The sequence below is a fragment of the Odocoileus virginianus genome, chromosome 3 (genome assembly GCF_023699985.2).
Source record: "Odocoileus virginianus isolate 20LAN1187 ecotype Illinois chromosome 3, Ovbor_1.2, whole genome shotgun sequence".
Taxonomy (NCBI): domain Eukaryota; kingdom Metazoa; phylum Chordata; class Mammalia; order Artiodactyla; family Cervidae; genus Odocoileus; species Odocoileus virginianus.
Window position 1 is genome coordinate 12,494,465 of NC_069676.1, and position 69,475 is coordinate 12,563,939.

A 69,475-nucleotide genomic window follows, 5' to 3' on the forward strand; every position below is an offset into this window, starting at 1 on the left:
GGTCTTTGTTGCTGCATGCAGACTTTCTCTAGTTGCAGCAAGCGGAGGCTACTCTCTAGTTGCAGTGCGCACGCTTCTCTGCCGTGTCTTTTGTTGTGGAGCACTGGCCCTAGGTTCGTGGGCTTCAGTAGTTGCAGCTCTCAGACTCTAGAGCACAGGCTCAGTAGTCATGGTGCATGGGCTTAGTCGCTCTGCAGCATGTGGGATTTCCCCAGACCAGGAATTGAACCTGCATCCCCTGCATTGCAAGGCAGATTCTTAACCACTGGACCACCAGGGAAGCCCACCATATGCATTCCTGAGTCAAAGATGTTTGAGAGAGGAACTAAAAGAAGGCAGGGCCAAGTCAATGTTTGGATTGATAGAAGTCAGGATGAAGAAATCAGCAAAAGCCACACATCCAGAGAAGAGGTGACTGGGAGAAACACCATCCTCTTAAGAGCCCTCGTGGGTATTTGATGATTTCTGGGTTCTTACACTGCGTGTCAGATACTTCCTTAAGACTTCACATGATGAAATCCCTGGTGGCCTAATGGTTAGGATTTGGGCTTTCAATGCCATGGCCTGGGTTCAATCCCTGGTCGTGGAAGTGAGATCCCAAAAGCCACGTGGCCAAAACAACCTCCATATGGCTCTTCTCTCACGTCCTTCGGATCTCTGCTGAGACACCAGCTCCTCAGCAAAGCCTCATCTGACCAACCAGTTTCAAACAAGCCATCACTCCATCAGTCTCTATCCATGCAACTTGTTTGATTTTTCCTTCACAACAATCGAAAGTGAAAGCGTTAGTGACTCAGTCGTGTCCAACTCTGGATCCCATGGACAGAGGAGCCTGGCGGGCTACAGTCCATGGGATTCTCCAGGCAAAAATACAGGAGAGGGTTGCCATGCTCTTCTCCAGAATCTTCCCAGCGGACTCTTTACCATCTGAGCCACCAGGGAAGCCCTCACCACAGTCACTACCACCTGAAATCATATTACACAGCTATTTGTGTATAAGCTGTTTTGTGCAGGAGTAAGATCTTAAGGGCAGATACCACATCTTTCTTTCATCCCCATCATCTAAAAACATGCCTAGTGCTGAGTAATAATAGTGCCACAGAAATAAACAAATGAATGAATAAGTAAACAAATGGATGACCTCTGGGCATCAACATTCTTTGTAGAATTTGAACACTTAGTAACATTTATTGAATGAATAAATGGATCCAGGCGGCCTTAGAGAGCCTGCTGGCAGAAATAGTACAGTAAGCCCTGGTTTGGGTTTCCCACCTGGCTCAGTGGTAAAGAATCCACCCGCCAATGCAGGAGACACAGAAGACTTGTGTTTGATCCCTGGGTCAGGAAGATCCCCCAGAGAAGGAAATGGCAACCTACTCCAGTATTCTTGCCTGGGAAATCCCATGGACATAGGAGCCGGGGAGGCTAGAGTCCATGGGCTGGCAAAGAGTCAGACATGACTGAGCATGCATGCATGCAAGCCCTAGTTTGGAAGAGGCAACTTACTCCAACCTGTTACTTCTGCCCACCCAATCCCACCTGATCCAACTTAATGCACACCAGCCCTCCATCACTCCTAACTCAATAATGTCTATCAGCTGATGAATGGATAAACAAAATGCAATAAATTATTATTCAACAACAAAAAGAAATGAAGTTCTGATACATGCTGCAGCTTGAACTGTGAAATTATGCTAAATGAAAGAAGCCAGACACAAAGGACCACATGTTGTATGATTCCATTTATGGGAAATGTCAAGAACAGGCAAATCCACAGGGACAGGAAGATTAGTGGTTTTCTACCACTCAAAGGGTTGGAGGAGATGATGAGTGACTGCTAATGGATATGGGATTTCTCTCCGAGGTGATGAAAATGTTTCAAAATTGATTGTGGTGATGGTTGCACAAGTCTGTGAATACCCTAAAAACCATTTAATTATGTACTTTAAGTGGGTGGATTAGATGGTATGTGAATTACATCTCAGCTCAAGCCAGTGGCTTGTGGGATCTTAGTTCTGCCTCCAGGGATTGAACCTTGGCCACAGCAGTGAAAGCACCAAGTTCTAACCACTTAATCGCCAGGGAATTCCCAATCAATCTGGTTTTCAAAACCCTCAACCCGGGGACTTCCCTGGTGGAGCAGTGGATAAAAATCTGCCCGCCAATGCAGGGGACATAGGTGCAATCCCTGGTCTGGGACAATTCCACATGCCGCGGAGCCACGAGCCCACGCACCACAACTATGGAGCCCGTTCTCGAAGGCCTATGAGGCCCAAATACTGAGCCCATGTGCTCCAAATACAAAAGCCTGGATGCCCTAGGGCCTGACAGCCAGAACTCATGAGTCCCCCTGTGCCACAACTACTGAAGACTGTGTGTCCCAGGGCCTTTGCTCCACAAGAGAAGCCACTGCAAGGAGGAGCCTGCACGCTGCAACTAGAGTAGCCCCTGCTCTCTGAAATGAGAGAAAACCTGCATGCAGCAACAAACACCCAGTACAACCAAAAATAAACAAACATAAAGTAGGGTGTACATGTCAAAAACAAAGTTAAAATCCTCAACCCAACATCCAATCCCCAACACAAATCATCCTACATCCAACTCATCTTAACTGATCCCATTTTGACTTACCAAATAGGTAATCCCCCACCTCAAATTCATAATAACCCCTACTCACCTCCACTCAACTCAATCTACTTCTTAGTGAGTCACTCAGTCATGTCAGACTCTTTGCGACCCCATGGACTATAGCCTACCAGGCTCTTCCCTCCATGGGATTCTCCAGGCAAGAGTACTGGAGTGGGCTGCCATTTCCTTCTCCAGGGGATCTTCCCAACTCAGGGATCGAACCGGGGTCTCCCGCATTCCAGGCAGACGCTTTAACCTCTGAGCCATCAGAGAAGCCCATCTACTTCTTAAGTCAACCCTAATTCAATTCAATCCAGTATCCAATTTAAAACCCTTAACTCAATACTCTCATCATTTCAACCTCCAACTCAACGGATCCCCAGACTGACTCTCACTCCAAACTACCCTCCAACCCGACTCATCTTTAACCCACCTCCCCGATGGCTCAGGGGATAAAGAATCTACCTGAAATGAAGGAGACACAGGAGGTGTGGCTTCAATCTCTGGGTTGAGAAGATCCCCTGGAGGAGGACATGGCAACCCACTCCAGTATTCTTGCCTGGAGAATTCCATAGACAGAGGAGCCAGGTGGGCTACAGTCCATGAGGTGGCAAAGAATCAACCAAAATTGAGCATGCACGTGAATCCCCAAAGCTACCTCTATCAAAAGGCACAATTAATTAAGACAAGTGATGGCAAGATGCCTTGGGTGAGACAAAAGCCAGACCCCAAGAGAGCATCAGTTGACAGACACAGACAAGGAACTTCCCTGGTGGTCCAGTGGTTAAGAACCTGCCTTGCAACGCAGGCAACATGGGTTCTATCCCTGGTCTGGGAAAATTCCATATGACTTGGAACAACTAAGCCCATGCACCCCAACTACTGATCCCACGCTCTCACACTCTAGAGCCCAGAAGCCAAAACTACTGAACCTGTGTGCGCTAAAGTCCATGCTCTGGAATAAGAGAAGCCACTGTGATGAGAAATCCAGGCATCATGACAGGAGAGTAGCCCCTGCTCACTGCAACTAGAGTAAGCCTGTACACAGCAGTGAAGACCCAGGGCAGCCAAAACCAAAAATAAATAAATGAAATTTAAAAAGAAAGAAAGACACAGACAGGACACAGTTCACTGATTTATTCTCAGACTTGAGATGCCAATTATGCCCTATGGCCTGGGGCAGGTGGTGGGGTGGGGGGGAGTTGGGGTGGGGGGATGGGGATCACGCTAGAATTTCTCTCATCATATCCCAGCCTTCCCTAAGGAGGAAGCAGATTAAATATACAACAGAGGGGATTTTCCCTTTTAATACAGACCCAGGTATAAATAGGGCAGCACCATTAGAATCCTGGTTTCCCCCCACCTGCCATCTTGGTCCCCAGGCCACCTTGCCTGGCAAGGTTTATTTGGGGAGGCAAGGAGGGAGACAGTATTCAGAGCTGGGCTGAGGCAGCAGAAGGAGTACACAGCTCAGTCCAGGGAAGTCCCACTTCCCTCCGTAGTCTGACATCAGTCCCTTCACTGCGAACCCAGCTGAAAAGAGGAAGTGAGCAAAGGGATCCCGGTCTGGGTTCAGGAGACATCCAGTGCTTAACTATGGGGAAGGTAGCACCAAAGGTGTCCGGAGCACTGAGGGGGTGGGAGGCAGGCGTGGGTGGGGGCATTCATCAGCTCTGAGTCAGAAGTTCATTGCTGGGGGGGGTGGGGGGGGGAGGGAGATGAGTGATGGGTGGGCCCCAAGGGGAGAAAGAGCCAGACTACAGTTATGCCAGCCGGGGCGCAGTGCAGAGAAACCCGACCCATGGACCAGGGTAGTCCAGCCCCCAGACCCCCTGGAATGGAGAAGGAATATTGTTTGACCATGATGAGCAGACCGTTTCCTGGCTCCACACAGTCCCAGGAGACGATAAATACGACGGCTTCAAAGCCTCAGCACCAAATGTGGCCCCTCATTGTCCCTCCCAGCCCCCAGAGCTCTCAGCTGCTAAAGCAGACAGGGCCCAGTTCAAACCCAAACTTCTGGTTCGTCTGGCCAAAGTCAGCAGCTGCCACGTCCAACAGGGGCAGAAATCCAACTCGGGAGGAGCTGAACTCGAAGAGGGTCTTCGACTGTCCCTTCCGGAGCTGGCACGGGAAGACACGGATGGTGTGTGAGTCGGGGGGAGGAGGGTGATCACAGGCTTCCCCCCCCACTCTGGCCAGTCCCTGCCCTCTTCCTCACCCTGCAGCCGTCGGAGGGGACCTTGATGGTGGCGGCCGCCGTCTGATTGAAGGACAGCTCCTCCCCATTCGCCCCGAGGAAACGGGCAGAGCGGCTGTGGTCACCTGCAGCTTCGTCCAGCCAGGCGGCTGAGTTCTGGCAGGTGTACGTGAAGCTCTGGCGGGCCGTGGCACTCAGCAGCTTCAGGAAGGTCAGCTGCACCACACTCACGGGGGCCCCATCGGCATCCACGTAGGAGAACTGGGGGTGGGACAAAGAAGGGGTGAGGATGTGTCATGCGCCTCGACTCTTTCCGAGGTCCCCGCCTCCCAGGGTCTCTACCCCCTGCCCACCCGCCCCTTCTGCCATGTCTTCCTCTTTGGCTGCCCCACCAGCCACCTGCTCATCCCCAGTTCTCCTGCAAGCCCCTGGGCATGTGTGGCTATTGAGCACTTGAACTGTGGCTGGGGAGACTGAGAGAATTTTCACATTGTTGGTTAAATTTTAATTTTTTTTGGCACTCATTTCTTAAAAATTGAAGTATAGTTGATTTACAATGCTGTTAGTTTCAGGCTTATAGAAAAGTGATTTAGTTATATGTATATATATGTATATAGATAAATACATACACATATATATACATATATTCTTTTTCACATTCTTTTCGATTACAGTTTACTACAAGATACTGAATATATAGTTCCCTGTGCTATACAGTAGGTCCTCGCTGTTTATCTATTTTATACATAGTAGTGTATAGTGTGTATATGTTAATCCCAAGCTTCTAATATATCCCTTTTTCCCTTTCCCTTCTGGCAACCATAATTTGGTTTTCTATGTCTGTGAGTCTATTTCTGTTTTGTAAATAAGTTCATTTGTGTCATATTTCAGCTTCCACATGTAAGTGATATCATCCGATATTTGTCTTTTCTGACTTACTACACATAGTATGATAACCTCTGGGTCCATCTATTTAAATTATTTAATTAAAAAAATGTTTAACTTTATTTAATTTATAACTAACACCTGAGCCTCAATCCATTTATCAGAAAACTGAGGTTTGGAACAACTTGAAGATGCAAACCTACTTTTTCAACTTCAGGTTTTATGCAATCTAAGTATTTCCAAGGAAATTTAGTACCAAAATCATGATGTGCTATAAATGTAAAATATGCACCAGACTCTGAAGAACTCACAGGGAAAAAGTTGAAAATGCTTCAGTAATCTTTATATTGATATGACAATATTTTGGATATATTGGGCTACATAAAATATACTATTAAGTTATCACTGGATTGAGATAACTAGCCTGGTAACATCTTTTTTGGCTTCCTTCTCTTCCCTGTATCATTTCACATTTCCTGATTTATGTTTTCTGGACTCACAGCTCAGATAAACCCCTTGCAATTGAGTCTCGGGTCTGTTTTAGGGGAACCCAAACCCATATACCACTTGACATTATATGGTAGCTTTGCTTCCTTGGTTATTGTCTGTCTGCTTCCTTGGTCCCATTTTCAATAGAATATTAACTTCATGAAGTCAGGGACTGTGTTTTCTTTGCTGCTATGTTCCCAGTGCTTAGCATACATATATATGTTACATAAACAAATCCCGAATGGACCCAAAATCCCCCACTACTGCTTAAACCTGATCCTCTTCCCATTTATATATCTCAGAATCTCACTAGACATCTGTTCTTCAAACCAGGAACCTGGGCATCATCTCTATCTCTTTCCTTTCCTCCCCTCCATCTCATCAATTACTATTGATAGGTCCTATTGACTTGCCATCTCATCAATTAACTAGGTCCTATTGACTTGCCCTCTTAGATAACGTTCCAAGCCATTCCTTCCTCTTCATATCCCATGCCACTAGCTCCAGCCTCTTCCCTTCCTTGCCTTTCTAAACCAACACATCAGTCTCCTCCTGGGTCTCCCAGCCTCCAACTTCCCCACAACCACCACCAGCAGCCCAGAGGCATTTTCCTATCATAGAAATTGAATCTCGGTCCCTCTCACTTACATACATTCCATGGCTCCCTACTGCCTATAGGTCTTTCTGAGGAGGTGGTCTTAGCTCTCACCTACTTCCCCAACCTCTTCTCCTACCACATTCCCCTTCACTCTCTCTAGAGCAGAGCAAGTCACTTTTTCTTTTAATTTACCAAGATTTCTCTTGACTCTGGGCCTTTGTATATGCTGTCCCATCTCTCCAGAACACCCTCCCTTATCCTCCCAAACTTGCAAACCAGTTAATTCCTTAGACCTCAGCTGAGCTGTGACTTCCCTCAGGAAGCCTTCAGGTCCTTCCAGCACTGCCTTTAGATCACCACCATGCACTGTGTTTCCCCCCACATGACACATCTGATGCTGCCACACAAGCAAGCCTATGATCAGCATAAAGGCAGAGGTGAGGCTGTCCTGTTCATCTCGCCTCCTCCAATTCCCCATGCTGGTTTACACCAATTTTTATACCATCCCCACCCTGGCTTTGCAGGCAACTCACCTTTTTCCCTCGACGGAATGTGCTGTACCAGCCACCTGGCTTTTCTTTGGACCAAGAGGCCAGTTTCACCTGGGGGACAGAGGGAAGGGTGTAACAGGTGCCCTGGGATGGGGGGCGGGGAGCTGGCAACATGTCAATTTTGCATTTGCCACCCCACACTGAAAGCTACTGACTGTAGGGGACTTCCACGGTGGTCCAGAGGCTAAGACTCCGCACTCCCAATGCAGGAGGCTTGGGTTCAATCCCTGGTCAGGGAACTAGATCTCACATGCTGCAACTAAGATCCAGTGCAGCTAAATGAATAAAAAGAAATCTACTGACTATAAATATCAGGAACTCTTAGGCCATTCTCTGGCTGTGGGACTGGGCTCGGCTGGTGCCCAGGACAGATCCAAGAGGCTGGGGATTTCTGATTTCTGAGGTCGCCTCCACTGATGATTGACCAGAGCTGGTGAATAAATGCTCCAGCTCCCGCCTCTCCACCGAGGTGAGGTAACTCCCAGGAGCCTGCCCTACACTCTCTCCTCGAAGGCCCCTGAGGATCGAAGCCTTGGGTGTCCAATGGTGATGTTATAACAACACACCCCTTGGGAGTTCCCTGGTGGTCTAGTGGCTAAGAATCCACCTGCCAAGGCAGGGAATATGGGTTTAATCCCTGGTCTGGGAAGATGCCACATGCCGCAGAGCAACAAAACTTGTGTGCCAAACTAATGGGCCTGTGGGCCACAACTACTGAGTCTGTCCGCCTAGAGCCCATGCTCCTCAAAAAGAGAAGCCACTGCAATGAGAAGCCTGTGCACCACAACAAACAGCAGCTCCTGCTCACCACTACTAGAGAAAGCCCACACACAGCAACGAAGACCCAGAGCAGCCAAAAATAAATTAATTTTAAAAAGAAGAAGAACATTACTGTGCACTTTTGCAGGCCCTATGCACACTAAGTGTTTACCTGCAGCAGAGATATTAACAAAAAGTGTGAGTCAAGTGACTCAGTCATGTCCAACTCTTTGCAACCCCATGGACGGTAGCCCACCAGGCTCCTCTGTCCATGGATGTCTCCAGGCAAGAATACTGGAGTGGGTAGCCATTCCTTTCTCCAGGGATCTTCCCAAACCAGGGATCAAACCTGGGTCTCCTGTATTGCAGGCAGATTCTTTACCGTCTGAGCCACCAGGGGAGCCCCAGGAGGTATTAACACAGCACTGCACACAGTCAGTGCTTTATCAGTGTCATCTAATATGTGTACTGGTCCCACGACTGCACAACTACCCTGTGAGTTACATACTTTCTTGAGCCCCCACTTAACAGATGGAAAAACTGAGATATCAGATCTGGATTCCAACCCAAGCAGTCCAGGGTCCAGAGGCTCACTGCTCACCCACTGCTCTCTACAGCTAAGCCTGGTTCTTGGTGTCAGAGACTGTTAGGCTCCCCGATGGAGAACCCCAGAATTTCTGGCGGACCAGGTGGAGGGCAGTGAACCCATGGGACCTATAAGAGAGCAGGTTAGGAGGCAGTGTAGATGGGTGGTTAAGGGCTGAGACAAGGGCCAGATGGTCATGGGTAATCTTGTCCTTCTCTGTGCCTCAGTTTCCCTATCTGGGGGATGATAATGGAATTATTATTTTTTTTTAATTGAGCTGATTTCCAATGTTGTATTAGTTGCAGGTATACAACAAAGTGATTCGGTTATACACATTTATCTTTTTTTTTCCCGATTCTTTGCCCCGATGTTGGTGTTTAGTCTCTCAGTTGTGTCCAACTCTTTTGCAGCCCTATGGACTGCAGCCCACCAGGCTCCTCTGTTCATGGGATTTCCCAGGCAAGAATACCGGAGTGGGTTGTCATTTCTTTTTCTAGGGATCTTCCTGACCCAAGGATCTGACTCAGACCTCCTGCTTAGCAGGTGGATTCTTTGCCACTGAACCACCAGGGAAACCCTCTCTCCCCTTATAAATTATTACAAGATGTTGAGTATAGTTCCCTGAGCTGCACAATAGGTTCTTGTTGGTTATCTATTTTAGGGATAATAATAGAATGACCGCATCGGTGGCTGGCACTCAGTAAGTTAATGCGGCTGAGTGCTTAGGGCTGGCACATATATCCCACTATTGCAAGGTGCACCGCTATTATTGATTTCTTTACTCTTTTTTCTTATCTGTCTTTCCCCATAGAAAATGAGCTCCATAAAACAAAGCAAAGCAGTTTTTGTTGTTTTTTTTTTTTTTTAGTTTGTTTGGTTTGTTTGTTTTAGATTCTCAGCTGTAATCCCAGCATTTCAAGGACTTTGGCATACAGAAGGTGCTCAACAGACGTCAGTTGAAGGAAAAATAAAATCCCAGTCAACTCCTGGTGTGGGGCGGGGTTTTCGGGGCGGGGTTTGGGAGCGGTGACGTATGAGTGAGATATTTTCGAGTCCTTCCTTCCACCAACCCCTCCCAGCCCCCTACGCAGGTACTCACGGTCTCAAACTTCTTGTCTGGGTAGAGGCAGGTTTCTCCTCCTGCCGTGAAGTTACAGAAAACCCTGAGCGCATCCCGCGCGCAGCCTTGATTGGGATCGATCCAGTATTCCCCTGCCGCAGAGCCAGTGGGGAGAGGATGAGCCGGGGGCTGGATCCCACAGCTCCCCGCCCTCCGGGGGGAGGGGTGGGACCTCACCGTCCGCCAGATGCGGATGGCTGCGGTGCAACTCTTTGCACACGAGGCCCGGGCGCTCAGCCGTGCCGGGAGGGCGCCGCAGCTGCTCTATCTCGAAGCTCAGCGACTCCATCGAGGCCAGCACCTCCTCCAGGCCGCCCTCCGGGGTCCCCAAGCCCGGCAGGGAACGTCGGCGCCGGCGCAGCCCATGCAGCTCCGCAGAGGGACCCTGGGCAGAGGTGGGGATGGAGGAGAGGAGGACGGCGGGAGGAAGAGACGGAGAGAGACAGGCAGAAATGAGAGATGTGGGAGGCAGAAAGACAGGGGTGTGAGGAGAGTAAAAAGGGTAGGGAGGGATACAGACAGAGAGCGGGGACATGGACAATCAGAGACAGAGGCAGACACGGGAAGGAGACGGACAGAAAGGCTCAGAGATGGGAAGTGGAGGGAGGAAAAAGAAGAGCCAGAACCACAGTTAGGCAAAAGAGAGAGAGACAGAGAGAAACCCGGAAGACAAAAATAAAGATAAAACAGTGAAACAACGTTTTGAGGTAGAGACCGAGAAAGGCCAGAGAGATGGACAGACAAAATCCAATCAGAGTCCCCATGGAGGTCCCCCCAACCCCCTACACACAGCCCAGATCTTCCTTCAGCTTTGAAGCCACCTCCCTTCCCGCCGCAATCCCGGAACACATGTTGTGTGCTCTGCCCACTGCCAGTCACTGAGGGACCCGGGGAGACAGTCGGACAGAGCCCCATGGGGAACTTACCGGGGGACCAGGAGGACCTGGGGGGCCGGTGTCTCCACGAGGACCTTGGGATCCCTGTAGGGAAAAGTCACTTGGGTGTGAACTCTGTCTATGGAGACCCCTGCCTACCAATACACACACACGCGCGCGCGCACACACACACACACCCCACTGGAGGAAGGACGTGCAATTTTCAGCCCCAAGCATAAAATGCAAATTTTCTTTCCATATTTGAATATCTCTGAAATCAGCATCTTAACATCTATGACAAGTCATCATTTAACTGGCAAAACTGTTTTCTTCTGTAGCAGTTCGTAAAACAATGGCGCACCTTACAATGGATGACATCTTAGATTTGATAAAATACAATGGTAGGTGTTGAAGAAATAGTCGAGTGCCTGACTGACTGAATAAATAAATGAATGCACCCAAAGGCATTGAGGGTTCTGGTACATTGAAGGGGGCTGGGGAGTTGGGAGTTGAGAGCCCAAGGGAGCAGTGACTACTTACCGGGGAACCCTTTGAGCCTTTCTGTCCTGGAGGACCCTGTGGGGTACAGATGGGGGGGCTTGGACTGCTGGATGGCCCAACAGGGTGACCCCCCTGCCCCCACAAACCCCTCATACTCACCACCACGCCTCGGGGCCCCGGGTGGCCCAGAGAGCCAATGGGACCAGGGGAGCCCTGGGGAAAGGACATCAGAGTCATCATTGATGGGGTTCATCCATATGGTCGAGACACATCCTCCAGACAAGTCCCCTCAAAAGAAGACCCTCAACCCCAGAACAACCTTCAAGTCCCCCAGATAGAGCCCCCTTTTCCCCAGACACAATCCCTATTGTTCGAGACCCAGGCTTCCCTATCCCCCACACCCAATCAAGCCCCATTTCTGCTTTCCCAGCCCCTTCGAACACAATCTTCCCTCTTGGGGCAGGAGACACACTCACCGGTTCTCCCTGGAGGCCAGGGGAGCCTTGCACTCCTGGCAACCCCTGATCCCCTTTCTCACCAGCCTCCCCAGGGGGGCCAACGAGACCCATTAATCCAATGTGGCCCTGGAGGATATGAAAGACACATGTGGGGGAAGAATGGGGATGGGGAGTTGAAAGACTGTTCCCTTCCAGCCTTGGGGTAGTGAGTTTGGGAGCAGAGGAGACCCCAATCTCCTAGCCCTCTGGCTACAGAGGGAAGTAAAGGTGGAGGAGAAGGAGGTAGCTGGGGGAGAAAAAGAATAAAAAGAGATCCTTACCTTTTCCCCCTTGGGGCCAGCATCTCCCTTCAGCCCTGGGAGGCCAGAGGGCCCCTGGAAGGAGAGTTAGGATCAGTTGAAAGAGAAAGTGTTAGTCACTCAGTGGTGTCTGACTCTTTGCAACCCTATGGACTGTAGCCCACCAAGCTCCTCTCTCCACGGGGTTCTCTAGGCAAGAATACTGGAGTGGATTGCCATGCCCTCCTCCAGGGAATCTTCCCAACCCAGGGACTGAACCCAGGTCTCCTGCATTGCAGGCAGATTCTTCACTGTTTCAGTTTCCTGGGAAGCCCTAGGGTCAGTTGGTGAGTCTCAAACAGAAAGCCTCATGTGAGTGACTGGGGGATGGTCACATGGGAAATTATCTAGATTTCAAATGGAATTACCAGGGAAGTGGTCATGGGGATGGTCAGGAGAGAAGAGAGATGATGAGAGATGAATGGAGGAGTTTTTTGAGGATGGCCAAATGATGAATGATCTGTAGTCAACACCGGTGTGGGTAGTCAGTGTAGACTATTAAGATAGATGGTCAGTTTGGTCAGTGTAGACCACCAAGATGAGTGATCTGAAGAGATGGTTAGTATAGATGGTCAGGGTGGAGCATCAGAAGGATAGTCAGTGAGGGGTCAGTCTGCACTATTCGGTACCCAAGATCACTAGCTGGTCACTGGAGGGATGCCCAGTGTGATTCTCAGTGCTGGGACCTCAGGGATGAAGAAGTCTCTTACCAGGGGACCAGGAGGGCCTAACAGTCCAGGAGGTCCCAGGAGGCCTGGTTCACCCTAGGGCAAAATAGAACATGAGGGGCTACACTCAGCCAGAATCCCGTGTGGCGCCCCCCTCCCACCCCGACCAGGGTCAGCTCCTGCCAACTGTGATGATAAATTACAAGAAGCGAGCACAGAGGGAGGGCCTGATCCCACCCCCAACCCCACCCCTGTTCCCAGTCCACTCACCACAGGTCCGGGGATCCCACGAAGACCCTCAGGTCCAACACGTCCAGGGGGCCCTCGAGCCCCCACTGGGCCTGTCCTCCCTGGGGGTCCATCAGGACCTGGTTCCCCCTGAAAAGGAGCAAGGTGGAAGGGAGGAGGCAGAGAGAATCACGGGGAACCTGCCTCCTGACCTTCCAGCCAAGAACCATCAGGGAGTGGGGGGAAACTGGGGCAACTGTGGTGGTCACAGGTCCCTCCCCATTCTGCTGGCCCAACTGTTGACCAAAGGGTCAGGACAAGGACAGTTCCCTGGGAGTCCCCTGGTGGTCCAGTGGTTAAGAATCCACCTGTCAATGCAGGGGACACGGGTTTGATCCCTGCTCTGGGAAGATCCCACATGCTGCAGGGCAGCTAAGCCTGAGCATCACAGCTAGAGGGTAGCCCCCACTTGCTGCAACTTAGAGAAAGCCCACACACAGCAATGAAGACCCAACGCAGCCAAAAATAAAAGGACCCTCTCTTGGCCAGGGGGAACTCACCTTGGCACCTTTCTCTCCTTCTCTGCCTTCTCGACCCATGCGACCAGAAGGACCCTGAGGGGACAAAGTGTGAGTAGGGGGCTGTGACGGTGAGTGGAGGGCTTGTAGGGATGAGTGGGGGTCTCCAGGTATGAGGGGGGGCTTGTGGAGGTAAGGGGGGCCTATGAGAGTGAGTGGAACCAAGCTAGAGCCAGGAGGTGGGGTATCATCACTCACCCTTTTCCCAGGAGGCCCAGGGGCACCGGGCTCCCCAGAAGCACCAGGTGGACCCTATGGAGATTGTAACCAGCATGGGAGTCAAGGGTGACAGTTTCAGGATGCCTTTGATGGGAAGACAGCCTTTCCCAAACATCACCCCAGCACCAGCCATCCCTCCCTCCCCCTGCCTCCTCCTTCAAGCTGCTCACATTCATGGTACGAAGTAGATGCATCTCTGGGAGCCCTGGGGACCTCATTAACTCATTCTCCTGGCCTTCAATTCACCCAATCACCTGCCCCAACACCCCTCTTTAGGCACCACCTCCACTGTTCCCCTACTCACCGGTCCCCCCACATCTCCAGGGTCTCCCTTCTCCCCTGGAGGACCATCTTGACCCTGTGGTAGGGGAATGAAGTTGGGTGGGGTCATGAGGGCACAGGAGAATGTTGGGGTGATGCTTGGAGGAAAGTGGAGGTTTTTTGCTTAATCGACATTGCCCAGGTCTGTGATGAGATTGGGCACAGAATAGGGAATATGCTGGGCTTTTGAGGGGGGGGAGTCACACTCACCGAAACTCCAGGGTCTCCAGGGGGGCCTAGGTCTCCTGGGAGCCCTGTGGGGCCCTGGAACACAGAATGATGAAAAATCGTATCTCTGAATGATGGAGCATTCATCCATTCACCCATTTATTCATTCATTCAGCTGTCCTCAGACACAGTTCTGGTTGCTGGGGATACATTAGTAAAGAAAACACAAAACCTCAGCCCTGCTAGAAGGAACATTCTGGTGTTTAATGGGAGCTAAAAATGTTCCATGAATCATTACACTGCATCCTCCCAGCTTGGGATTCACAGATAAAAATCAGAGAGGGGACCCGGGAAGGGGTGGGGTGCTGAAATTCAAATCAAGGTCCCTCAGACTCTGAAGCCCCTCACCGCCCTCCCTGCCCACCCTGAGCCCCATCGCCATGGCAGGAGGGGCTCAACCTCTGCCCTGATGGCAAATCCCAATCAGCCAACCCTGATCCCTCATCAGTTTCAACTTTGACCTTTCCAGCACTGTTAGAATGACTCCATGTGGAAGCAAGTTTCTCCTGCTGCCATGACCGATTACCACTGTATGTTTACACTGATTCATTCTTTCATTCAATCATTCATTCACTCAGCCCCGTTCTGGATTGCTTGTGGAATCAGCACACAGGATCCCTGGCTGGAAGTTGGGGAGCAGGTTCGAATTGATACATATGCCCCTCCCCGGGTCTCGGCCTCCATGTGCCCCAGGACTCACCATGCTCCCCTTTGCTCCATCCTCTCCAGGGGGGCCTTTCTTGCCTGGGGGTCCAGCAGCCCCAGATGGGCCTGCATCCCCCTTTTCACCAACTTCTCCTCTGGGGCCCTTTGCAGAAACAGAGGTCAGAGGTCAGAGCAGCCTGGACTCTCCAGGGGTCAAGGTTAGCATACCTGAACTAAGGAATCTGCATGGCCTGGGACTTTCCTGGGGTTAGGGGTCAAAGTAGCCTAGACTGCCCAAGGGTCAGAGGAATCTAGGATTTATAGGAGTCAAGGGTCAGGGTGATCCAGTTGACCAGAGGTCATGGTCAAGTTTGGGCTAACCCATGTGCCACTCTGGGGTGAATCAGAAAAGGGATCCCAGGACCTCCCTAGTGGTCCAGTAGTTAAGAATCTGCCTTGCAATGCAGGGAACACAAGTTCAATCCCTGGTCGGGGAACTAAGATCCCGCACGCTGTGGAGCAACTAATCCCACATGTTACAACTACTGAACTCTCACGACACAACTAGAGAGTCTGTGCACCCCAAGGAAAGATCCCACGTGGCCCAACAAAGCTCCCGTGTCCCAACTAACACTGGACACAGCCAAACAAATAAATGAATCAGTATTTTTAAAAGGAAAAAAGAGAGATCTCCTTTGGGCAGCTCATCTTCAAGCCAGGGCTTGCATTTTAGATCTGAGCCCCACCTGCCCACTCAGCCCTGCACCCTTGCCCAGTATACAACCTAGAGAACTTGATGTAGCAACCCTGACACCTTTCAGGTCTCTGTCATCAAGATAACTAGGGATGTCCATAGGTCTGGGTCCATGAGTGACCTAGGGCTGCCCAGAGGTCACAGGGGCCCAAGATGCCCAAGGGTCAGGGATTCCCTGAGATGGGTGCAGGGGCCCAGAAAGTCACTCACGGGGGTGCCTGGAGTCCCTGGGGGTCCTGGGTCTCCAGGGTCTCCTGGCTCACCCTGCGGGAGGCAAAGAGGAAGTAAGGCTCCCCTCCTGGCAGCCAGAACTGCCACCGCCCCCCCCGCAACCAGGCAGGACTGGTTGAGCCTCCCTGACCCTGGGCAGCCCCTTGTTCTCTCTCACCTTCTCACCCACAGCACCGGGCTGACCAACTCCCCCAGGCAACCCTGGAGGACCCTGGAGAGACAACGAGGGGTACAGGTGGGATGGAGGGATTCCAACAGCCCCTTCTTGGGAACGTGATGTCCTGAGGCTTGCTGAGGCCCTCCTCCCAAGTTCTCACCTCTGATCCGCTGGGGCCCTGGGGACCCCGAGGGCCTGGAGCTCCGTGGGGACCCTATGGGACAGTCAGAATAGCATCCAGTGACCTCATGGCCCCTCAAAAAGCTCCAAGCAAGAGGAGAAGGGAGCGACAGAGGATGAAATGGTTGGATGGCACCACTGACTCAATGGACATGAGTTTGAGCAAACTCAGGGAGACAGGGAAGGACAGGGAGGCCTGGTGTTCTGCAGTCCGTAGGGGTCACAAAGAGTCCAACACAACTGAGCAACTGAACAACAACAAACCACAAACACCACCCTTGATACTGGTGACCCACATGATCCTTCAAACAATGTGCCCCATGACCCCCCAAATCGATCTGATGGCCAACCCTGCCCTACCACTCCTCCCATTTCCCCCCATAGTTCATACCATGGACCCTACATCTCCAACTTCTCCCTTTTCTCCAGCAAGGCCTGGCATCCCCTGTGGAGCAAAGAAGCAAAATTGGGGCACAAAGTGGGGAGGACCAGAGGCCATACCCTCAAACCCAGACACCCACCTGTAGGCCAGGAGGGCCAATCACGCCAGGGAAGCCTCTCACTCCATCATCTCCTTTCTGCCCAAAGAGGCCTGGGGGTCCCCGGCGTCCCTGAGCCCCGTCTGCTCCCTGGAAGGAGGACAGGGCAGGACACAGTTAGAGTCTGTGTCAAGGGTTGGAGTTAGGCTCAAGGTCAAAGTCAGGATGGAAGTTCAAGGTTGGAATGAAGTTTGGGGAGGGTCAGGGTCGAGTCTGAAGCTAAAGGTGCAAGTTAAGGGTCAGGGTTTAGGAATGAAATCCAGGACTGAGTCAAAGTTTTGAGATGAGACTTGGTGGAGAGTCAGGGTCAAGCTGAGGTCAATTAAGGTCTAAGTGGGGTTGAGAGGTAGGGTTGGGCTTGAGCTCAGGTCTAAGGTAAATTCAGAATTGGAGCTCAGGTTTGGGGTCAGTATTGGAGGGTGGGTCTGGACTGGGGTCAAGGGTAGGACTGGGTCAGGTTCGGCTAATGTTGGATGTGAAGATAAGGTCAGAGTTGGGATTGAGGTTAAGGTCACAAGTTATGTTAAAATTAGGGCTGTGATGGAGTTTGGGGGTTGAGGTCAAGACTGAGTCAGATTCTGGGGTGAGTTTGAATTGAGCATTAGCACAAAGGGGTAGGGGTTGGGGTTGAACTGGGGCCTGTTCACAGTGGAGAACACTGTCCCTTCCCATGAGGGATCCAGAGGAGGGCCACAAAGCTGGGAGTACTCACCGGGGAGCCTGGGTGTCCCACCGGACCTCGTATCCCTGTTGGTCCAGGCGGGCCCTGGAGGAGGGAACAGAGTCAGGAAACCCTCAGGATTAAGATTAACGTTGCAGGTGGGGAATTTTCCTGGTGGTCCAGTGACTAAGACTCTGCACTCCTAAGGGGGTCAGGATTCAATCCCTGGTCAGGGAACTGGATCCCACAGGCCACAACGAAGATCAAAGATCCCATAAGCAGCAACTAAGACCCAGTGCAGCCAAATAAATATATATATTTTTTTAAAAACTGAAAAAAAAGATGAAGGGGGAACACTAGTGACATCAATCACTGCACTCCTGTCCACTGCCCACCCCATGAGGAAACAGCATTTCCCTCCCCACAACCCTGTCTTCCTAGCCACCAACTCATGGGACCAGACACAGCATCTCTCACAAGCTTGGCCCATCAGAGCGTTGGCCCCAAAGTCCCATCAGTTTCCCAGGACTGAGCTGGCTTCCGGGTAATGGGTGCTGAGACTGAATTCCTGGAGGGCAGTTGGGAACACAGTTGGCCCCTTTATTCTGGGTAGCTTAAGTGACTTCTGTTACTTGAGAGTGTCAAGATGGGGCTCAAGAAGGCAGGAAACCCCATGACCCACCCCCCTGCCCACCCTCTCAGTATCCCTTTTAGCCCTCCCCAAAGACCAGCTCCCTCTCTGGGGTCCCCCACTCACCGCATCTCCCTTGTCACCTTTGCTGCCTTTGTGACCGGGGGCACCCACTTCTCCCTGCAGAGGAAACAGGATGAGGGATGACCCAGCCCCCCTCTTCCCCTGTCCTCCCCCAACCCCTCCCTCTGCCTCTCTCTCACCTTATCCCCTTCCTCGCCAGAAGGCCCCGCAGCTCCAGGGGGTCCAGGAAGCCCCAGAGGCCCGGGGATCCCATCTTTACCAGTGGGGCCAGGGGCGCCACGTTCACCCTGTTAGGGGGAGTAGAAAGAGTCAGGGCAGAAATGCGGTCCTGGTATGTGGAGGGCTGGTCCTTGGGGATGAATGGAGGGGGCAGGAACTTACCGGGGAACCCTTCTCGCCTGTGGGGCCCACAGGGCCTTGGCCTCCACTTTGACCAGGAAGCCCAATGCCCCCTGCTGGGCCTACAGGACCACGCTCCCCAGGGGATCCCTGAAAACAGGGATGGAGGGTCAGGAATGATAGCAATAACAGACATCTCATTTATTGGAGGGTTTGCAAGCAGCCTGTTAGGCGGTTACCAGCAATCCAGGCTGTTCCCCACACAGCAGCCAGAGGGCGCTGTGAACATCCAAGTCAGAGCACGTGACCTCCTCGGCCCGCAGCCCTCCAAGGCTCCCACCTCACTTGGAGAAAAAAAGCTCCCCACAAGGCCCTGCGCGACCTGCCCCCATCTCCTCCCTGCCCTCGCCTCCTCCCACTCACTTGCCTCCAGCCACAAGGCCTCCCTCACTGCTTCCTCCAGCCTCAGGACTTTGCACATGCTGTTCCCTCTGCCTGGCACACACTCTTCTCCTAGCCAACCACCACATGGCTCTTTCCTCCGGTCTCAGCTCAAATGTCATCTTCTCAGGAGACTTTCCCTAGTCAGCTTTTTTATTTATTTTATTTTTTGGTGCCTTAGGGTGGCATGTGGGATCTTAGTTCCCCCACAAGGGATTGAACCAGCGCCCCCTGCATTGGAAGCATGGAGCCTTAACCACTGCACCTCCAGGAAAGTCCCCTGGCCAGACTACTTAAGGGCTCGCCCCTGCTCCCCACTGCTCTGTGTTATTTGACTTTGTGGCATGCACCGCCGCTGATCATTATCTTCTTGACTAGATAGTAGTAAGCTCGAGGAGAAAGGAGGTTTTTAAAGGGGCTCATGTCCAACTTCCCTGAGGTTCAGTGGTTAAGACTTTGCCCTTCCAAAGCAGAGGGCACAGGTTTGATTCCTGGTCAGGGAACTAGAGCCCACATTTAAACGGTAAGGTCTGGCATGCAAGTAAGTATGTATTGGACAGGTCAAATTGAGGTTTACAACCTAGAGATGGGACTGTTTTACAGACAAATCAACTGAGGCTGGTGGAATGATAGACTGCGTGGCCAGTGAGTGGCAGACAGGAGTGTGACTCAAGCCTGTTTGGCTCCCAAAATAGCTGGACATGATCATGACCACACCCAGCTTCCCAGATATCTTGAGACCCCTCCACCCTACCCACCCCCCATAGCAGATGGGTTTACACTTACGTTGGCACCGACAGGACCTGGGGGGCCCTTGTCACCCTTTAAACCAGTGGGTCCCTGAGGAGGAGATGATTCATAGTCAAGAGACCCCCAAAGGTAATTCACTGGTAGTCCAGTGGTTAGGACTCTGTGCTCTCATTGCTGAGAGTCTGGGCTCAATCCCTGGTCAGGAAACTAAGATCCACAGCCCCCATGACTTATGTCCCCAGAAAGAGAGAGACCCCCCCAAAGTGCCCGCAGGTCCTGTGTTTACTCTGGGGGGCTCAGAGTTCCCACCCCCTTCCCGGCACTGAGGTTCAGGGATCCATCCCTCCTCCATGGTCAGGGTGCTATGGCCGTGTCCCTCCTGAGACCCTCTTTCTTTCTCCACTTCACAGCCCTGCCAGGCACATGCAAACCATACTTACCAGGTCCCCAGGGGCTCCATGGGGACCAGGGAAACCTCTGGGTCCAGGTGGCCCTTCCTTCCCAAGGGGTCCCAGTGGTCCCACATCCCCCTGCAGGAGTCCAGGGGAGGGGAGTCAGACTGTGGAGGAGGGGGCGTCTCCCCTCAATCTGTGAGTCTGGGTCCCTCCCCCCAGGGTTGATGCTGAGCCTGGAGATGACACTGAGGCCATTCTGGGATCTTTGGGGTCACTCAACTGAGATGTCCCATGGGGTGGTGGTCTCACCTTGGCCCCCTCTCTGCCTTCCAGGCCCGGAAGACCTTGTTCACCAGGAGGTCCAGGGGGCCCTGGGGGTCCCCTCTCACCCAGAGGCCCTGCTTCTCCTGTCTTTCCCTAGAAAAGAAGAAGGCTCATCTTGAATGGAGGTGGCCTCGGGTAGTGGTTCTGTCTCGGATCACCACCTCCCCTCCCCCCAAATATCCCCGAACTGGTGCAAAACTGGGGAGACCTGTGGGATCCACTCTGACCTGAGGACCCACGACACCAGCTGGTCCAGGTGGGCCTGTCTGACCTTGGAAACCCTGAGGAGAAACATTGAAAGAAGGTGTCATGGGACTTCCCTGGTGCTCCGGTGGTTAAGACTGAGCATCCGCTGCAAGGGATGCAGGTTCCATTCCTGGTAAGCGAACTAAGATCCCACATGCCACAAGATGTGGCCAAAAAGGATTTTTTTTAATATAATATAAATGAAAAAAAAAATCATGGAGTGGAAGAAAAGAAGAGCCCAATAGGGTCAGGGGTCCGGGGTCAGAGGTCAAAGGGTTGCTCACCAATTCTCCTCTCTGTCCAGGGTGTCCAGGTAGCCCGTCTTTCCCCTGGGGGCCCTGAGGGACAAAGCGTGAGGGAGTTGAAACAAAATAAGGAGTTTCCCCACTGCCCGGCTCCCCTTCCCCCGAGTAGGATCTGCTCACTTACAGGGGGACCCTTTGGTCCAGAGAACCCAGGAGGACCTTGCAGACCTGGGAGGCCCTGAAACGGAAGCAGAAATCATTACAACATCCTTTCTGCTTTCCTCCCCCTCCCTCTGAGTCCCACCTAATGACAACAAGCATTTTGGGTGCTTCCTGCCGGCCAGGCAAGGGGTCAAGCATTCTACCTGCAGGAAGTCATTTCATTTGCCGCTGCAGCCCTTTGGGAGGGGGACTGTGGTTATTCTCATTTGGTAGAGAGAGAAACTGAGGCACGGGGAGGTTAGGTGACTCAGTCAAGGTCACAGAGCCAAGTGAGCAGCCAAGTTAAGACTTGAACTCACAGCTCTTGGATATCAGAGGCTCTTTCTGCTTCTTCATTATAATGTCTCCCTACCTTCTAGGCTTGTCTCCCACCCAGAATCTGACACACACACACACACATACACACACACACACTCACTCACTCACCTTTTCTCCAGGGAACCCAGGGGCTCCATCCTGGCCCACATCACCCTAGGATAGAATGAATTAGACTCAGGCTGCCGAACAAACTCAACAGGGATATGTTGGAAGGGATTTGGGGAGCCTGAACCAGAAGGCCTGTGTGGGGGTGCCTGACCACCCATCCTCCCCATACCTTAGGGCCCGGCTGCCCCGTGGCCCCTGGTTGTCCTCTATCTCCACGGGCACCCTGAAGAGAAGAGAAGCAAAGATTAGGAGGGAGAGGGTGGGGGAGCCCAGGAAATGAGGCAGAGTCCTTAGGGGCCCTTCTCTCTGTGACCACCCAAGGACCACCGGCATGCCAAGACTGTCTTCCCACCCACCTCTCCCCTCATCGCCCATCCTTCTGGCCCTGTCCCCATTTCCTTACTGGTGGTCCCCGCTCTCCTTCCAGGCCTGGCTGCCCGGCCTTCCCCTGGAATATAAATTGGGGTGAGGGGGAAGAAGGAGATGGTGATGGTGCAAAGACAGGATAGTAACACACAAATACACCCAGTCAGAGACCTGGAAAGATAGATCTTTCACAAGCCTTTCACTCACTCAAATACATAAACACAACTTACACACCCAACTATGAAAAGATGACAGACACCCAGTTATATTATGATTGCACCTACAGAGTCCACACCTAGAAGCATGTTCACTCACACAGACACCTGTTTATTTATCACGGCTGCATGGTATGCATACAGGATTGTGTACCGCCATGGCATGCAAGGGGTGACCACAGCTTCAAGATGACACATGGAGTTTTCATGTAATATGTTCCTTGCCCATGTGTCTACCCAATGTAATAAACACATATGTACATGGGCTCATGTGAGGACATGGTCTTGGTAAACACAGTAGTATACATGATGGGTGCATATACACAATATCCATTTACATAGCTACAGTGCACACATAGCCAAACAACACATGCATGTATACACAATCTCTCAGTTTCACAGAAACACATACACCTATGTGTGTTTCCCTATTCTTTCATACACATCGACATGCCCTCTCACACATTTATGCCCACAGTCACACAACATACGTGCAGCTGGTGCCCTTGTTCACCCAGTCACAATGCCCTAGGCTGCAGCATCCCAGCCCCACCTGCCTTGCACTGAAGGGCACGTAGGATGCACACGCATGCATGGACACATGGGCACGCATGCTGCAGTGCAGCTGGGATCACCTACATGTGCCTGCATTGCATGTGGCAGTGTGTGCACACACATGCTTCCAGACATAGACACAACCGCCTAGGGCCCCACCTGCTGTCACACACAGCCACACACACTCCTCCTCTCCTACAAGCCCCCCCCACCCCTAGATCATGACTCACCCGCTTCCCTTTTTCTCCTAATGGTCCCAGGGGTCCTGGAAAGCCAATAGACCCCTGAATCAAGAGAATGAAAGAGAAGAAATGGGGATGAGGAATGGGTGGTGGGCAATGTTAGTCCTCCATTTGGCCATCCCATCTTTTCAGGCATCTCCAAGTCATTGATTGCAGAGGCTTCTTTGGTCCCTCCAGTCCCAGCCTCCTCCAAGACAGCCCTCAGGCACCCTCTCCTCCTCTCTCCTCTTGCTCACTCCTTTCAGCCACACTGGCCTCTTTAATGCTACTCACATACCAGTACATTCCTGCCTCAGGGCCTTTGCACTGTCTGCCTCTACCTAAGTTTCTCTTCTCTCAGATCCCCTCCTCATCTAGATCTCATTCAGATGTCACCTCCTTCAAGAAGCCTCCCACCACCATCCTGGCCACCTCGTCCTCAAATCACACACTAACACATTTTTCTATTTTGTTTCCCCTATAATATTTGTCTTGAAATGACCTTGCTCACCTACTTACTTATTCAATGACTAGCACAATGCTCTGGTCCTAATCCCCACTGCCTGGCATATGGTGGGCACTTATTCAGTACTTATTAACTGACTCCAGTAGTTGTTTCTGCTTATCTTGGAGGCATCCTCCCTTGACCTGGGGGTGGGGGGAGACATCATAGGCTCCAATATCCCCTCTCACCCCCCATTGTGTTTTGAATCCTAGATCCATCACTGAACTAGCTGTGTGGCCCTAGACAAATGGCTTAACCTCTGTGAGCACCAGTCTCCTTTTTTGTAGCCTGGGGATATGAACAATACCTCCTTCACAAGGTTCTGGTTAGGACAGATGGGATGTGTGTACAAAGTGTCTTGTTTAGTTTTGGTTTTGTTACAAAGTACTTGGCACATAGTATGAGTTCAAGACATGTTATTTGTCATTGTTATTCATGCAATTACTAACTGCTATGAGCTGAATGTTTGTGCCCTCTAAAAATTCATATTTTGAATCTTCAGTCCCTAGTGTGATAATATTTGGAGGTGGGGACTTTGGGAAGTAAATAGGTCATGAGGGTGGGGGCCTCGTAAATAGGATTAGTGTCCTTACAAGAAGAAGAAACTAGACATACTGAGTTAAGTAAGTCAGACAAAGAAGGAGAAATTTTGTATGACATCCCTTATATATGGAATCTGAAAAGAAATGATACAAATAAACTTACTCGCAAAACAGAAAGAGACTCACAGAGTTAGAGAACCAACTTATGGTTGCCCCAAAGGAAGGATGGGGGAAGGGATAGCTAGGGACTTTGGGATGGACATGTACACACTGCTATATTTAAAATGGATAACCAACAAGGACCTACTGTATAGCACAGGGAACTCTGCTCAATGTTATGTGGCAGCCTGGATGGGAGGGGAGTTTGGGGGAGAATGGATACACGCATATGTATGACTGAGTCCCTTCATGGTTTACCTGAAACTAACACAACATTGTTAATTGGCTATACCCCAATACAAAGTAAAAAGAAAGGAGACTTTTTAAAGAAAAAGTCCTTTTCTTTTTAAAGAAAGGGGACTATATCTCTCTCAATCTCTCTCTCTGTCTCCTCTCTCCTTTGTTGTTTTTCAGTCGCTAAGTCACGTTCAACTTTTTGTGACCCTGTGGACTGTAGCAAGCCAGGCTTCCCTGTCCTTCACTATCGCCCAGAATTTGCTCAGATTCATGTCCATTGAGTAGGTGATGCCATCCAACAATCTCACCCTCTGCCGCCCCCTTCTCCTTCTGCCTTCAATCTTTCCCAGCATCAGGGCCTTTTCCTCCACTATGTGAGGACAAAGACAGAAAATGTTCATCTACAAACCAGGAAGAAAGCCCTCACAGAATCCAACCATGCTGGCGCTCTGATCTCAGACTTTTGGCCTCCAAAACAAATTTCTATGTTTAAAACATCCAGCCTAAGACATTTTTATTCTAGCAACCCAAAACTGACTTCAACTTAACTGATACATCTGGCCTCCTGTAATGTGTTCATTGCTTGATGCCCAAGGCACACTGCTCTGTCTTGGCTATGAGCCTTTGAATTTCTTTGAACTCCCAGGAATTTCTGCTCCAACAGGCTGAGTTCTGCTCCGAGTTTTGGTACCTTGAGTTGATTCCCAAACCTGTTTATAGCAGTTAACCTTGCCAATGGACTCATGTGATTTAATGAAAGCTTATGAAAACTGATGAAATGCAGAAAGGGAAAAGAAAGATATCTCTAAAGTCAAAGTTACATGGAAAAGACAAGAATTCCCTGGCAGTTCAGTGGTTAAGATGAAAATCTTTCACTGCCAGGGCCTGGGTTCAATTCCTGGTCTGGGAACTAAGATCCTGCAAACCACAGAGCTCAACCAAAAAAAAAAAAAAAAAGAGAGAGAGAGAGAGAGATGGAAAAGACTTAATATAAAGGAAAGCAATTAAAAAAAAAAAATCACTGTCAAATTAGGCATGCGCAAGATAACTATAGGGCTTCCCAGGTGGCGCTAGTAGTAAAGAACTCATCCATCAATGCAGGCGACAAAAGAGAGGCGGGTTCCATCCCTGGGTCTGGGAGATCCTCTAGAGAAGGGCATGGCAACCCATTCCAGCATTCTTGCCTGGAGAATCCCATGGACAGAGACTAGCGGGCCACAGTCCATGGGATTGAAACAAGTCAGACACAACTGAAGCACACACAAACGCAAGATAACTGTGCCAGAACAAGAAGCCAAAAGTATGGAATTCGAGGATTCTGTGCTCGGATTTCTTCTAAATGTCTTTGATTTTTCTGCTCTGCTTTATGTAAACAAAAACTACAAATCATCAGTGATGTAATACGGGTGTGGCTTAGGCAGAAAGACATGTCTTACCAATAGCCTCATCCATCAAAACATTGGCAGCCAAATGTACATTTTTACATAAATACATTCTAAGTTATAATTAATTCAAGATATGTAAGCTGCATGTTTTTTATGATTCTCCTCCTTCCTGACTTTTTGTTTGAGCCAACCTCAATCATACCAGTAAGAAGGGTCCTACAGATTTATTATCACCAAAATCATCAACATTATTATAATCAAATTGATGAGGTAGCTACTGCTCGTATCTTCTTTTTGCAACTGAGAAAATGGCTCAATAGACTTGTTCAAGTTGATTTAGCAGGTATTAGGGGGTGACTTACTCAAGGCCACTTAGCAGATAAGGCTGGGTATTTGAAACTAAGTTTGATGCCAAAGCCCACATCTTATTTTCAGTGCCCCATGAGGTGGTCAGTTCACACCCCCAGACCACAGCCTAGAATCCTAGATGTTAATCAGTCTCTAAACCCTACCCATGCCCACCACCCCCCTCCTAGCATCTGACCTTAGGGCCTGGACGTCCTGGATAACCTGGGAGACCCGGCACTCCAAGCTTGCCCTGCAGAGAGATTATAGGAAAAAAGTCAGAGATTGCAATTTTGGGGGTCAGTAGGAGAAGGGCAGAATGGCTGGGGCATGGTGGCAGAGGGAGGAGGGTGGGATCCAGGGAAACATGGGTTCAATTCCTGGTCCCTGCCTGCTAGGGGCATGTCCTTAGACAGCTCATTCAACCATTCCAAATCTCAGTTTACTTGTCTGTAGAATGGGGATAAAAAATGTCTATTGCCTGTAGTGGTTACAGAGATATAAATAAGATAGTGTGGATGGCATTGCTCTATCATCCTGAGCTGCAGAAGTGAAGAAGTGGAGAGCTTCCTAAAATTGGAGATAAAAGAACAGAAGGCTGAAGGCAAAGGGCCAGGGAGCATCTTGACTGCAGGAAGCTGGGGAAAGACTAGAGGGGGGTGATCAGGTCCACTCACCTTCTCCCCAGCAGAGCCTGGGGGCCCCTCCTCACCAGCCAGCCCCTCCTGCCCCTTTAGCCCTTCAGGACCATCCTCTCCCCGAGGACCTGGGGGTCCTGGTTGCCCCTGGAACAGAAAGGAGAAACCCTGATATCAGTCCTTCTTTGTCACCCCTGCCCCCTGTCTTTGCCCCAGTTCATCTCCTCCCTGTTTTTTCCCAAGTCCCCCAGATTCACCAGACCGCTCCTCTGGAGATCATCTTACCCGATCTCCTTTAAGCCCTGCATCACCCTTGAAGCCGGGGAAACCATCCTCTCCCTGGGTGGAAGACAGTACAGAGATCAGAAGTCAAGGCTTTCACGAAGGGGCAGAGTCAGAGCCTCATTATTAGGGTTCCCCTCTCCCAAGGAATCCCCTTCTTTCTCACCCTCTCTCCTTTCTCCCCCTGGAGGCCCCGGTTGCCAGAGGTACCCTGAAAAGAAAGAAGCTCTCAGTCCCCACGCTGCCCCCCACTTAAGAAGGGCCCTGAACTCAGTCCTCTGCCTGAAATAGCCAGGACAATCCCAAGAGGATGCAGGACTAGAGGGAGGGAGTAGGGAGCAGCCCCAGAGAAAATTATCTTGCCCCAACAGTCTACTAGTATGGTGTGCATGAGGTTGCATTTCCCCCGCCCCTTCTCACTGGCAGCCTCCCAAGGTCATCTGTGTGGGGGTGTGAAGGGAAGGCCAAATTTCCAAGTAATTGATTTCCATCTCCTAGGGACACTGTGTCCACAGTTCCTTCTGGCAGGAGAAAAGGGATGAACATTCCAGAAACCAACTTCATTCTAAAGGCGCAGGAATGTTTCCCATTGTGCTGGATACAGTGCGACTCTGTGCCTGGCAACAAGGGGAGTCTGTGCTTGGCTACAAGGAGACTGCTCAGTGCAAGCCCAGATGCTGCTCACATGGAATTCTTGGCTTGGGGCGTAAGAAAAGCTGCACTTGGCTACAGTGTAACTGAGCTCAGTGAGTTAAATGAAATTGTACTTAGATACACTAGAACTGTGTTTTGACAATAGCATGACTGTTTCCAGCCACAGGGAGACATACTATAATGGAATTCAGTGACTACAATGAAGTTATACTTGGATACAATGTAACTCTGTGTTTTGACAATATCAGGACTGTCTCTAGCCACAGGGCAATTCATTGACCACAATGTAACCGAATTTGACCGTAATTGTTTTCTGACCCTGGCTATAGTGTAACTAGACTCAGCGGAAACATAGCCTTCAACTCTGTGTAGAAAACCATGCCTTTCAATGGAACTCTGTTTGGACACCCACAGGACTTCGTGGCCAACTACAACATAACTACACCTCCTTGGTTATAAGGTAACTAAGCTTGTCTATAATGCAAAAATGTGAGGAGCTGGCTTTTGGCTACAACCAAACTCTGTTCTTAGACTACAGGTAATGGATACCTGTACTTGGCTACAAGGTAACTGGACTTAGCTACCACACAGATTTTAATGACAATGTCCCTACAGCTGGTCAACAGTGAATCTATTCAGTACAGCTCTCAACTAGTCCTAGCATTTCTAGGCTTGTAGATTGTATGGCTCTTGGCTTGAGTTTTTGTTGCTTTTGTTTGTTTTAATTAATTTATTTTTAATTGAAGGATACATGCTTTACAATGTTGTGTTGGTTTCTGCCATAGATCAACGTGAATCAGCCATGGGTATACAAATGTCCCCTCCCTCTTAAATTTCCCTCCCACTTCCCACCCCTTGCCACCCATCTAGGTTGTCACAGAGCACTATTTAAGCTCTCTGCATCAAACAGCACATTCCCACTGGCTATCTATTTGAGCTTTTAAAACAACCCTCTGCTTGATTATAATGTGTTGACCTGGGGATGTGATGTGTGCACTTAACAGTGAAATGGGTTCAGCTCGTTGCTCTCAACTACAAGGCGACAACTATGCTGTAATGTTACCCTTTGGCTGTTCAGCTTCAAAGTAGCACACACCCTACTTTATAGGGTCAGTCCCACCGCACCTTGCCCGGCAGGCTGATTCCTCTCTCACATGCTTGTAGAAGTGTCTGATGGAGCTGGCTTCCCAACGTCAGTGCTGAGGAATCAACCCTAACTGCAGGCCCCAAGCATCACTTACCTTCACACCCCGAGGTCCAGGATAGCCCGGAGGGCCTGCTGACCCTGCTGGACCCTGAGATGGAGATAAGATCAGTGTCAACCTGTTCTTCCCCCTCCATGTTCCCAGCACCCTCATCCCTCTTCTCATGAGACTCCTGGCCCTGCCTGCCAACCCCCATCCCCAAATCAGCCCCTCTTCAGGTCACTTACCTGGGCCCCTTTCTCTCCTGTTGGGCCCTCATGACCTGGGTGACCCTGGGAGAAAGACGTTCTGTGTTGTCAAAGACCTGATTTGCCATCTAAACTCCCAAGCCTCCCCCTTCTCCTTCCTCTTTCTCCCAGAATCTAGTTCTCACCGGAGGGCCTTCAGATCCTGGGAGGCCTGGAATTCCTGGGTTTCCAGGGGGACCCTGAAAGAAGATAAAAAATAGGGAGAGATACAGGGTCTCAGAGCCTGGCATTCCACCAGGAACATCCCTACTCAGACAGGCAGCTACCTCAAGGTTAGAGAAAAAAGCAGATCCTACTGGTCAAGCAATCTATTCTCAGCAATTCCAAACTTGCTGCATGACCCTGGACAAGCTGCCACCCCTCTCTGTGCCTCAGAAAGCCTCTGCTTCTGGGGGGAATTCAGGCAAGGGATATAAAAACAGTGTGAGAGACATGCTGGGATGGGGATGCTTCTTCCTTAGAAGCTGCTTCAACCCATAGTTCCACAAAAGAGGGGTGGGTCTACACAGGCATGTGGTGACCCCTTTATGTTGTGCAAACAGTTGATGAATCCAGAGAGGGGATCCTGGCCCAGCTAAGCCAGTCAGACTCTCTGCTGAAATTTTGGGGGAAGCGATACCTTGTCTCATAGAAACTATGATCAGATGGGTTTGGGTAAAGAAACTGTAAGATCCTAAGGAGCTGGGGACTGAAATAGTGACAGAGCAGCACAAGATTGTGTAGAAATAGAAGCTGGAGTAAGAACAGACTCAGATGGTAAAGAATCCACCAGCAACGCGCGAGACATGGGTTCGGTCTCTGGGTTGGGAAGGTCCCCTGGAGAAGAGAATGGCAAGCCACTCCAGTATTCTTGCCTGGAGAATCTTGTGGACAGAGGCACCTAGTGGGCTACAGTCCATGGAGTCAGAAAGAATCAGACATGACTGAGTGGCTAACATTTTCACTTTTTCAAGATGTATATAGAAACAGTCCTGTCTTCCAGGGGAGATGGAAACAGATGTGCAGAAGAACAAAGATGACACTGCAAGACCCCAGAGAAAGGGATTTCTTGGCCCATGAATCTTGGTAATACTTTCTGGCTGCTGAGAGATTCCCCCGTGTTTGATAATATCCCCTTGTACTCTAAACTTTGTGAAGGTCTATTTCTCACCATCAGCCCTTCTCCAACAATAACACTTGCTTACTCTGAGCTTGTTTAGGGAATGTTGCAATTGATCATTATCCATGGCCCCTTAAAAAGGAGCCCAATGGGAAGTTTTTCCTGCAGGCAGAGTTGAAGGAAGAAGACAGGATGGGGGAGGAGGGCTGTCACTCACCTTCTCCCCAGGAGTGCCGATGGGTCCCTGGGGGCCAGGAATTCCCTGGAGATATTTTAAAAGAGAGAGGGGAAAAGCATTAGAAAGAGACAGTGGGTGCAGAAGTCGGAGAAGCTAGGAATGGTCTATGACCTTCATGGACCACCACCACCACCCCCCTTATTGGAAAAATAGCTCAAACCTGGGAGCCAGGATTTCCCTGCTGTCCTGGGGGGCCTGGTTCTCCTGGAGGGCCCTGGGGAGAAAATGAGGATTCTGTGAAGCTGGAAGGGTTGTGGTGTTGAGGTGTCAGTGAAGTTGAAATGAGAGAAGGGGTCATGGGAGTGGCCAAGGATATGGGAGGTCATAGGGTCAGAGTGTCTGAAAGCATTAGGGGGACTTCCCTGGTGGTACGTGGATGGGAACCCACCAACCAATGCAGGGTTCAATCCCTGGTCCAGGAGGATTCCACAGCCGTGGGGCAACTGAGTCCATGCATGACAAGTACTAAGCCCGAACTCTAGAGCCCACGAGCTGCCAACTACTGAAGCCCGTGTGTCTAGAGCCTGTGCTTCGCAACAGGAGAAGCCGCCGCAATGAGAAGCCCACACACCACAGTGAAGAGTAGCCCTGGCTTGCCACATCTAGAGAAAGCCTGTGCCCAGCAATGAAAACCCAGCACAAACAAAAATTTAATTAATTCATTAATTTAAAAGAAAGCATCAGGTGGGACTTCCCTGGTGGCCCAGTGGTAAAGAATCCACCTGCCTGTGCAGGAGACACAGGTTGGATCCCTGATTTGGGAAGATCCCACATGGCAAGGAGCATCTAAGCCCATGCACCGCAACTATAGAGCCTGTGTGCTAGAGCCCGGTAGGCGTAACTACGGAGTCCACCTGCTGCACCTACTGCAGCCCATGCGCCTGGAGCCCGTCCGTGCTCTGCAACAAGACAAGCCACCACAATGAGAAGTCTGCGCACCGCAACTAGAGAGCAACCCCCACTTGCCGCAACTAGAAAAAAGCCCATGCAGCAACAAAGACTGAGTGCAGCCAAAAATCAAGAAAGCAAGCAAGCATCAGGTGTCGGAACACATACCACATTTCCTTTGGCACCTGGAGCACCATCACTTCCAATCACACCCTGGGGGAGGAGAGGGTGTGAGACCAGGGCAGGCACACGTGGTCTCAGCCTGAGTCTCAGCCTGCGTCTGAGACGCTGAGAAGCTCGGGGGGAACGGTGAGTGGGTCAGAGAAGCCAGGCAGCAAGGAATGGACACGCAGAGGAGATAAAGGTGAGGCAAGGACAAACAGGGATGTAGAAAGACAGCGATGTTCTCACCGGGCGTCCCAGGGGTCCGGGGGAGCCTCTAGGGCCAATCAGTCCTCGGGGGCCCTGCAAGGAAGCGGGAACTAATGTCAATCCAGCATCCCTGCTCTGAGGCCAGAGGAAGCCTGCCTCCCTCCTCTGTGTCGGACAAGCAGTCCAGGGGTCCCTCATACTCACCGGCTCCCCTGCCTGGCCAGTGGGCCCCGGAGGTCCCTCTGCTCCCTGTGGGAAAACGGCATCACTTGGGGAGGCAGGGATATAACCTTCAGAGAATCACCTTCCCTCATCTGGGCAGCCCCTTCCAGGGCATCTCAGAGTCAGAACTTGCGGCAGAGTCCAGCCAACTGGGTGTACGTGATTGGAAATTCAGGCCCGTGACCCCAGTCCTGGACCTGCAGTCCTGGGCCTCACCTCTGAACTCTAGCTGTTGTTTAGTCTCTAAGTCAAGTCTGACTCTTTTGTGACCCCACGGTCTCCAGGCTCCTCTGTCCCTGGGATTTCCCAGGCAAGAATACTGGAGTGGGTTGCCATTTCCTCCTCCAGGGGATCTTCCCCGACCCAGGGATGGAACCCATGTCTCCTGCATTGACAGGTGGATTCTTTACCGCTGAGCCATAGGGGGAGCCCAGGAACTCTAGTGCTAACCCCCAACTCTCCACCTGTCTTTTTGAGGCCCTGATGGGACCTCCTGACTCTCCAGTGCAGATCTTCACCCCTCCCCGTCTCCTGAATGCTCTATTTCCCTCATTCTGGCTTTCTGGCTTCCAAACCCCCTAACTTGCTTCCAAACTTACCTTCTGCCCATCCTCTCCCGGGGGACCAGGTTTCCCCACATAACCAAAGTCACCCTGCAGTGGGGAACACAGAGGGCCATTCAGAGTCAAAAGATGAGGGTAGAGACCAGCCCCAAGGAAGGGAGACGGGGTGTGAGGGGGGAGCACTCAGACACAGGGATGGAGGCTCTGATATTGAGGGTGAGTATCAGCTGGGGTGGGGGGGGGCTTGGATGTGGGGGAGGGGCCTCACACACTCACCCTTTGACCCTTCTCACCAGGCAGCCCTGGCAGGCCATCAAAGCCCCGATCGCCCTGCACAAAGAGACACCATCTGAGCCTTAAGTCCTCTATGCGCCAGTCCCTCCGAGTCCAATCCTGACCAAATCACCTACCTTAGGTCCCGTGGCGCCTGGGAGGCCCCGAGCCCCCTCTGCTCCAGGGCGGCCCTGTGGGGGAGGTGACATGGTCAAGATGTCACTGCCATGTACGGAGAGCCTTCCTCACGTAGTCCCCTCTGCTGGGGTTTCTCTAGGTACCAACTGAACCTCTCAAGTGTATCTCAAACCCATCCATTAGTCTTTACCCCTAGTGCCCTTTCTCTAGTCCAAGTTACTAGCATCACAAAAATTCCATCTTCAGGGAATTCCCTGGCAGTCCAGTGGCTGGGGCTCCATGCTTCCACTGCAGGGGGCAAGGGTTCCCTCTCTGGCTGGGGAACTAAGATCCCACATACCGCATGGCCAAAAAATAAAATGTTAAAAAAAAAAAAAGAGGACTTCCTTTTTGGTCCAGTGGTTGAGAATTGATCCCGGGTCCAGGAAGATCCAACATGCCACAGTGCAACTAAGCCTGTGTACCAGAACTACCGAGCCTGAGCTCTCGAGCCCATGAGCTACAACTACTGAAGCCCGTGGGCCGGAGAGCCTGTGCTCCGCAATGAGAGACGCCACCACAATGAGAAGCTTGTGCACCACAACTAGAGAGTAGCCCCTACTCACTGCAACTGGAAAAAGCCCTCCACAGCAGCGAAGACCCAGTGCAGTCAGAAAAATTACAAATAATTAATGTTTTAAAAAGAGAAGAAAGAGTATACTTTAAAAAAAAAAAAAGCCCCCATCTTCAGTCTCCATTAATCTTCTTGCTGTATGTTCCCCATGAAATGTTAATACTATCTGGAATTATCATTTCCCCCGATGGGCCAGTCTTGCCTTTTGCATGTGCTGTTCCTTTGCTGGGAATGCCCTTCCTCTCCTGTCTCCCTGGTTATCCCTCAAATCTCAGCTCAAGCATCATTCCTCTCTGGTCCTCCCTGATTCTGTGACTCAGCTTCCTCTGTCACCCTTGATGGCCACGGCAGTCCATAATCCTCAGTGGACCGCCACTCCTCGTCCTCAGCGTTCTGATCCCAACAATGACACCAGCAGACCCTGAGCACAGAGCACACGAGGCTCGTGTTGAGTGCTGAGAGATGGCTAAGGGATGACCTGAAGACCTACGAATCACTCACCATCTTTCCCTCTCGGCCAGGGGGTCCATGAGGTCCCTGAAGCCCTCGGGGACCCTAGAAGAGAAAGAGAAGGAGGCAGAAAAAGAATAACACAGAGTCAGGACTTTGTTTAAGTCATTCCCTGCTGTGTTCAGTCACTAAGTCATGTCTGACTCTTTGCGACCCCACGGACTTCAGCACACCAGGCTTCCTTGTCCTTCTGAATTTTACTCAAACTCATGTCCATAAAGTTTGTGATGCTATCCAACCATCTCATCCTCTGTTACCCCTTTCTCCTCCTGCCTTCAATCTTTCCCAACATCAGTATCTTTCCTAATGAGCTGGCTCTTAGAATTAGGTGGCCGAGTTATTGGAGTTTCAGCTTCAGGACCAGTCCTTTGAACAAATATTCAGGGTTGATTTCCTTTAGGATTGACTAGTTTGATCTCCTTGCTGTCCAAGGGACTCTCCAGCCCCACAATTTCAAACATCAAAAAGTCAATAATTCCAAGTGTATCACCAGTCCTTTTGCCATTTTCCCCAACTGGCATTTTATCCTGTAGCCGCGGCAGAAGACCCTTCCCATCCACCCTGCCCCTCACCCCACCAATCTCACCTGTGGCCCCATTTCCCCCATCTCTCCTTTCAGACCTGGATACCCAGGGAGACCCTTGGAGGAAGAAAGATAGGGTGATGTATTTAGAGGGAGTTTGAGTTAGAGTCATCTCCACAGGTGTGTCCCCTCTTCCATGCAGCCTCCTTACTCACCACGGGGCCTGGGCGTCCAGTGAGTCCCACCGGGCCAGGAGGGCCTTTCATAGACAGCTGGAGAGACAGAGGGGAACAGAGCCTCAGGTCTTCCACACCCCCACAAAATCATCGTCAAGAGTTAAATATCCACCTTCTCCTGACTGTTCACTGTCTCCCATCTTTGTCATTCTCCCAGTGCCCTCCCATTACCTCCTGACATGCGTGCTCAGCAGTATGCTCCTTCATGGCCAGTAGCCTGCCAGGCTCCTCTCTCCATGGAATTCTCCAGGTAAGAATACCTGAGTGGGTTGCAATTCCCTTCTCCAAGGAATCTTTCTGACCCAGAGACCAAGCCCACATCTCCTGAATTACACGCAGATTCTTTACTGCTGAGCCAACGGGGAAGCCCCACCCCCCCCCCAACAGTCCCTGGATTATCTCCCCTCACCTGAGCCTGTTGCAGGACTGCCTGAGCCTGTGCCTGCTGGAAGGATACTGGGGGTCCTTTGTGAGAGCCTCTTGCAAACTGGAACTAGAGGGCAACTAGTAGTGAGGGTAACTTCTACAAAAGGTCCCCACGTCCTGGGTCAGGACTCCACTCCCCAAGGCCCAACCTGTCTCCCTCTTACCGGTATCATGATCACAGTGCCTGGGAGACCCCGGATCCCATCGATGCCAGGGATGCCTGGGAGGCCAGCAGGGCCCTGAGAGAGGAAGAGAGACACAGAGGGATGGAGATAGAGAGATGGAGCAAAAGATAGGGGAAGGGGGGGACAGAGAGGAATAGAGAGATGGAGAGAGAGGCAGGGAGAGAAGACACAGAAGACAAGACAAACAGAAATGGAAGGAGGGAGGGAGAAAGTGATGAAAAGTGAAAGAGAGAGAAACAGAAAGGAAACAGGTGAAAGAGAGATGAGGAAACAGATACAGAGAGAAACAGATGGAAAACACTCAAGGATAGAGTCAGGAGAAAAGCAGGGGACAGCCCCACCCCCAGGATGGAAGAGGAGCCAGATGGCAATTCGCAAATGGGGAGAAAGATGAGCAGGAGGGGTCAGGGCCAGCCCCAAGGTGATGTCCCCAGCCCCAGCCATGCTCCCAACTTCAGCTCCACAGCTTGAAATCTCCCTTCCCCCGAAGGTTACATGCCAGAGAGACTCTCTTACCGGTAGACCACGGTCTCCAGGGAATCCTGGGGGACCAGGAGGGCCTGAGGGGCCAACCACCCCCTGTTGCGGACAGAGGAACAGAGGTCATGAGAAGTGCAAAGTCTGAGCCAAGGAGACTTGCAGCCCACCACTGACCTCGGCCCCGTGTTGACCTTCCAACCCCACCACTGAGCCACTCCTGGCCCCTCAATGCTATGCTGATCCATATAAAGCTCCAACTTTACCTCTCAACCCCCTTTTTTATTCATCTTTTCAGCCTCAAATATCTAAAAGTCTTTGAATGATCTGGCAACATTACACTCCAACTCCTCACCCCGGGAGATCAAACACCCCAACTGCAAGTAAAAGACAAGAAGAGGGGAATGCAGTCATGACTCACTCGGGGTCCCGGGGCTCCTGGGGGTCCTTCAAACTGCTGTCCCTGGGGGAGAAAGGAGTGTGACCCCCATTCTTGCCCATACCCCTGCAACTCTGCCAGCCCCAGACTCCTTACCTGTTCGACCACGGCCGGTTCTCCTTTTTCTCCTTTTTCTCCTTTTTCCCCAGCACCCTGGGGCAAGGGATGGAAAGAAAAGAGATGAGCCTGGAACTCAGACACAGAACTCTCAGCTAACTGACTTCACACCAAACACACACACATACACGCGTGCATGCATCCATGCATGCGTCCATGCATGCACAGTCCATTCTCTGAGCTGCCTCTGTTGTCCTTTCTTTTCTTCAACCAATATGTTTCAAGAAGCTCAGCTTCCAGTTTTGAGCTGACTGTGCTGCAGCAAGGTGAAGACCATGAACTCTGGGGCATGCTGTGGGATCTTAATCCTGGAACTGTCTCTCACTTATTCAACTTTTTCAACTTCTGCAGACTTATTCAACTCCTGCAGACTCACCTGCAAAGTTCATGGGTCAAAGCCTACTCTATACATCCCACGGGAGGCTGAAGAAGTTAAAACAATGCTTAGCACATCACAAGCACTCAGGGTAAGATGGTTAGGATTATTCACCTTCTTCCCTGTCCAACATCAAGGCTAGAACCTAGATGCCTCCCCTATCGGCAGTATTTTTCTAGACAATCTCCTCCAATCCCTGGACTATAGATAGAATCTCTCTGCTAATGAGTTCTAAGTCTTTATCTCCAGTCTAGACCATCCCTTGAGCTCCAGAACTTTCTAACCAATCACTTGCATTGACAACTGAACAAGGATTGCCAATTTGTCATTGTTGTTCTTTAGTCGCTCAGTCAAGTATGACTTTCTGGGACCCCATGGACCGTAGCCCCCACCAGGCACCTGTCTATGGGATTTTCCAGGCAAGAATATGGGAGAGGGTTGCCATTTCCTTCTCCAGGGGATCTTCCCAACCCAGTGATCAAATCAGCGTCTCCTGAACTGGCAGGTGGGTTCTTTACCACTGAACCACCAGGCAAGCCCGGTTGCCAATTTAGCACATCCAAAATAAGATCATTGACACTTTCCACCTGCTTCTCCTTCAGGCTTCCCCATCTTACTCAGTGGGGCCACCATGCATCTACCCAGTCATCTTAGTATCTTTCTTCATCTTCAGCAGCAAGAGCAAAAGCAGGCATGGTGCAAATCAGTCCACTTGTGTCTATCCACCCCCCCTGCCTCCGCCATGACCACCACTCTCATCCAGGTTACCACTTCCTATTTTGCATGTGTGTGTGTATTAATCGCTCAGACATGTCCTACTCTTTGCAACCCCGTGGACTGTAGCGGGCCAGGCTCTTCTCTCCATGGGATTCTCCTTTTGCATAGACCACTAGGTTCCCTGCTGCCCTTCTGGCTCCCCCTACAGTCCATAGGCTATTCAGCACCAGAGAGAGCTTTGAAAACTCCCAAGTCATGTTCCTTCTCCAGGGGCTTCTCATCATGCCTAGACTAAAAGCCAAATGAATCACCCTACCCACAGAGCCATTCATTAGCACAATGCCTGTCACATTAGCACAGTATCTGTAGATAAATATTTGTCAACTGCACTGGGGTGGTGGGAAGGCGTTCTAGGCAAGATCAAAGAAAGCCAAAAAGAGAATGTGGCCATGTGTGGCTCCAGGAAGGAGTCCCTGCACCTAAGCCACTCAGACTCACAGGAAAGATCTGGAACTCAGTATCCCATGACTGTTCTGCTGCCCGGAAGTGGGGGCCCATGGTGGGACCACCTTCTTCTTCATCTTCTCTGGCTAACTCAGTCTCCAGGGTCTCCAGTTCAGTTCCATTGTCAGGGTCCAGGGCCTCCTGAGGACATTGGAAAAGACCAAAGTTTGCCCCTGACCTCTTCATTGTCTGCCACCACCACCACCCCAGGACCTTCCCTTCCAGCCCCATCCACTTCCCACCGACCTCTAGGATGGTGACGTTGCTACCAAAGGTCACAGCTGTGGTGATGACCATAGGCATGGGAGTCGGAGACAGAGTTGGTTCTGGTGACTCTGTCTTGGGGATGTCAGTGGAGGTCTGGAGGAAGGACAGAGAGAGTATCAGGTCTGGGGCCAGGACAATCAAGGCGGAAGGGAGGGCACTTCCCTAGTGGTCCAGTGGCTAAGATTCTGCACTCACAATGCAGGGGGCCCAGATTCAATCCCTGGTCAGAGAAATAGACCCCACATGCTGCAACTAAGAAAGATCCCATGTGCCCCAGCTAGGACAGTGAAAGTGTTAGTCACTCAACTGTGTCCGACTCTTTGTGATCCCATGGACTGCAGCCCATCAGGCTCCCCTGTCCATGGGATTCTCCAGGCAAGAACACTGGAGTGGGTTGACATTTCCTTCTCCAGGGGAACTTCCCAACCCAGGGATCAAACTCGGGTCTCCCACATTCTGGGCATATTCTTTACCATCTAAGCCATCAGGGAAGCCTAAGACAAGGCACGTGAACAAATAAATAAATAATTTTTAAGGTGAAAAGGGAAGATACTTTAAAAAAAGAAAGGCAAAAGAGAGGTGAAGGAAGAGACAGACCCTCTCTCCCAGAGCACTCAGTCCAGGGAGGGGGACAGAGGTGGGTTCTCAGAAAACATCAGAGGGGTATAGGGCACCCGCAGGCCTGTGGAGGCCAAGGAGTGCTGGTTGGATGAGGACAGCCAGCAGGGGGAGCCCTCGTATGTGGAGGACAGACGGGGCTGGCCGAAGCCCAGTGGTCAAGGTCAATGGCCAGCACTCAGGGCCAGACTCCCGGAAGCCTAGCCCATGTGTCTGCTCCCAAGGCAGAGCTCAGTGGTCAGCCAGCCAGGCTGCAGCCAGAGGGGGAGTTCGAGCTCCTGCTGGCCCAGACAGCTGCAAAGGAACTGGGTCAGGGTGCAAAGCGGGTGGTGGGGGCCCAGGTGAAGGGCTGACGCTGAAGAAGGGGAGAATAGTCCTGGCATCTCTATTCTAGGCTGAAGTGCTAACCTCTTTCTCCACACTGATGCTGAGAACAGAGGTAATGCAATCGGTGACCCTCCAAACAAGGACCCCAACAAAGGGCACCCACCAGGGACACCTACACAGTGGCCCTGCCTACTGATGACCACCATCGATGGCCCCCAATTATTCCCACAGTCATGACCCATTGCATGCATGCATGCTAAGTCGCTTCAGTCATATCCGACTCTTTCTGACCCCATGGAGCCTGCCAGGCTCCCCTGTCCATGGGGTCCTCCAAGCCAGAATACTGGAGCAGGTTGCCATTTCTTCCTCCAGGGGATCGTCCCAACCCAGGGATCAAATCTGCGTCTCCTGCATTGGTAGGTGGGTTCTTTACCACTAGCTCCATCTGGGAAGCCCAATTTAGTGACCCTCCAATCAATAATCTGTCATCAGTGACCCCCATTAAGAATCCTAATCAATGACTAACCAAAACACCTCCTAATAATCTGTATCATTGATCTTCCACCAGGTATTCCTATAACCAGTCACCCATCACTGGCCCCCCCGTTAATGACGTCCATCAATGACTCCAACCAGTAACTCTTTCGGTGTCCTCCCCAACCAATGACCCCCCACAAGAAGTACTAACCAGTGACCCCCAACCAGTGAATCCTCTTAACCAGTGATCTTCCAACAACAAATACCCACAAGTGAACTCAACTAGTGCTCTCCAACCAATGACCCCCCAGACAGTAATTTCATTAACCAATGACTCATCAATGACTTCCCAAATAATTACCCATCACGGACTCCCAAATTAATTATGTCATCTGTGATCCCCCAAAATCACTCCCCAACTAGTGATTCTAACTGGTGACCCCACTAGTGCTTTCTAATCAATGGTCTCCCACTGGTGACTTCCCCAACTAGTGATCTTCAGCAATGACACTCCCCCACTATTAGCTCTAAACTAGTGACACCAATAACACCAACAGTGGCCTCCATCAATGGCTTCCAAGAATAACCTCCAACTAGAAACCCCCAAACATCAACCTTAATAAATATCTCCATACAGTAACCCATCTCAACCAGTAATCTCTATCAGGGAATCCAAATAGTGTGCCCCTAATTGCTATTGTTGCTGTTCAGTCATCAAGTCATGTCCAACTCTTTGAAACCCCATTGATGTTAGAAGACCAGGCAACTCCATCCACCATTATAGCCTGGAGTTTGCTCAAATTCATGTCCATTGAGTCAGTGATGATATCTAACCGTCTCATCCTCTGCCATCCCCTTCTCCTATTGCCTTCAGTCAGTCTTTTCCACCATTAGGGTCTTTTCCAATGAGTCCCCCCAGTGAGTGACCCTTCATTGAATAACCCCAACCAGTCCAACACCAAACAACGATGCACCAACAAACCCATCGTTGAACCCAGGTAGTGGCTCTTCTTAAATAGTAACCCTCGCAAGAACCCCCTAATAATAATGTACTCATCTGGGTGTGCCCCCTCCCTCCAGCACTCCCACCCCCAGAACTGGAGGTTGGGAGGAAGATATGAGAGAACTCCTAAGACAGGATCACCTCCCCAACCATGATTGGTCAGCTAAGGGAAGTCAAAGGTCAGGGACTGGAGACCAGAGAGGGGAACCCTGGATGAGGCACAAGGGATCAGTGGGAATCAGAAGCCAGAAGCAGGGCAGTCAAAGAGCAGACCCCTTACCTGGTTGTCCAGGGAGCCAGGAGGTGGACTCACAGCCAAAGTTTCCTTGTTCTTCTTCTTCCTGCCCTTTCCCTTACGACCTCGCCCTTTTTTCTTCCCTTTTCCTTTCCCCTTCCGCCTAGGGGGAGGGGTTTCTGGCTCCCCATGAGGGACCTGGGGAGAGGATTCCAATCAGATCCAGGGTCCCTGAGTGGAGGCTCCATCACTCAGATCACCGGAGGTCATGCTGGCACATGGTCCATTGGTCCTGTGTTTTAAAGCCAGGGAACTGGGGTTGAGGTCAATATATGATCTGGGGCCAAGGGTCAGTTATGTGACTGGAGGCCAAAGTCCTTCATGCCTAGGAATGGTTTGAGGGCAAGGGTCACTCAGCCCTATGGACAGGGCTCAGAATTCACTTATACCTGAGACCTGGAGCCAAGGCTGTCTGAGCCAGTGACCTCAGGACAAGCCCCATACTCACCGTGGTGACTGCTGTATCCAGGTCATCACAGCCAGGAAGGTATCGCTCACATGCCTGGAAGGCAGCCTGGGGATCTGGGTTTATCACCAGTTCCTGAACATCTCCCTGGGGAGAGAGTGGGGGTTGGCAAAGGGGTCCACGGGCTGACTCCAATCCCCACTCCAAGCATCAGGGTCTCGTGTTTTTCCGCTCAAATCACCACTACTAAGTATAAGGAAGGGGTAGCCCCACCACAGCCCCAGAAATCCCTCTGCACCCCAAAACTGACAGCAGGAAGATTCTATCAGGGTGACGCCAAACCACAAGCCATACCCCACAACGTCTGTCCTATCAGAGGCACATTTGTTCCTTTCTTCTCAGGCACGTGGTGATACCCACTGTGTGTCAGGCACCCTTCAAGGTACCAGGGACAAGAAGGGAAACAAAAACTTTCCTAGTGGTCTAGTGGCTAAAAATCTGCCAATGCAGGGGACATGGGTTTGATCCCTGGTCCAAGAAGATGCAACATGCTGCAGTGAAACTAAACCCATGCATCACAACTACTAAAGCCCACGTGCCCTGGAGCCCAGTGTTCCCCAAGAAGAAAAGCCACCACAAGGAGAAGCCCATGGGCTACAACTGGAGAGTCGCCACAGCAGCAACGAAGACTCAGCACAGCTATAAAAATAGACATTTTTTTTTTTTTTTTAGAAAAAGAAGAAAACCAGATGATGAGTTCCCTGGATTTTTATGACACACATAACAATCACTTCATTGAAAACACATCTGTCACAGAGCCTCAGGACACCATGTCTTGCTGGCAACACGCACCATCACAACCACCAGCGTGGTCACACATTACAGTCTTATCCTCCCACCATAAGCCAAGTATGTGTGTGCATGCTAAGTCACTTCAGTCATGTCCAACTCTTTGTGACCCCATGGACTATAGCCCAATAAGCTCTTCTGTCCATGGGATTCTCCAAGCAAAGATGCTGGAGTGGGTTGCCATTTCCTCCTCCAAGGGATCTTCTTGATCCAGGGGTCAAACCCACATTTCCTTTGTCTCCTGCATTGCCCAGCAGGTTCTTTACTACTGTGCCGTCTGGGAAGCCTAAGCCTAGTATGCACCATCTCAAATGATGGATTCGTTGTTTTACAGTCTCACAGACACACACCAAAGATGCATTGCCACACGAGGGGCTTCCTTCTCTCAGCTTCCTGGTGCTGAATTGAAGCTGGATAGTTCCCTTCTCTGATCTCTGCATCAGATTCAGGCTGCAGACAAACCTCCCTTCAGCCCTCTGCCTCAGTTTCCCCATCACTGAAGTGAAGTGAAAGTCACTCAGTTGTGTCTGACTCTTTGCGATCCCATGCACTATACAGTCCATGGAATTCTCCAGGCCAAAATACTGGACTGGGTAGCCTTTCCCTTCTCCAGGGGATCTTCCCCACCCAGGGATCGAACCCAGGTCTCCCACATTGCAGGCTGATTCTTTACCAGCTGAGTCACAGGGAAAGCCCAAGAATACTGGAGTGAGTAGCCTATCCCCTCTCCAGCGGATCTTCCCGACCCAGGAATCGAACTGGGGTCTCCTGCATTGCAGGCGGATTCTTTACCAGCTGAGCTATGAGGGAAGCCCAATCCCTGAAAGGCTACCTCAAAAGGCTCCTCTCCAAGGTCCTGGGTCCCCAGCACAGTGAGTCCCGCTGTGCTGATGAATCGAGGTCCCTGAGCCAATATGGGGAGCTGAGGTTCACAATCAGCCACCAGGGTCACCATCCCACCGTCCACACTGACTGCCACACGATGCCACCTGCAAGCGCACAGTCTCAGTGGGTGGGTGCTCCTCGCCCACCCTCCCGGGACCCCCCACCCTCCCCATATTCACCTGCCATCCGTGAGGTTGACCTGCTGGGGGAGGGGGCTGAAGGAGTCACCTAGGAGGTCCAGAGCTGGCCCCAAGGCCAAGCCCAGCTGCCGGACGCCGCCCTCATCGTAGACGGACAGAAGGACAGAACGGCTGGCTGGCTGGCCCCGCAGAGTGATCAGGATGGAGAAGTTCTCAGGAAACTGCCCATCTGAGAGGGCAGAGGGGAAGAGGCAGTTCACGCTGTGACCCCAGCTCCCAGGATGACCCACAGCCCCTCCGGCCCCGACTCACCTCGGAAGAGCTCCTGCGTGGGGACACCAAGCGTGCTGGTCTTGCCCACCCGGAATGCTCGGTCGCCCTCCGGGACCCTCTGGGGGCAGAGGCCGGGTCCCTCAGGGATCCCAGCCTGGCCCCCCCGCACGCCCAGCGCTTTCAGCACATCCACAGGATCTGCTAGAGAAAGGTGGGGTGCGGGGCGGTTAGAACAAGCCCAGGACCCTGTGTGAGCAGCTCCAGTTTGGAGGACTCCGCACCCCCAACGGTGTTTATGGGTCAGGGGGAAGGAGCCGGCCTGGGACCCATGCTCCCCTCACCCCTGCACAGCTGTTCCGGCCTCATCAGCCTGTTGACTCCTGTTTTTTTCCCTTGGTTTTTGGTGAGAAGAGAAAAAAAAGCTGACCTAGTTCTGGGATGAATCAAAGCTTCCTGGCCTGAGCCCCAGAGCCAGGCAGTCCCCCTCTCCACACTCCCCCGCACCAGGTCCCTGGGGCTGCTTCCCAGGCCTGAAGCCCCCTTGCCAGGGGAAACCCGCTTCGAGAGGAGGGGCTCCTTCTGTATGTTCTTCCCACCTCTTCCCTTGGCTCTGCTCCCTCTGACCTCCTCCCTCTGACCATGCTCATCCATGACTTCCTCTGACAACCTTCACCCATGACCTCCTCCCTCTGGCCACCATCACCCATGAACTGCTCCCTCTGACCACCTTCCCCATGACCTTCTCCCTCTGACCACCTTCCCCCATGATCTCCTCCCTCTGACCACCATCACCCACGGCCTCCTCCCTCTGACCACCTTCCCCCATGATCTCCTCCCTCTGACCACCACCTCTCCTGCCTTCTTCCTCTGACCACCATCACCCAGGACTTCCTCTCTTTGACCACTGCCACTTTGGATCTCTTCCCTCTGACCACACTTTATCTGATCCCCACTGATTTCTGGCCATGCCCTCTGACCTTTCTCTGCCTGACCCTGACCATCTCCTCTGACTACCCCCGACCTCTTTGCTCTGCCTATCCCAGTCTGTTCCAACACGTGACCTCCCCATTTTATCACCCTCTCTGACCTTCTCTCCTCTGACCACCTCTCCCTGATAACCTCCTGACTTCCTCCTTCTGACCCTCTCCCTCTCATCCCAGCAAAGGAAGAGATTTGTCCAATCAGATGCTAACCCAGGCTGTCCTGCCAGCCCCACCCGGCGCAGCCTGGCCAGTGCTAAGTAGAACCACATGGCTTGGGCAAGGGTGGGCGGGGTCCTCCCCTGGGCCCAAAGCCCCTGCCTGATCCCCCTCCCCTCAGCAGACTGCCCCACTGACCCCCTGACCCAGCCTCTTGGCAGGAGCCAGATTCTGCTGAATCTGCCATGACCTCACCCCGGGGGCGGCTCGGCTGAGCTCACCATTGGGGAGCCAGGATGAGGGGCCAGACTTGGGGGAGATCAGGGCTCAGATGTGGGCTTCCCATCCCCGCTCCTCCTGGGTCAGATCCTGCATTCACCAGACTCTGCAGAGCCCTGTTCCAACCTCGGCTCTCTCTCGCCCCAAACTTCTTCTGCTAGTTTTCCTTCTCTCCCCCCCCCACCCCCCGCCTTCTCCCCATCCCACTTTCTGTGTCCAACCCTGAATCAGTCCCTCTCCCTCTCTTTTGCTAACTCACGCTCTCTCTCACTCTCTAGCTCTCTCTGTCTCTGTCTCTTGGTGCTTCCCTGGTTCTCACATCTGTTTTTCTCTGGACTCTCTCTATCTCTGTGTGTGGATTACTCTCCCTATCTCTCTCTCCTCTCTCTCTCTCTCTCTCTCTCTCTCTCTCTCTCTCTCTCTCTCTCTCCCCATACCCACTCCCCCCCAACTCTGCTGTTTCCACCAGCCCTAACTTTAATTGCCTGAATTGCCTGTTCTGTGGCTGGGCTGTTATTAAGAGGTATTTGGGTTACAGCCCCCTGGGGCTAAGATCTGGACTCCCAGGCTCTTCTGACCACAAGGGTCACTCCTGGATGGAATGATCAGCCCAGCTGCCCTCTCTCCAGGCTGAAGCCCCAGGGAGGGCTGAGATCCATGATCCCACCCAATGTGGCTCTCCCAGGCTCTCCTTTCACCCAGACTCAGAAGGATCTCCCCTCGACCAACTGCTCAATCACGTTTTAAAAGTCTTCCCCATCATCTAACCCAAATGTCTCCTCCTTCAATCTGTGTTCCTTCTGTCATGGCCTTTCAGAAACTAACTGCCCTTTCTTTTCATGGCTGGCTTGCTGACAAGGAAATACACAAGCGGCATTGAGTTCTGCCTGCAGGGCCAGGAGCTGGGGGTCTGTCAAGCACCCAGCTTGCCCTTCTCCCCACAGACTCTCCTGGGTGCTTGTGAGGACCCCAGGGAGAGGCTGGCGGGGTCTAGGATGTGGAGGGAGGCAGGCAGGGATCAGGCTGGGACATGGCTGGGACCCCTCAGATGTGTAGGGGAGCTTAGATATGAATGTGCAAATGTGTATACGTGCTATAGTGTATGTGGGTGAGACTGTGTGAGCATGTGTATGTCTCTGTATGGTCCAGGGACTAGCTGACCATGCGCTTTGTGGTGTGTCTATGTCTGGGAGTATTTGGCCTATGATGGAGTGTTCAGGTGCAGTTCTTTGACTTGTTCTGGGGTCCCAGCAGTGAGTCAGAGGCTCTGCAGGTGATTCAGGGAAATCTGTGATTGTTATAGCTCAAACTCGAGCAAGATGCAGGCGTGGGGTTATCTGTGAGACTGAAGCCAAGTCAGCGAGTGGGTGACTGGTTGAGAACACTTTACTGCTTTGTGTGGATGCCAGTGGAAGAACATGTGAGAGTTTGAAAGCGTAGGCGAGTGACAAAAGCTGTGGCCGTATGCAGACGGCTGATGGGGTTGCCTGGGCGTGGGCACCAGGTGTTTAACATTCTTGGTGTCCCAAGGGCCTTATATTCGCAATGCGTGCCTGAGATCGCACGACTGTGTGGATGTGTAAGCGTGTGAATGGGGCATAAACTAATTTGGGATTATCCGCGCGAGCAGGGATCTCTCCGAGCTGCTGAGAAAGTTAGAAAGCTGGAGGGGCCAGGCTGCTCGGGTGGAGGGTGGGCTGCGTTAGTGGAGGATTGCCGGTAGGGCCTGACTTGGGGTATCTTAGACCAGGGAAGCCTCCTCAATCACACTTGAAGAACCACGACCTTCCCAAAGCCCCGGGCGCCCCCGACCCAGAACCCTGAGGGGCGGGGCGTGGCGTCCTGCCAGAACCGCACAGCTGGGCGTGCGTCAGCGCTGACTCATCCGTCCGGCGGCCCCCGGGACCCCCTGGGGGGGCCCTGAGAAATTCCTCGGGAAAAACACCCGAGGCTTGCTCAGCTTAGGAAAGCAACTTCCACTCCCCCCACCACCCGGCCCGCACTCCGCCCCTCCCTTCCCTGAGCCCCGCCCCGTCTCGCCCCTCCCCAGGGCCCTCCCGAGGCCCTGTCCATGGTGCTGATCTCGGCTCTGGGGAGCACGGGGTGGGGGAGGGGGCAGGGATGGGGGGAAAAGGAGGTGGACGCGCGCTAACTGGGGTCAAAGGAGGAAGAGGAAGAATACGAAGAAGCCGTTTGGGGAGCCGCCAAGGGAGCTCTGAATCCCTGGTCAACCCTCTCCCCTACAAGTCCCCACCCACCATACCCCTTAGAATGATCCTCATGGGCAGTTATTTACCTATTTATCCCCCAAGTCACAACCACAGCCCTCATAGGGTCACCCAGAAACACACAATCACACGCATAACACGCACGGTTATTCTTAAAATCAGCCCCACACACAGACACACACTCGCAATACAACCCAATCACAGACTAGCCCAGGGATCATCCCATCACCCATGTCCATACAATCGTCAACTCCCACTTCGAGCACACACATAATTTCATTCTAAATGCCCCCAAGCTCATGGCTGCGCACGCACACAGACCTTTAAATTGCATGCATTCCCATGCACGCACCACGAAACAGGGGCACAGGTTTCCATGCCCCCCCGCAAACTGTCACACCCGCAAACGGCCCAGAGTCAAACACTCGCGCCCCACGCAACGCGCACACCCCCCTCATTCCCCACTCCTCGGCGTCTTTGGGAGCCTCGCTGGACCCTGCACTCCAAGTCCTATTTCCCCTTTCCCGGCTCACCGGCCTGCATCCGGGGCAGAAGCTGCAGAGAGGCCAGGAGCAGGCAGAGGCCGGCCCGCGGCTGGCCCGGGCCCCGGCGACTCCCCATCCCGGCGGGGCCCACACTCAAGGCGGGGGACCAGCCCGGGCGGCTGTAGGGCGCGGCGTCTCCTCGGGCTCGGTGCAGTCCCTCCGCGGCCGACTCCACTCGGGATCCGCAGGAGACTGCCCGAGACCCCGCCCTGGCCTCGCCCTGCGCTCCAGCGCCCGGCCAGGCGGAGCTCAAGGGAGGGGGGGCAGCTGACAGCTGGTGTGGGGAATTGGGAAAGTTTGTGCTGAGCGCTGATTGGCCGGCAAAGGGTGGAGCCCTGGGCCGGGAGCTGGGCCCTTTTTGCCCCACCCCACAGTAGCGGAGAGTGAAAGAGCCGGCTTAAAACTAAATATTATAAAAAACTAAGATCATGGCACTTGGCCCTATGACTGCAGCCATGAAATCAGAAGACGACTGCTTCTTGGCAGGAAAGCAATGACAAACCTAGACAGTGTGGTGAAAAATAGAGACGTTACTCTGCCGACAAAGGTCTGTATAGTCAAGGCTGTGGTCTTCCCAGTGGTCAGGTATAGTTGTGATAGTGGATGGTAAAGAAGGCAGGATGCCAAAGAATTGATGCCTTTGAAATGTGGTGCTGGATAAGACTCCTGAAACTCCCTTGGACAACAAGGAGATCAACCCCGTCAATCTTAGGGAAATCAACCCTGAATACTTGGAAGTTGGAAATTGGAAGGACTGATGCTGAAACTGAAGCTCCAGGATTTGGGTCATCTGATGTGAAAAGCCGGCTCATTGGAAAAGTCCCCGATACTGGGGAAGATTGAGGGCAGAAGGAGAAGAGGGCATCAGAGGATGAGATGTCGGAATGGCATCACCAATACAATGGACATGAACTTGGGCAAACTTTAGGAGATGGTGAGGGACAGGGAGGCCTGGTGGACTGCAGTCCATGGGGTCCCGAAGAGTCGTACACAACTGTCCGACTGAACAACAACAGTAGCAGAGTAGGGTCACTCCCACCCAGCCTTAAATTCGGGGTCCCAGCCTTTTTCTCCAAACAGACTCTGTTGAAGATTTTCGTCCCTTTCAAACCTGCAGCCTCCATCTAGGGCCTGGAATTAGAGGGTAGAGCTTTATGCCAAATCTTTTGTCTCAGTCAGGCCCCCAACTGGGGTCCCAGCCTGATGCTAAATCCTCACCCATCTGCCTGACCCCACAATAAGGTACCAGCCTCACTCCCTGCCTCCCCTGTGTGTGCTCAGTCATGCCTGACTCTTTGGAGATGTCATGGGCTGTAGCCTGCCAGGCTCCTCTGTCCATGGAATTCTCCACTCAAGAATACTGGAGTGGGTTGCATTTCCTTCTCCAGGGGATCTTCCTGACCCAGGGTCAAACCTGGGTCTCCTGCATCACAGGCAGATTCTTTGTTGTCTGAGCCACCAGAGAAACCCAAACTCTTAATCTTCAAATAAAGCCCCCCACCTCCATCCTCGGCGCTCTTCTCCCAGACTCAGATCCCAGCGGGATGTCCCAGGCAAAACCCCAAATCCTCATGCATTTCCCCATTAAATCAGGGAGTCTGGTCCTACCCTCAAGCAGCTGGGAGGGGTGGACCCCTGCCATTCCTGGGGTGAGGCAGAACGCTCCCTTCACCCCACTGGGAACTCTCCCCCACCCTAGTGTGAGGAGGACCCAGGGGATCAAGTCAGGCGGAGCTGTCTGTGCAATTGAACAAGCTCAGACAGGCAGGATCTGAGAGAGCTTCCGCAGGGAGGAACCCGAGGAGCGTGTCCCAGGCCCTGAACTGCCCCGCCCCCCATGGGGAAGAGAGAGAAGCCTCCCTCCCGGCCTCTGACTCTTAGACAAAGAGACTTTGTGTCCCTGGGGAGGAGGGGGTGGGGACCCATCTGGCCTGAGGGGGAGGGGGGGCCCTGAGTGGGAGGAGGAGAGGGAATCTCCTCAAGTCACTTCTACTCCCTCTTCAGGGACACCGGAGACTAAGACTTCCCTAGCTGAAGACCCGTAAAGTTCCTGCCCTGCCCTCTTTTGTTGGGAAGTTCTTCCTGTAGTCTAACCCCATCTTCTGCCATTTCTATGCCCTTTCTCTCTTTGAAAGGACCCTTCTGGGACCACACTGTCTCCACCAGAGATTCTTTGCTTAGGGTAGAAACAGCAGGAGAACACCCCTGCTCATTTCCCATCACCCCAAACACCCCCCCAACCCTGAATAACTTATCATCATAACAAAAGCCTCCAGTTATGAGTGTATTGGGGAAGAAAGGAAATACTTGACAGATAAAAGAAAGGACTATATTGAAATTAAGGGATTCTCGCCCCCTACCCCCCTGCCCCGTGGCTGCCTGTGTACGGTCAGTTCATAATTGAGGAATCCCAGGGTTCCTTCACGCTGCTGGGGATCGGGTGGAGGGTGCTTAGGAGAGAGCAGATGAGCAGATGATAGGTGGCGGGAGTCAGGTGCTGGCCAGTGGAGGTCACACGTCCAGAGAAGAATCAACATGGCTGATCCACCCCGGACTGTACTCATCTCAGGATGCTCCTCTGGGATTGGCTTGGAGCTGGCAGTGCAGCTGGCTCATGACCCCAGGCAGCGCTACCACGGTAAGGGGTCTGGGGGTGGAGAGGACAGGCTGGGAAAGACAGGAGTGGGTATGGCTTCCCAGGACCCCTCAGCTCTCCCCGCACTATTTTCACTAGTCCATGCCTTCAGCTGCCTTGGTGAGCTTGGAGAACCCAGAACACCGAGAGCCCCCCTTCCCACCTCTGCTTGTGAATCATCCCCCATCCAAAGAAAGTTTCTAATGCACCTATTGGGTCTCAGGTTTTAGGTGTGGAAATACAGCTGCGAAAAAAAAAAATAGACAAAAATCTCTTCTGTGGGCAGTGATGTAGTGGGGGAGGAGAGGGAAGACAAATAGAAAACAGATATTTTAATTGCATTATATGGCCAGTGCTGATGAGTGGTCAGAAGCAAAATAAAGGAAGTGCGTGTGATATTTTTAGAAGGGCTGGCTGGGGAGGACTTTTCTGAGGTTTCACTTAGGCATTCCCTGAAGATTCCCCTCCCCCACCCCTCCCCAGATTACTACTCAGTGATAAGCCTCTTAAGTGACCCTGACCTTGAGGGTTTGGAGTGGGGGGGTGGGGCGCAGCTCTAGGTCTAAAGACTTGGCCTTCTACAGCTCTGGAGTCAATGGCCCAAATCTGCACCCCACCCAGAACCTCTGACCCAGAGCGCACTAGAGTCGAAGCAGCCAAAGGGCCATTACTTAACAGAAGGATGCAAGGGTGAGGACACTGCCCCACTTGGCAAGGTTGCTTCTCCCAGGCCTCTGCTGTCTTAGAGACATGCGCAACTTTGGCAAAACCCATGGGCAGAGGAGCCTGGTGGGCTACAGTCCACGGGGTCGCAGAGAGTCGGATTTGACTCAGCAACTAAACAACAAGGATAAATTAGGCAAGAAACTTCATTTTGTTGAGACTTGGTGAGTTCATGGGGATAATATTATCTATGTGTTCTGATTACTACTGGTAAAAACAGAGCACCCCAAAATGTATGGCATACAACAGCTGCAATCACCTTTTCTTGAGAGATTTACGAAGGTTATGAATTTGGAAGAGCTCAGCTTGGTAGTTCAGGCTCAAGGTCAAAGGCCACAACGAGAACAGACGAGATTGGAACAAGTCAGGGTTGGGCAGACATCTCTCTCCCTTCCAGCCGTCTCAGGGCTGCTTCATGTGGTCTTTCTTTCTGGGCTGGCTTGGGCTTCCTCCCAGCATGGTGGCCTCAGGACAGGGCTGCTATAGGGTGGCTAAAGGCTTCAAGAGTAAGTGTTCCAGCAAGCAAGGCAGAAACTGCAACATCTTTTCCATCCTAATCTCCGAAGCCACACAGTGTTACCTTTACCACAGTCTATTGATTCCCAGCTAGTCACAGGATTCAAGAATCAGATTTCATGTCCTGCTGGGTGAGAAGCTACATTCTAGAAGAGCATGAGCAATAAAATATGTTGTGGCCATCTTTGGGAAATAAGTCAATGACCTAATCATAGTCAATGACCTAATCATGTGAGGATTAGAGTTAGCACTTATTTTAAAATGTTTAGCATAGTATATGGCACATAGTAGGCGTTCAATAAATTGGAATCTATGCTGAAGATGTAAATGTAGCTATTCATACTTACATGTGCATATCTGCACATATGTTGACTTTAATTTTTTATTGGAAAAGTGGCACTAGTGATAAAGATCCCACCTGCCAATGCAGGAGATGTGAGAGACACGAGTTCAATCCCTGGGTCAGAAAGATCCCCTGGAGAAGGAAATGGTAACCCACTCCAGTCTTCTTGCCTGGAGAATCCCATGGACAGAGGAGCCTGGCGGGCTACAGTCCATGGGGTCACAAAGAGTTGGGCATGAAGCAACTTAGCAAAGCACAATGATTTTACAATGTTGTGTTGGTTTCTGCCATACAATGCATATCAGCCACAATTATATCATATCCTCTCCTTCCCCACTCCCATTCCTCTAAGTCATCACAGAATGGAGGCTGGGCTCCCTGTGTTATATAGCAGCTTCCCACTAGTTATCTATGTTACACATGGTAGTGTATATATGTCAATGCTACATTCTCAATTCATCCTACCCTCTCCTTCCTCCACTGTGTCCATTCTCTATGTCTGTGTCTCCATTCCTTCCCTGCAAATAAGTTTACTGGTACTATTTTTCTAGATTCCATATATATGCATTAGTATACAACATTTGCTTTTGTCTTTCTGACTTACTTCACTCTGTATAACAGGCATATGTTGACTTTAGATGTGCAGGCATTTCTTTTCTCAAACCAATCTGTTCTATGTTTATTTTATTGTCTTACCTACTGGTTTTGAATTTGACAAAGCCATGCACTTTATCTTATTTCATGTGATAGCCTCTGCACCTCGAATAGGGCGTAGGGTAGAGTGAATGCTCAATACATGTTTGCTAGATGAATGGATGGATGGATGGATGGAGGTACATATAAATGTCTGTACATAAGTATGCATTTGTGATTGTACGGTGAATGTAGATGTATAAACCTATGGGTCTCCATTCCTCTGTGACATTCCTCATGCAGTATCACAGGAACATGGACGTTCACTCATTGGTTAAAGGAACCCAGTGCCTGCTCCAACTCTGCTCTCTGTTCCCAGTGGTGGCCACCATGAGGGATCTGGGAAAGAAGGGGACACTGGAGGCAGCTGCTGGGGAGGCTCTGGGTCAGACCCTCACCGTGGCCCAGCTGGACGTGAGCAGTGACGAGTCAGTGGCCCAGTGTCTCAGCTGCATCCAGGGAGGGGAAGTGGACGTTCTTGGTGAGTCTGAGCATCCCCTGGGGCCACTTGCCTCCTCCATGGCCTAAGCAGAGATCCTCAATCACAACAAGACCTCTCCAGTGTCTGGGAACCAGCCCTCTTGTTTCACCAGTAACCGCTGACACTGTACAGAAGGGGTAAACCAGTTGGCTAAGAGTCCAGGCTACCATTCTGTTTATTAGAGATACAAAAAAATAAATTGAAACCTGGGAATAGGGTGGATTTTTTTGAATGGAACTTCTCACATATGAAGAAAACCATACGTGGTTGGGGAAATTAATTTGATGAGTCATTGAGGGAAAGGAGCATGATGAAGAAGCAACTCATGGTCCCTAAATGGTCCTCTAAGGAGGGTGGATGTGGCTGTTTTGATGCAATTTGGGGTCAGAGCTGAATTGCTCATGCATTGAAGAGGAGGCTGTTCCCAGCAGTCCTCCTCCCCACCCAGGGTTAAGAGTCCCCTATAACAAGGGCTAAACTATATTTAAAGATTTTCAAGGCTCCACATTTGTCCGCCCTAGATACCCTGGATTAACCCCAGATTTGGAGTGGGGGAGGGGTGGGATGATTTAGCAATAGTCCCTGGGAGAGTGACCCTAGAAGGGTTGGTGGACTTCAAAGTAACCTTCACCCCTACCCCCCTTAGTGAATAATGCTGGAGTGGGCCTGGTGGGGCCCTTGGAAGGGCTCAGTCTAGCTGCCATGCAGAATGTCTTTGATACCAACTTTTTTGGGGCTGTCCGTCTGGTCAAGGCTGTGCTTCCTGGCATGAAGAGAAGGCGACAGGGCCACATCGTGGTGGTCAGCAGTGTCATGGGGCTGCAGGGTGAGTCCTGAGGATCCAATGCTGGGAATCCTCCCAGTATCTGACCCTCCCCCAGCTGGAAGGATGGCAACTAGGTTTTAACTCATATTCCCTAAATAGGCCTGCATTGAGAAGAATACTGAACTTCAGGAGGAAAAAGTTCTGGGATAGATTAATTATGTCTACCATGGATAGGAGTAGACAGGGCTGGTATACATGCTGCCAATGGCCATCCACATCCATTATCAACCCCACTTCTGGAGACCTCTGAAAATCTCTTCCAACCAGCCCACAAAACTCAAAGGAACCATCAGAACTCCTCCTGAGACTCCTTCTTGCCAGACCCCACCAGACCCCAGAGATGTCTAGATCTGGGACTCGGGTTCTGCAGGAAACAGAGTGGTGACTGACTAGAGATGTCTGCTATGGGTCTACTATGGAGGCCACCTATTTGCCATCCTTGTGCCTGGCTCCTTCCTCCTCAAGCCTCTCTCAACTTCCTTCCTCTCCCTGGAAATTTCCTTGGAGCTGCCCCTCGCACCAGCAGCCCCCTAAGGAATCCACCCTACTTGTAACCCTGACATGGAAAATCTACATTTACCCAGTTCTTTGGCCCCTCTTCCAGCTACACTCCCTGACTTTGGGGGGACACATTCACTGTTCAACAGGGGCCAATAAAGACCCTGGTGAGTGGGGCTTGTCCTGGGGGACCCCAGGAATCCCATGACCAAGCGGCCCAAGCATTTAGAGGATAGAGGGAAATAAGAGAGTTCCCTGGACTAAGGATGGATGGAACACTGCAAGGAAGAGGTGGGACGAGGCACCCCAACTTCATCCTGACCCCACCTGGTCCCACAACACACTACCATACACCTATCACATTGGCCCCAGGTATCCTCTGACCCCTAAATCCTCTTTGCTCTGTCTCCCAAGACCCCATCCCTCTGAACCCACCAAGCCCACCACCCAGACCCCCAAAGGGCCCGCCTTCCTGCCATCCTCTCAGGTGTCGTGTTCAATGAAGTCTACGCGGCCTCCAAGTTTGCCGTGGAGGGGTTCTTCGAAAGTCTGGCTGTCCAGCTGCTACAGTTCAACATCTTGTGAGGCGGGCATTTGGACAGTGATGGGGGGGTGGAAGCAGTGGCAGGGCAGACAAGGAGAGAGGAGCAGCAGAGGAGATGGGTGGGAGCAAGGAGGCGTGAATAACAATGGGAGACGTGGGGAAGTGAGGAGAAAAGAGGGACGGTATTGGAGACTCCTGGCGGTCCAGTTTGTTAAGACTTCATTTCCAATGCAGGAGGCATGGGCTCAATCCCTGGTCAGGGAGCTAAGATCCTACATGCCACGCAGCCACAAAAAAAAAAAAAAAAAAAAAAACCCAGAGAGAGACAGTATTAGGCAAAATGGGGTATCTGGCATTTGGGGGGCACCAGACTCTCTCCCCTCCCCCTTTTCTCAGCATCTCCCTGGTGGAGCCAGGCCCGGTTATCACAGAATTTGAAGGCAAGCTCCTAGAGCAGGTTTCCACAGCTGAGTTCCCAGGCACCGACCCTGACACCCTGAGCTACTTTCGAGATCTCTACCTTCCAGCCTCCAGGGAGCTCTTTCACAACGTGGGACAGAGCCCACAGGACGTAGCCAAGGTGAGGTGGGGCCCGGAGCCGCAAGACAGGGCTCAGGTATGTGAGGGGGCCCTCCCTACAGACACCCTGCCCCTCCTTGGGCCCCAGAGCTCAGGGCTCCACCCCACAGGTCATCATCAAGGTCATCGGCTCGGCCAGACCACCCTTGCGCCGACAGACCAACACCCGCTACGCTCCACTGACCGCACTCAAGGCCATGGATCCCTCCGGCAGCCTGTATGTGCGAACCTCCCACCGCCTGCTCTTCCGCTGGCCACGCCTCCTCAACCTTGGCCTTCGGTGCCTGGCCTGCAGCTGCTTCCGCACCCCAGTGTGGCCCCGATGAACAGAGCCTCACCCAACCCTCCTCACCCCCCAACAACTAAGCCTCTTTAGTTCACACCCCTCCCTGGATATACGACCCTTCCCTCATTCATTCATTCATTCAACAAACTCTGCCTGACACATTTTTGTGTCTGGGCATTGCTGGAACCCCAGAGGGCACCCGGCCTCCAGGCACAGACCCCTCTGTGGTCAAGGCTAGGAGCAGAGAGAGTGGACCCTGGGATCCTGGCATCCTGGGCTGAGGAGCCCAGATCAGAGAGTTGGAGCTGTGTCTGGGAAGGCAAGGAAGGCTTCCTGGAGGAGGGGGCATTGTCCCTGGACCTTGAAGAATGAAACAGGCTGTCTCAGTCAACCTCTGGACTTCATTATCTTCAGTCTGGGGATTTAGGAATGATCCAGACATCCCCATCCCTCCTCCCCTTCTACACACACACTCAAAGCTGGTTTGACTAAGGGGTTTCCAGACTTCCTGGTCACATACTCCATCAGGAAGGCTTCCCAGGTGGCGCTAGTGGTAAAGAACCTGCCTGCCAGTGCAGAAGATGTAAAAGATGCAGGTTCGATTCCTAGGTTGGGAAGATGCCCTGGAGGAAGACATAGCAACCCACTCCAATATTCTTGCCTGGAGAATCCCCATGGACAGAGAAGCCTCATGAGCTACAGTCCATAGTAGGGTCACAAAGAGTTGGACATGAATGAAGCAACTTAGCATGCATGCATTCCATCAGTAAAATGTGTTTGCAAACACATCAGCAATGTATGTATATTTTTTCATAAAATATATATTTGCAACTAATAGTAACCACTGTAAGTAATAAAGCTCAATTTCTTATGTATAAATAAAAACATTAAAAAAAAATAGGGCCTTTCTCACACCTATTAGCATGACTACATTTTCTTAAATGCCCAGAAAATAGCAAGAGTTTGCATTAATATAAAGAAATTGGAACCCTGTGCACTGTTGGTGGACATCCCAGATGGATCAGCAGGTAAAGAATCCACATGCAATGCAGGAGACACAGGAGACTCAGGTTCAATCCCAGGGTCAGGAAGACCCCCTGGAGAAGAAAATGGCAACCCACTCCAGTATTCTTGCTTGGAAAATCCCATAGACAGAGGAGCCTGGCAAGCTACAGTACATGGAGTCACAAAGAGTTGGACACGACTGAGCACATCGCACATTAGGCATTAGCAGACACTGTTGGTAAGAATGTAAAATGGTGCAGCCACTATGGAAAGTGGTATGGTAGATCCTCAAACAATGAAATGAAATTATCATATGACTCAGCAGTCCCATTCCTGGGTATCACCCAAAAGAATTGAAGAGATATTGTACACCCATGTTCAGAACTGCATTGCCCACAATAGGCAAAAGGTGGAACCAACCCAAATGTCCCTCAACAGATGCCTGGATAAACAAAATGTGATCCATCCATACAATGGAATATTTATTCAGCTTTAAAAAGGAAGGAAATTCTGACACATGCTAAAACATGGATGAAACTTGAGGACACTATGCTGAGTGAAAGAAGCCAGACACAAAAGGATAAATACTGTATGAGGCCCTTAGAGGAGTCAGATTCAAAGGGACAAAGTAGAATGGTGGGTGCCAGGGGCTGGGAAAAGGGGAATGGAGAGTTAGTGGTTAATGGTGAGAGAGTTCCAATTCTACAAGATGAAGAAAGAGTTCCTGGAGACGGATGGTGGTGACAGTTACACAACGGTGTGAATGTACTTATCACTAATGAACTGTAGGGGCTTCGCTGGTGGCTCAGTGGTAAAGAGTCCACCTGCCAATGTAGAAGACATGGGTTCAATCCCTGATCAGGGAAGATCCCCCACACCACGGAGCAACTAAGCCTGTGTGCCACAGCTGTTGAGCCTGTGCTCTAGAGCCTGGGAATCAGCATTTCTGAAGCCCTAGAGCCCTAGAGCCCATGCTCTACAAGAGAAGCCACTGCAATGGGAAGCCCAAGGACCACAACTAGAGAGAACTAGAGAGGAGTCCTGGCTCACTGCGACTAGAGAAAGGCTGCACTCAGCAATGAAGATACAGCACAGCCAAAAAATAAATGAGTAAATTTTTTTTAAAAACCGAGTCAACTATACACTTAAAAATAGTGAAGAGGGACTTCCCTGGTGGTCCAATGGTTAAGACCCCATGCTCTCCATGCAGGGGCTGCAGGTTCGATCCCTGGTCAGGGAACTCAGATCCTGTATGCCTCGGCCAAAAAAAAAAAAAAAAAGTGACGATGACACATTTTGTATTGTATATACTTTGCCCAAATTTAAATTTTTTTAAACCAATAAGTATTCCATCTAAACCCTGAGACAAGTGTTCCCCAGGTTTCTTGGCCCTCCTCTTGAGAATTTGGAAGCAAATGGGTGTAAATGCTGACTTTGCCTCTCATTCAATGGGTGGCCCTGGGCAGGTAACTCCCCTGGTGTCATCTTCTACCAAGTAGGACTAGCAGTAAAGTGCTGAAACCAAGTCCTCTGTACTGTTTCATTTCACTTGGAATACTTGCTGTGGTTTTGTGTTCAATAACCACCTTGGAATGCCAGGCTCCAGGCAAAGTTTTTTAATTAAAGTTTGCTCGGCAGCCTTATGAGATGGAGTCACTCAGAATATCCCCAGTTTCATGAGACAGAGGGGAGGAGTGGAGAAAGGCAGGAATCTAGTCTGGGGCCATCCAACTCGGTCTATGCTAGTCTTTATAACTTCTTCTAGGAAAAGGGAAACTGAAAAGAGAAATCCTGGACCCTCAGAAGAGATCTCTTTGAGTCAGTGCAGGGGCTACTCAATATTTTTTCAAATCAGTTCCTCCTTTCTGCTTCCTCTGTACTGGATTTTTGAAGCAATGTTGAAATACCTGCAAAAGAATATCTGAAAGTAGATAATGGTGATGGTTGCACAAGATTATGAATCCACCCAAACCCACAGAATTGTGCACTTAAACAAGACAATGTTTATGGCAAATAAATGATATCTCAATTAAACAAAAAAAATTGGAGTCTATTTGCAGAGGACAAGGGTTCGACCCCTTGTCAGGGGACTAAGATCCCCATCATGCGGCACATGAACCCCACATGCATGTGGTGGACGTCCCCGGTGGCTCAGATGGTGAAGAATCTGCCTGCAATGCAGGAGACCCGGGTTCCATCCTGGGTTGGGAAGATTCCCCTGGAGAAGGGAATGGCTACCCACTCCAGTATTCTTGCCTGGAAAATCCCATGGATAAAGGAGCCTGACAGGCTACAGCCCATAAGATCGCAAAGAGTTGGACATGACTGGACAACTAACACTTCCATCTTCATCCCGGTACTTTCATCTCATGTGACCTGAATTCTGATTTTTTAAATTAGTTTTTATTGGAATATAGTATTCACCTGCGATGTAGGAGATGCAGGTTCGATTTCTAGGTCTGAAAGATCCCCTGGAGAAAGAAACAGCAACGCACTAAAGTATTCTTGCCTGGGAAATCCCATGGACAGAGGAGCCTGGCAGGCTACAGTCCAAGAGATCACAAAAGAGTCGGATACAAATTAGCAACTAAACAACAACACAGTTGGTTTACATGTTGTGTTAGTTTTTACCGTACTTCAGAGTGAATCAGTTATACATATATATATTCTTTTTTATTTTTTAATTTTTTTCCTATTCTTTTTCAGATTCTATGTCTATAAAGGTTAGTATGGGCTTCCTGCAGCACAGTGGTGAAGAATCCGCCTGCCAAAGCAAGAGACCCAGGTTAGATTCCTGAGTCGGAAAGATCCCCTGGAGATGGAAACGGCAACCTGCTCCAGTATTCTTGCCTGAAAAATTCCAAGGACAGAGGAGCCTGGTGGGCTACAGTTCACCGGGTCACAAAAATTCGGATACAACTGAGCAACTAAGCACATAGGTCATTACATGGCATTGAATACAGTTTCCTATGTCAATTTTTAAATTAAATTAAATTTTAACAATAATAGGTGAGGGACTTCCCTCGTGGTCCAGTGGTTGAGAATCCATCTTCCAGTGCAGGGGACTCGGGTTTGATCCATGGTCAGGGAACTAGATCCCTCATGCCACAGCTAAAAGATCCCATGTGCCACAACTAAGACCTGGTGAAGCCAGACAAAATAAAAAGATAAATAAACATAAAAAAAAATAAACATTGGACTTCCCAGGTGGCACTACTGGTAAAGAACCCATTTGCCAATGCAGGAGACATAAGAGACGTGGGTTTGATCCCTGGGTCAGGAAGATCCCCTGGAGGAGGGCATGGCAAACCACTCCAGTATTCTTGCCTGGAGAATCCTATGGACAGAGGAGCTTATCAGGCTACAGTCCATAGGGTCACACAGAATCAGATACGACTGAAGCAAATTAGCACACACAGACAAATAAACATTTTAAATAAAGTAAAAAAGAGTAGATGAAATACACATGTGCAAAAGGTCTTTAACCAGGAGGCTCACCCAAGGATTAGATCAATCAATTTCCTTCACCTCTGGCTTCCACTTGCATTGGGTTCTGCCGATGGGAGGCATCTGTAGGAGGTCAGGGGATGGGAGTGGAAAGACCAGGGCATTTGTCCCTTCCATGCAGAGTCCCTACGGATCTGAAGCATCTGTCCATCTCAGGCCCTGACTCCAGTTTCTGAGGACCACTCAGTTCTTTCGCCCCTTTCAGCTAGAGATAGTGATGGGACCCCATGGTTGGCAGGAGGAAGGCACTGTGTTATCCTCCATTAGGCTCCTGACCCCTGGCCCTTCCTCTAACCATTGTGCCTGTCCCCATCACTCCCTAAATTACCCACTGTGAGTGTGCTATCTCTTTCCATCTGGGACGCTGACTGATGCAACAGTCCATTGCACTTGGCAAGGCAGAGGAGCAAAGTGCGTACACAGTAGCCTGCCGTCAGACTCTACCATTAGAACGTTCTCGATCTTGGCTGCCTGCCTCACCCCAAAAGTCTCCTCTGTCCTGAATCTTATGATCTTCCAATATTTCCTTGCTTTATAAAAAAAAAAAGAACTCCATTTTTTTTTTTTTAGGACTTCCAAAGTGGTACAGTGATTAAGGATTCACCTTCCAATTCAAGCGACCTATTCGATCCCTGGTTGGGGAACTAAGATCCCACACGCCTTGGAGCAACCCGCAACTACTGAGCCCGGGCACTCTGGAGTCCATGAGCCACAAGTCAAGGAAAGCCTACCTGCCACCACTGAGACTCAACACAGCCTAGTTAATGTAGAAACCTCCTTTAGGATGCTCCTCAATATTCTGTGATGACCTCTATGGGAAAAGTATCTGCAAAAGAATGGATATATGTGTATATATAGCTGAATCACTTTGCTGTACACCAGAAACTAACATAACATTGTAAAGCAGCTATACTCCAACACAAACTAAAACCTGTATTTATAAAATGTTTTTAAAACTCCCTTAAGTAAATTATTTTAAAAGACACAATTACCTCCTTACCAAAAGGGAGGAGCCATCACACCCAGGATGAGTGAAGCTGAACTTGATTTTTATTTGCAGGTGGAGTGGACAGTATTCCAAACGCCATTCACATAGGTTTTTTTTTTTTTTTTTTGATGCTCTCTGTCTTCATTGCAGCTCACAGGCTTTCTCTAGTTGCAGCAAGCAGGGGCTACTCTTCATTCCGGTGCACAAGCGTCTCATTGCGGTGGCTTTCTTGTTGCAGAGCATGGGCTCTAGGCACGTGGCTCAGTAGTCGTGGAGCACGGGCTTAGCTGCCCTTCGGCATGTGGGATCTTCCCAGACCTGTGTCCTCTACATTGGCAGGCAGACTTCTAACCACTGGACCACCAGGGAAGTCTCCGTATAGACTCTTGGCACAAGAACACACCAGATCTTCTCTCCCAGCTTCCCTTGCAGCTTGAAGGCGAGCACGTGACCTTGATCCCATTCCGCAGGCGCACAGGATTTAGAATGCAGAGCTGCCCACCCAGAGGAATGATCAGCAAGAGGAGGGGGCAGAAGGGATGCAAGCATGGCATCACCAGTGTTGGCAACAAAAGCCAGAGCTGCTGGCTGGTTCCAGGGGGTGATTAAACTGTGGTCTTAGCTGCTGTCCTGCCCTCACTTCATCCTTTTCCATCTTCCAAGGCTGGTGATCCCATGAGCCCCCAGTATCCACCCCCAGGAAATTCCTCTGCAGCTTAAATAACCCTGAGTCAGTTTCTGTTGCAAATCAGGAAGAATCATCATCAATCCAGATAGCAACTTCAAAACACCTTCTTGGCTTCCAGCCTAGTCCAACCACCAAGAATTTCTCACCTAGAATATTGCCCCAGCCTCCTCCCCTTCTGTATTTTCCTCCCTACAATATATTCTCCAGACAACAGCCCAGAGGATCCTTAAAAATATCTTTCAAATAGTTAAAACAAAAAAATAAAAATAAAAATAAAAATTTTTTTAAAAAACAGTTAAAACATTCACAGTGCTTTTCAAAATGAAAAAATACAAAAGAACACACATAAAAATAAAAAATACATATTAAGAAATATTTTTAAGCCATTCTCTTATCCTCCTCATTACTCAACTGCCCAGTTTCTGATTCCCCACCCCTGCCTGTTATAACTTTCATGAGTTATTTATCCAGATTTTCTTTCTGAATATACAAGGGAAAAAACCCCCTGATGAATGGATAAATGAACTGTGGTATATACACACAAAGGAATAGTATTCAGCCTTAAAAAGGAAGGGACTTCTCTGGAGGTCCAAGGGTAAGGAATCTGCCTTTTAATGCAGGGTACATGGGTTCGAGCCCATGTCAGGGAACTAAGATCCCACGTGCCACCAGGCAACTAAGCCTGCATGATGCAATTAGAGAAGCCCAAGCACTGCAACAAAGACTCAGAGCAAGCAAGATTTAAAAAAAAAAAAGGGGAAGGAAATCCTGACCTGCGCTACAACACAAATGAACCTTGAAGACATTACACAGATGAACCTTGAAGACATTATAACAATAATATAAGCCAGATGCAAAAGAACAAATATATTGCATGATTCTATTTATATGAGGTACCTAGAATATGTAAGTTCATAGATAGGAAGTGAAATAGTGGTTCAAAGAGTCTGGGGAATGCGAATGGAGAGTGAGGGTTTAATGGGGACAGAGTTGCAGTTTGAAAAGATAAAAAGAGTCCTGGAGATGGATGGTGGTGATGGGTCAACAACAATATGGATGTACCTAATGCCTGTGAACTGTACACTCGAAAATGGTCAAAATGGTATTTTACATTGTGTGTATTCTACCACAACTTTAAAAATAAGGGGGCTTCCCTGGTGGTTCAGTGGTTGGGACTGTGCCCTACGAAGGCAGAGGGGCATGTGTTCCAATCCTGGTCGGGGAACTAAGATTCCACATGCTGCAGGGGTGCAGCCAAAAATAATACAAAAAGATTTTTTTTTAGTTTTTAAAAATAAAATCCTCAAATACCACCTACATTTAAAAAATAAACAAAAATAAATGTGTAGCATTTTAGTGCAAAAAATGAATATACACTTTAAAAACTTTTTCACAAAAAGCAACATACTATACACATAAAAGTGAAGAGTGAAGTGAAGGAATCTTTCCTTGAGTATGTCCTGGGAGTTTTTCCACATCAGCTGGAGCAAACTTCCTCATTATTTGATTCAGTCGTAATATATTCCATTGTATAGATGGAGGATAATTTATGCAACTGGTCCTGGAGTTCATGAAGTATCTTAGGGGTTCCCTCCAATCTTTGGCTATGATAGAAATGGCTGCAATACCATTGAAAATAATTCATTTGAATCAGTTCTAATGAGATGGATGAAACTGGAGCCCATTATACAGAGCGAAGTAAGCCAGAAAGATAAAGACCATTACAGTATACTAACACATATATATGGACTTTAGAAAGATGGTAACGATAACCCTATATGCAAAACAGAAAAAGAGACTCAGATGTATAGAACAGACTTGTGGACTCTGGGAGAAGGCGAGGGTGGGATGTTTCAAGAGAACAGCATTGAAACATGTATATTATCTAGGGTGAAACAGATCACCAGCCCAGGTTGGATACATGAGACAAGTGCTCGGGCCTGGTGCACTGGGAAGACCCAGAGGGATCGGGTGGAGAGGGAGGTGGGAGGGGGGACTGGGATGGGGAATACATGTAAATCCATGGCTAATTCATTTCAATGTATGACAAAAACTACTGTAATGATGTAAAGTAATTAGCCTCCAACTAATAAAAATAAATGGAAAAAAAAAAAGAAATGGCTGCAATGAATAACCTTGTGTTTATACATCATTTCACACACATGCAAGCATTTCTATCATGGGACTTCTTGGCCAAAGAAGCTAAGCATTTGTAATCTTTATGAACATCATCAAATTCATCTCCACGGTGGGGGGACTGAAGTCCACATATTAATATGCTCACTTTTCAACAGCTCAACCATATTGAGCAGCATTTTGCCAATTTAACATGTAAAAATTGGTATCTCACAGTCCTCTTATTTTAACTTGCATTGCTCTTATTAAGAGCGAGGCCCAGTGTCTTTTAATGCATTAAAGAACCCTTGTGTTTCACTTTTTGTGAACATTCTGACACCATTTGCTCAAGTTTTTCCTTATGGGATTTGCATATATAAATTTATATTTATATTTTTATCATTAATTCTTAGAAACTCTTTACATCTTATAGCCGTTAAAGGGTCTATAATATGAAGTACAGTTATGTTTTCCCAGGTTTTTTTTAACTTTTCTGTGGTGGCATTTGGCCCTTTTTTTTTTTTTTTAATGAAGGTGCTCTTGTTTATTTATTTATTTATTTTGACTACATTGGGTCTTCATTGCTGTCCTCGGTCTTTCTCTAGTTGTGGTGAGCACACGCTACTCTCTAGGTTCGGTGCGTGGGCTTCTCATTGCAGTGGTTTCTCTTGTTACAGAGCACGGGCTCCAGGGTACACAGGCTCACTAGTTGTGGCACTTGGGTTTAGCTGCCCTGCAGCATGGGCGATCTTCCTGGACCAGGGATGGAGCCCATGTCCCCTGCACTGGCAGGCAATTTCTAACCACTGGACCACCGGGGAAGCCCTGGCCTTACTTTTATGCTGTGGAATTATTCACCTTTCTTCTTGTTACTTTTGGATTTCAAGTCATAGTAACAAAGGGCATCCTCAGACTAATGTGCTAACACAGAAAGAAAATGCCCCTCCCTTCTTTAAAATTCTCCACTGGTTCCTTCCCTTAGATTCAAATCCACAATGATGAGGCTCCCTACATGCTAATCCCTGAATATTCATCTCAAATTATCTCTATCACTCTCCCCATCACTCACTCCAGTCCCAGAACACAGGCCTCCTTGCTATTTCTTAAATCTCCACACACACTTCCACCTCAGGGCCTTTGCACTTGCTGTTTCCTCTGCCTAGAACACTTTTCCCAAATATCCACAAGTCTCCCTCCTTGAGCTCATATAGGGACTCAGAGGGGCCCCTCCCTGATCACCACAGGATGGTACAAGTAGGTTCATTGTGTACCTTGGACCTGCTTTATTTCTCATCACCAGACATATTTGTTTCTTATCCATCTCCACCCATTAGAACATCATCTCCATGGGGAGGAGACTGTGTGCTCAATTGCATCACCAGCACCTATGGCACATGGTTGCTTGTTGTTCAGTTGCTAAGTCACGTCTGACTCTTTGTGACCCCATGGACTGTAGCACTCCAGGCTTCTCTGTCCTTCACTATCTCCCAGTTTGCTCAAAATCATATCCACTGAGTCAGTGGTGCTACACAACCACCTCATCCTCTGTTACCTTCTTCTCCTCCTGCCCTCAATCTTTCCCAGCATCAGGGTCTTTTCCAAAGAGTGGGCTCTTCCCATCAGGTGGCCAAAGTATTGGAGCTTTGGCCAGTATCAGCTTCAGCATCAGTCTTTCCAATGAATTTTAAGGGTTGATTTCCTTTAGGGTGGACTGATTTTATTTCCTTGCTGTCCAGGGGACTCTCGAGAGTCTTCTCCAGCACCACAGTTGAAAAGCATCAATTCCTTGGCACACAGCCTTCTTTATCGTCCAACTCTCACATCCATATATAACTACTGGAAAAACCATAACTTTGACATGATAGAATCCCAAATATCTGATAAATGAATGAATGAATGAATGGGAAATTTTTTAATAATTTTTTTTTGCCACACCCCAGGGCATGTGGAACTTCCCCAATCATGGATTGAACCCTTGCTCCCTACATTTTAAGTGTGGAATCTCAACCACTGGACCACGAAGCAAGACCCTGAATGAGTATATTAACACATCAAAATGAGATTTTCCTTGGCCTAATAAGAAAGATTTAAAAATCTTTTTCTGCTTCCCAAACCACCATGCTGCATCTCCCTTCCAGGTCTTTGCTCAGACTGTTCACCCTGAAACAAAGCCATCTTCTCCCTCCCACCCTTAATCTTTCACTTGATTAGTCTGAGACTCTCTGGAAAAAAAGTAGAAAAGTGTTAGTCATTCAGTCTTATCCAACTCTTTGAGACCCCCATAGACTGTAGCCCACCAGGCTCCTCTGCCCATGGAATTCTCCAGGCAAGAATCCTGGAGTGGGTAGCCATTCCCATCTCCAGGGGCTCTTCCCAACCCAGGGGTTGAATCCAGGTCTCCTAATTTACAGACAAATTCTTTACTGTCTGAGCCACCATGGAAGACCTGAGATTCTCTGATTTCAGCCTCAATACCACTTCCTCCAGGAAGCCTTCCTTGAATCCTCAGACTAAATCGGTTAGCAGGCTCCTCTGGGCTCTCACATCTGCTTATTTATGAGTAGTTCTCCCTGACCCGGCTGTGAGCTCTGTGGGGACACATATTATTGAAATTCCATGGTGCTTTCAGACCCAGTAATCAACCCCAAATGTGATTGCTAAATTATTCTTTCTCCTCTGTTGGCAAATAAGCTTCCCTTGAAAACTCTGACAGCCTTCAGAGACCTCCTTTGACCAGCAGAGAAAGCATGCGATTCCCTTAGGGAACAGGAAGCAAAGCCAGTTCTTGAAGCTCCGAGGAAGCCAAGAAATGGCCCAAGGAGCCTGGGCTAGGACTGGAAGTGACTAAACTGGCCACATCCTGGCCATGCCTTCCACACTAAGAAGCTCCTGAGCAGTCAACCGGACCTCTCTGAGTCTCAGTTCCTCATCGGTAGAATGGAGCAGTTGGTGGGAAGTCCCACCAAGGGCAGGAACTTCGTAGGTGTACTACAAATGACAGCGATCTGTTGTTATGTTGCTGTGGGTGTTATTCCCTGCCTCCTGGGTCCTTCCCGGCCTTTCCCGGGAAGCCTCGGGCTGGAAGCCCAGGCGGAGGGGGCCGAAAACAGAGGCCCCAAATCCGTGCAAAGCCGCCCCTCCCGCCCCCGCCTCCTTTCGGCAAGCCCGGTGTCCCAGGGAGGGAGCGGGAAGGAGGGCGGAATCTGAGCGGCGGCGGCAGCAGCTGCTCCGGGCTGGCCGCCAAAGTCCCCTCCCTCCGCCGCTGACATTCCTGCGGGAGGAGGCCAAGCGCTACTCAGCGTCTGGCCGGAGGTTCGCTGGCGCCCTCTCGTGGCCAAGTTCAAGAGGTTGGACTTGATCCCTGGGGCTGCCGAGGACCTGGGTGGAGCCCATGGCTGCTCTCCCCAGCGCCTACCCTCCTCGGGCTCCCTTCGTTTCGTTTTTTAATTGAAGCAGAGTTGATTTGCAGTATTGTGTTAGTTTCTGGTGTATAGCAAGGTGATTGAGCCACAGGCTTCTCTGGTGGCCCAGATGCTAGAGAGGCTGCCTGTAATGCTGGAGACCCGGGTTGCATCCCTTGGTCGGGAAGATCCCGTCGGGGAGGAAGTGACAACCCCCTCCAGCATTCTTGCCGGGAGAATCCCTTGGACAGAGGCGCCTTGCGGGCTACAGTCCATGGGGTCGCAAAGAGTCGGACACCACGGAGAGACTGACTCTCACTTTCGTATATTCTTTCTCATATACTTTTTCATTATTTCTAAGTCTTTATTGAATTTGTTACAATATTGCTTCAATTTTGTTGGGTTTTGACCCCCAGGCATGTGAGATCTTAGCTCCTTGACCAGGAAAGTGAAAGAAAATTAAAGTCGGTCGTGTCCGACTCTGTGCCACTCCATGGACTATACAGTCCATGGAATTCTCCTGGCCAGAATACTGGAGTGGGTAAGCCTTTCCCTTCTCCTCGACCAGGGATGGAACCCAAACCCCCTGAATTGGAAAGCAAAGTCTTAACAATGGACCAACAAGGAAGTCCTCTCCATTATGATTTATCACAGTATATTGACTATAGTTCCCTATGCTATACAATAGGACCTCAATGTTTATCCATTTTATATATATATATATCCATAGTTATATATATATATGTGTGTGTGTGTATTGATATATATATATAGTTACATATATATTGGTATATATATAGTTGTTTGCATCTGCTAATTTGGGCTCCCTCTGAAATCCAGATTCCGAGATGCAGGTCCATCCCTTAACTTGCTGTGTGACCCTGCGTGAGTCACTTAACATCTCTGTGCTTCAGTTTCCTAGCTGCACAGTTTGGGGCAGGAGACTTAGTTTTTTTTTTCACCTGCAAAATAGGCCAGTGATAGATCTTTAGATTGGTGAGAGGACTCAAAGAGTCCAGGTGAATGTGGCTATGGTAAATACCCACTCCAGGAGGGTGGTGGTTTCCATTCTGTTCACTGCTGTATCCCCAGCACCTACAGCGAGGCTGGGCATGCAGTAGGTGCTCAAATTTATTTCAATTATTGAGCAAACACTTATCATTTTTCTTTTGAGAGACCCGGATTGGGGTGGGATGGAGGGGTTAGGTGGATGAGATATGAACTCCTGTTATCGCTCATTCAGCCAGCCCTCATTCTTAGCTCCACCCATTAGTTCACTGGGTGGCAAGGCTATATCCCAAAGTAGTCTAAGTGCTTCCTGCCTCCTCTGCTGCCCACTGGCACTCAAGGGCAGTTTTCCTTCCTGGACCCTTCCAAATCGAAATACTGATAAAAACTCAAGAGACTGCTGCAGGCCTGAGTGTGCTGCAAAGAGGCTTGCAGGCACCTACCTGGCAAAGATTCCCACTCAGGAGACAGAGGCATTGGCATGGAGGAAGAAGCCCAGTCTGGAGAGAAAGATGGGATTATATAAGCCTCTGCAGCCCCTCACCATTGGGTGTGCCCCATCCTGGACATGTGGGGTCCCCGGAGATGGGTGGGGGAGATGGGAACACCTGGTGTAGGCATGAAGATGTGAGATGGGAGAGCTCACTCCAGCCAAGGGAGAGCTGAACAAGACCAACGGAGGTTCCCCGAGATCCTGGGACAGCGGCAGAACATGACACCCCAAATGGACACCAGTGTCATAGAACCTTCTAAATTAGGTCTCACCTGCACCCCTGATCCAGGCCGTAATTCCATTCTGTTGATTATTTGCTTCATAAGAGACTGTTTACCATAGACTTAAGGTAAGGGCATTACCCAACCCGCGGGGCTCACGTGCCTGATGTGGAGGAAGTCGCCCACCGTCTCTGGGCCTCAGTTTTCTCATCTGTACAATG

General features: G+C 50.4%; 2 protein-coding genes and 1 long non-coding RNA gene across 3 annotated transcripts; 2 read left to right on the forward strand and 1 right to left on the reverse strand.

Moving 5' to 3' along the window:
- Positions 1 to 3,750: 3,750 nt before the first annotated feature.
- On the reverse strand, positions 3,751 to 47,943 carry COL5A3 (collagen type V alpha 3 chain). The gene is made up of 67 exons (XM_070464054.1): positions 47,693 to 47,943; positions 43,553 to 43,711; positions 43,280 to 43,469; positions 43,048 to 43,204; positions 41,409 to 41,513; positions 40,946 to 41,098; positions 38,220 to 38,333; positions 37,968 to 38,114; positions 36,356 to 36,412; positions 36,242 to 36,283; positions 35,860 to 35,922; positions 35,323 to 35,397; positions 35,142 to 35,225; positions 34,712 to 34,768; positions 34,560 to 34,613; positions 33,965 to 34,018; positions 32,850 to 32,903; positions 32,716 to 32,769; positions 32,476 to 32,529; positions 31,859 to 31,903; positions 31,694 to 31,747; positions 31,451 to 31,495; positions 30,555 to 30,608; positions 30,374 to 30,418; positions 29,183 to 29,236; positions 29,037 to 29,081; positions 28,846 to 28,899; positions 27,117 to 27,161; positions 26,954 to 27,007; positions 26,708 to 26,815; positions 26,230 to 26,283; positions 22,867 to 22,920; positions 21,904 to 21,948; positions 21,670 to 21,723; positions 21,501 to 21,545; positions 21,037 to 21,090; positions 20,892 to 20,945; positions 20,589 to 20,642; positions 20,347 to 20,454; positions 20,083 to 20,172; positions 19,679 to 19,732; positions 18,494 to 18,601; positions 18,292 to 18,399; positions 18,155 to 18,208; positions 17,449 to 17,502; positions 16,719 to 16,826; positions 16,589 to 16,642; positions 16,178 to 16,231; positions 16,018 to 16,071; positions 15,840 to 15,893; positions 14,931 to 15,038; positions 14,213 to 14,266; positions 13,986 to 14,039; positions 13,661 to 13,714; positions 13,445 to 13,498; positions 12,927 to 13,034; positions 12,699 to 12,752; positions 11,971 to 12,024; positions 11,669 to 11,776; positions 11,352 to 11,405; positions 11,232 to 11,267; positions 10,743 to 10,796; positions 9,994 to 10,201; positions 9,796 to 9,908; positions 7,334 to 7,402; positions 4,850 to 5,089; positions 3,751 to 4,752 (listed from the first exon to the last, which is right to left on the reverse strand). The coding sequence occupies exons 1-67, from the start codon at positions 47,778 to 47,780 to the stop codon at positions 4,606 to 4,608; spliced, it is 5,247 nt and encodes a 1,748-aa protein (XP_070320155.1). The 5' UTR covers positions 47,781 to 47,943; the 3' UTR covers positions 3,751 to 4,605.
- LOC139033971 (uncharacterized) lies at positions 27,816 to 36,362 on the forward strand. The gene is made up of 3 exons (XR_011486449.1): positions 27,816 to 28,064; positions 34,890 to 34,982; positions 35,834 to 36,362. It is a non-coding gene; the product is annotated as an uncharacterized lncRNA (long non-coding RNA).
- Positions 47,944 to 50,239: 2,296 nt separating the features above from the next.
- Positions 50,240 to 55,868, forward strand: RDH8 (retinol dehydrogenase 8). Its single transcript, XM_020902225.2, has 6 exons — positions 50,240 to 50,342; positions 52,934 to 53,095; positions 53,742 to 53,921; positions 54,907 to 55,000; positions 55,360 to 55,543; positions 55,653 to 55,868. The coding sequence occupies exons 1-6, from the start codon at positions 50,240 to 50,242 to the stop codon at positions 55,866 to 55,868; spliced, it is 939 nt and encodes a 312-aa protein (XP_020757884.2).
- Positions 55,869 to 69,475: the final 13,607 nt, after the last annotated feature.

Bases quoted from the DNA above. Each gene is read 5' to 3' on its own strand.
- COL5A3 (XM_070464054.1), bottom strand. From the start codon at position 47,780: ATGGGGAGTCGCCGGGGCCCGGGCCAGCCGCGGGCCGGCCTCTGCCTG. The intron at 38,334-40,945 runs GTAAGGGGTCTG...TCCTTCCTCCAG, and splicing joins CTGGCTCCCTGGACAACCAG to ACCTCCACTGACATCCCCAA. The intron at 34,614-34,711 runs GTGAGTAAGGAG...TCTTCCTCCAAG, and splicing joins CTGGACGCCCAGGCCCCGTG to GGTCTCCCTGGGTATCCAGG.
- RDH8 (XM_020902225.2), top strand. From the start codon at position 50,240: ATGGCTGATCCACCCCGGACTGTACTCATCTCAGGATGCTCCTCTGGG. The intron at 55,001-55,359 runs GTGAGGCGGGCA...CCCTTTTCTCAG, and splicing joins CTGCTACAGTTCAACATCTT to CATCTCCCTGGTGGAGCCAG. The intron at 55,544-55,652 runs GTGAGGTGGGGC...TCCACCCCACAG, and splicing joins GCCCACAGGACGTAGCCAAG to GTCATCATCAAGGTCATCGG.